The sequence below is a fragment of the Neophocaena asiaeorientalis genome, unplaced genomic scaffold, assembly GCF_003031525.2.
Source record: "Neophocaena asiaeorientalis asiaeorientalis breed wild unplaced genomic scaffold, Neophocaena_asiaeorientalis_V1.1 scaffold43, whole genome shotgun sequence".
NCBI classification, from domain to species: Eukaryota; Metazoa; Chordata; class Mammalia; order Artiodactyla; family Phocoenidae; genus Neophocaena; species Neophocaena asiaeorientalis.
The window spans coordinates 10575187-10626543 of record NW_020173674.1 but is presented as its reverse complement, the minus strand read 5'-3'; the positions used below and the strand labels follow the sequence as shown (position 1 = coordinate 10626543).

Genomic DNA, 51357 nt, shown 5'->3' with positions numbered 1-51357 from the left:
GTGTGTGTGTGTGTGTGTGTGTGTGTGTGTGTGTGTGTGTGTCCTCTGAAGACTCCATAAAGCACCATAAGAGGAAGAGTATACTTTAAACTATACCCGGACCCGAGTCAGTACTGTTGGGTGCTGTAACAAAGTACCCCAGACTGGGTGGCTTAAACAATAGAATTTTATTGCCTCAGTTCTGGAGTCTTGAAGTGTGAAATCAAGGTGTCAGCAGGGTTGGTTTCTTCTGAGGGATGTGGGGAAGGATCTCTGCTTGGCTGGTAGATGGCCGTCTTCTCCCTGTGTCTCTTCATATCATTTTCCCTCTATGTTTGTCTGTCATGTGTTCAAATTCCCCCTTTTTATAAGAACGCTAGTCTTATTGGATTAGGGCCCACCTTAATTATCTCACTGTAACTTGATTTCCTCAGTAAAGATCCTTTCTCCAAATAAGGCCACATTTTGAGGCGCTGGGGGTTAGGACTCCAACTTATGTTTTTTTCAGGGGAGAGGAGGATACAAGTCAACTCATAACAGGTGCCATGATGGTAAGCCATCCCAAAGGGGTCAGAGGTGAGGAGTCAGGGGCATAAAAGATCTTAAGTGATTGGTAAATGTGCAGAAGTGAGGAAATAGAGACCTCTTCCCTTGCCTCCATTTTTGTCTTCACCACTTTCTATCTGGAGTTGGGCTGAGCTGGGAGCGGGGAGCAGCTTTACCTCCAAATGCAATTCAGAGTTTTGATTTTTACACAGTTTGGGACATTTTAGTTACTGAAATCAATATGTTTTCTGTGGCTAGAAGTGACAACACAACTTTTTTTTTTTTAATATCAGAGAGTAATGAGAAAATGCAAAAAAAAACCCAGCCTTACAGAGTTGGTTTGGATAAATAGTAGAAGGGTAAACTAAAGTTGATTTCTGATAGCCTTCTCTGAGTTCTACTTAGTGATCTAACTTACATCTGGTTATTCTTAGTTTGCTTTTTTGTTTTTATTTTTTATCTTTTTGGCCAAACAACATGTGGGATCTTAACTCCCAGACCAGGGATCGAACCCGCAGTCCCTGCATTGGAAGCACGGAGTCTTAACCACTGGACCACCAGGGAAGTTCCTTAGTTTGCAATAACTAACAGTAAAAATTTTTAAAAATAACTAGCAATGCTGAACTTTTTCTCATCTCTTTGGTTTCATATGTTTTTGTCTGTTTGTTTTACTGTATGTGTGATTTGCTTGCTTGGGTACTTTTCAATCATACTGTTCATTTTTTTTTCGATTCAGAACTGCTTGTTATGTATAAGTACATTAACTCCTCTTCAGTTGTATATGTTTTGATTTGTGTTTTCATTTTTCAGTATGTCCTTTAATTTTTCTTTTTGAGGCATGACCATTATGATTTTTTTTTTTTTTTTTGGCCGTGCCGCGCAGCTTGCGGGATCTTAGTTCCCTGACCAGGGATTGAACTTGGGCCCTTGGCAGTGAAAGCGAGGAGTCTGACCACTGGACCGCCAGGGGATTCCCCATTATGTTTTTTTTAAGCAGTAAAATCTGACAGTAATTTTCTTAAGAGTTTTTGACTCTGATCATATGCTTATAAGGGCCAGAGGTAGGGATCTGACATAATTCTTTTCCAAGTTGAAAATCCTCATTTAATATGTGAGTTTATAATGTACTAAATTCCCACATAATTTTTTTGATTCCATTTGACATTTTATTCCCTTCTCATGTTCTCTCTGTTCTGAAACCAGTGACACACTGTTTCAATCATTGTTACTTTATTACACATTTTTATATATGTCTTGTCAAGGTCTCCATTTTTGCACTTTGCAAAAAACATTTTGGCACGTTTTGCATGTGTGGTCTTCAAGATAAAATTTAAAACTTTTTGTTAAGTTCCATTTTCTCTCCCTTTCCATTTTTATTTCCTTGGCCAGAATTCTTGTTCTTCATATTTTTGTGTGTGTGTGTTCATTTCAATCTCAGAATCATTTGCACTTCTGAGCAAGACTCAAGGCTTTTGCTATTTCAAAGAACTACAGGCTCTCAGCTGGGAGGGGCTAGAGGAGTCACGTATTTAGTTCTACCTCCTCATCAGCATGTTATCCTCAATCATGAACTTGCTACAAGTCATTCAGATAGCTGGTTAAAGGCAAGTACAGTTGCATATTGTTTTTATTTTATTTTTTATTAAAAATTTATTTATTTAGTTATGTATTTAATGGTATTTCAGGAAATTGATTTATTAGCATAGGTTTCAGAGCTTAAAGCCGGCATTGCTGAGACAACTCTAAAGAGTGTACCTGCAAACAAAGTCAAGGACTTGGTTCCAGAAGCAGGCAAGTGTATGAAAGCTGATTGGCAAACCCAGACCCAAAGGAACAAGAATCATTTACTTGTGAAATTTAATTGTAGTCAGTTGTTTTGGAATATTTTTGGTTTTTAAAAAAATTTTTATTGGAGTATAGGTGATTTGCAATGTTGTGTTAGTTTCAGGTGTACGGTAAAGTTAACCAGTTATACATATACATGAATCCACTCTTTTTTAGATTCTTTTCCCATATAGGCCATTACAGAGTATTGAGTAGAGTTCCCTGTGCTGTACAGCAAGTCCATATTAGTTATCTATTTTATATATAGTAGTGTGTATATGTCAATCCCAGTCTTCCCATTTATCCCTCCCCACCCTTACTCCCTGGTAACCGTAAGTTTGTTTTCTACAACTGTGACTCGGTTTCTGTTCTGTAGATAAGTTCATTTGTACCTTTTAAAACTTGTTTTAATTGAGATGTAGTTGACATACAATATTAGTTTCAGGTGTACTACATAATGACTTGACATTTGCATACATTATGAAATGTTCCCCACAAGATAAGTCTTGTAACCATCTGGACCCATAAAATGTTATTACGATATTATTGACCACATTCCTTATGCTATATATTCCCTTAACTTATTTATTATATAACTGAGGTTTGTACCTCTTAACCCCCTTCACCTATTTCACTGCTCCCCTTCTGGCAATCACCTGTTTGTTCTCTGTATCTGTGAATCTGTTTTGTTTTGTTTGTTTGTTTGATTTTAGATTCCACATATAAGTGAGATCATGCGATACTTGTCTTTCTTTGTCTGACTTATTTCACTGAGCACAATACCCTCTAGATCCATCTAGATTGTCACAAATGGTAAGATTTCTATTGATAGACACTTAGGTTGCTTCCATACCTTGGCTATTGTAAATAGTGCTACAATAAACATTGCAGTGTTTATATCTTTTTGAATTATATTTTCTTATATCTTCATCAGGTCAATACTCAGAAGTGAAATTGCTGGATCGTATGGCAGTTCTATTTAAATTTTTAAAGGAGGCTCCATACGGTTTTTCATAGTGGCTGCATCAATTTACAATCCTACCAACAGTACACGAGGGTTCTAATTTCTCCACATCCTTGCCAACACTTGTTATTTGTTGTCTTTTTGATGATAGCCATTCTGACAGGTGTGAGGTGGTATCTCATCGTGGTTTTGATTTGCTGATTAACAATATTGAGCATCTTTTCATGTACCTGTTGGTTTCTGTATGTTTTCTTTGAAAAAAAAAAGTCTATTCAGGTCCTCTGCCCACTTTAAAATCAGGTGTTTTTTTTTTTTTTCCCATGATGAGTTGTATGAGTTCTTTGTGTATTTTGGATATTAATCTCTTATCAGATACATCATTTGCAAATATCTTCTTACACTTGGTAGGCTGCCTTTTCACTTGATTGATAGTTTCCTTTGCTGTACAAAAGCTTTCTAGTTTGATGTAGTCCCATTTTTAAAATTTTTGCTTTTGTTTCTCTTGCCTAAGGAGACATATCCAGAAAAATACTGCTAAGGTTGATGTCAAAGAGCTTACTGCCTCTGTTTCCTTCTAGGAGTTTTATGGTTTCAGGTCTTACATTTACAACTTTAATCCATTTTGAGTTTTTGTATATGGTGTGAGGAAGTAGTCTCGTTTAATTCTTTTGCACATAGCTGTTCAGTTTTCCCAAAACCATTTATTAAAGGGACTGTCTTTTCCTCATCATATATTATTGTCTCCTTCATTGTAGCTTAATTGACCATATAAGTGTGGTTTATTTCTGGATCCATTATTCTGTTCCTTTGATCTATTTTTTGTGCCAGTACCATACTGTTTAGATTACTGTAGCTTTGAAGTGTAGTTTGAAATCAGGGAGTGTGATACCTCCAACTTTGTTCTTCTTTCTCAAATTGCTTTGGCTCTTCAGGGTCTTTTGTGTTTCCATACAAATTTTAGAATTTGTTCTAGTTCTGTGATCAGTGTCTTGTACTTTTCCGAGTACAAGTATTTTCCCTCTTTGGTTAGATTTATTCTTATTTTATCCTTTTTGATGCAATTATAAGTGGAATTGTTTTCTTAATTGTTCTGATAGTTTGTTGTTAGTAGATAGAAACATGACATTTCTTTATATTAATTTGTATCCTGCAACTTTATTGAATTCATTTATTAGCTCTAGTTATTTGGTAATGTCTCGAATTTTCTATGTGTAGTATCATGTCATCTGCAAACAGTGATAGTTTTATTTATTCCTTTCCAATTTGGATTCCTTTTATTTCTTTTTTCTTTGTCTGACTGCTGTGACTAGAACTTCCAATACTATGTTGAATAAAAGTGGCAAGAATAAGCATCCTTGTCTTGTTCCTGATCTTGGAGGAAATGCTTTCAGCTTTTCATGCTTGAGTAAGATGTTGGCCGTAGGCTTGCCTTTATCGTGTAGAGGTATGTTCCCTCTATATCCACTTTGTTAATTCCGTACTATTTTTAAAGAGGGGAAAAGTATTTGGTAGCAATCTTCCTTCCTCTTTCTCCTGCATCTTCACAAAAGGGGTTATGCATAACTGACCACTCCCTAAAGGAGGCTTAGCCTTTACCATCCATGACCACTAGAGGTCACAAAAGCACTTATTTTAGTCACTGAAACAACGGCATGCAGTCTGGGGCATTACAGATTACGCAAAAATGAACGCACACAGACTACATTTAATTAAGGTGCTTCCTCAAAGCGGAATTGCAACTTCTCATAGCAGACCCATTGTCAGCCTCACTCCCCTGTCCCCGACCCCGGCCAATACAGAACACAGTTAATAAGTAGGTAGGTAGTTAAAACGAGGTTTCCATACATGAAACCAGCCTGAGATTCCCCCTAGTCTTTCATGCCCCTCTTTTTCCTTCAATTTCTATCATTATAGCAAACGCTGGGTGCGGAATACACACACACACACACCTTCCTTTGGCTGCCCAATTTTTTGTTAAAGGAGGAAAAGTCATCTTTGTTTAAAATAATTTCCCCCCATTTCCATTGCTCAATTATTATGTGTTGAATGGAGAAAACTTAGAAACCAGAGAAACAAATAAAAGACATCAATCACTAATCATTCTGTCATGCGGAGATAACCACTGTCACACCCGGGGGCGGATGATATTGTGATGTTGTGTAGTCTGATTTCTTCACTTGGCTATGCATGAACGTCTTTTCATGTCATCAAGTATTTATCTTCAACATGAATTTTAGTGACTTAGAAGAATCCCATCGTACAGACCCACCAGGGTTTACCTATGCATTGCTCTGTTTTGGGACATACACATTGTTTCCGTGTTTTCCATATTACAAACATTGTGATATGTTATGAGAGAGCACTTATTCACCACTCCCTGAGGGTTTCTACCATTGTAACAGTCCTGGTCTTTTTCGGGCATACAGTGACTTACCTAATAGCCGTGATGGGTGTGAGGATCTGGGCCTGTGTGGTTCATGCCTCTTTCTCCTGGGAGCCAGATCGTTACCAGAGAGCAGGTTCTTGCTCTGGGATGCCAGGAGGGGAGGCCTGTGATGGGGCCGTGAAGTCTGTCCACTTCTGGGCTTCAGTTTTAGGAACTGTATTGAGGCTGCATATCTAAGTTTTTTTCTCTAATCGTCCCAGCTGACATTTAGATTCTTATATATATCTGTGTCCTCTTATGATTTCCCCCTTTCTATAAATTTCAGAATTAGGACTTTTGGGGATCAAAGTGTACATCTTACGTCTTTTGTCACAAATGTTCATATTCTTCTCTAGAAAATTTGTTCCAGTGTTGACTCCAACAAGCAGAATTTACCAGTTGATTGTCTTAAATTTTTCTCCCAAAGATCTGTACCTTCAGTATTTATATACCTATGTAGGACAAGGTGAGATTATAGATCTATATATTATATCTAAAATATCATATGTATTATTTATGGGACACAGTTATATATCTACATTTAATATATAAAACATATGTTAATTTTATATTAATATCAAACACATTATGTTCATATTAATATATTAAATACATAGATAAATTATATAAAATATATTTGAAATGTGATTTACGCAGAACAAATATTGGAAATGGAAGTTTGTGATATATCGATAACATGATTTACCTAGTTCTGAACCATCTGGGAAGCTTCATATGAAATAATTTTGGTCACTTTATGTATGGATGAATGTGTGTGTACATATATATGTTTACACTAGGTGATTTGAAAAGGAGTACTTGGTATAAGAAATAAAAATAGAAATTTTAAAGATACATCATTTCCTTTATAGAATAAAAGAGTGTGTTGGTTAATTAATCAAAAAGGTCAGAATGACCTTCCAGAATATCAGCCAGACGCCCCCGTTTCCCCCTCACCCTAGGTTTAAATGATGACTGGGGGTCATTGTCTTGAGAAGCCGGACTTTTGCTTTCATGGGTCACAGATGTTGAAACTCCAGTGAAGTTTGCATCATTTATTTTACATTGTGGTTTCCATGTTTTAACCAGGAATATGGTAGCATTGTAAATACCGACTTTTTGGCACAGATTTGAAATGAGGTGAAAAAAAAATTCCAGCCGTCCTCTGGGGACGTTTGATAGAAGCTCAGTCCTTCTCCTCCTTAGTATTGTGTGAAGTTGGCTGTGATGTGCTCGCAGTTGAAGGGAATGTAGTCAGCAACTCCTGGAAACAAGCAGAGAACAACACGAGGTGCCCACGGTGCCCATAACCACGCCACCCTCCCACAGGACCAGCCCATTAAATTGGTTAGAGAGACAAAATCGCCATAGAGTTGGTTAGTGTGAAGGGAGCATGGAACTGAGATTCAGGGGTCCTTGTTTCCAGGGTCTCAGTTGCCATGTGGAGCACGTCCTTGGCCAAGCCCCTTAGATTGTGCCAGCCTCCTTCCCTCATATACACGATTGTATTACTAGTATTTATGCTGAAGAATTATTTTCAGGATTAGAAATAATGATTGCCAAATGCCTCATACAGTATCTGACACATAATAAGTATGCAAGAAAGTAATTACTATTAAAAGGGCTTATGTAAGCCAAATTTAGAGCATTCAAGGCGGGAACTCATGTTCCTTTTAGAAGATTTTGTAAGAAGTGAGGAAGGGCGGTGGGTTGAGAATTCTCGTCTTTCTGGGCAGGAAGCACAGATGATGACATAATCGATGATTCACTCTGAAGTAGCGAGGCATCAGAAAGCATGACAATTCCAGGCCCAGATCTTTTTGGATCTCAGAGGACTTGCTTTTCCCCAGAGAAGAAAAGTAACTGGCAGACATGAGAATTAGACTGATCTAAGTTCCCAGGGCAATTCTTGAGATGAAGGTGGTAAGAGAATTAATAACGATAGTGATTAGCATGTTTGAACAAATACCATGCAAAAGGCACTGAATTTACTCATTTCAAACACATTATTTCTAATCCTCACAATAACCTAAGAAATGGTTACTGCTCTTTCCATATTATAGCTGTGGGCACTGTGCCTCAGAGAAGATTCATTATTTGCCTGGTGTAGCTAGAAAATAAGGGGTTTCAGGAATTCCCTGGTGGTGCAGTGGTTAGGACTCAGAGCTTTTACTGCTGGGCCCAGGTTTGATCCCTGGTCAGGGAACTAAGATCCTGCAAGCTGGATGGTGTGTGTGGGGAAAAAAAAAAAAAAAAGAGAGACAGAGACAGAGAGAAAGGGATTCTAACCAAGGTTTATGTGACTCTAAGATCTTTCTTAAATGCTGCGCTGCAATTCCACAAATTCTGACTGGCCAGATTTTTTTGTCAAATCCATGGTAGGCTCTAGAAAAAACGTCTCTCTCATTGTAATCTTGGATAATGAAGCATCTTGACAAAGAAGGGTGACAATGAACATCAGATTAACTAGGTAACATCATCCTTCGACAAAACCATAGACCAGTACTCTTTTTAAGTTGCAGGATGTTTTAGTATTTGTGCAAACATTTTAAAGATTGTTAAGGTTTTGCTGAAGTCTGAGTTTTATTCTTCCCACTTTCCCCACACAAACATTCTTCTTTCTGGCGATTTTTAACAACACCACAACAAAAGAAGGCGAAGAATGGATTTTGAGTGAAGCTGTGGTCTTGATTATCTGCTCTATCACATGCTACATGTATGCCTTGGGCAAGTCCCTTTTTTGTTTGTGAGACTTAGTTTTTTTGTTGTTGTAAAAAGAGTCACTAATGCCTACAGAGTTGATGTATGAAATAAGATAGCATTACTACATTAACAGATGTTATCTTATCCCTCTCATTTATTTCCCACTGGCTGTGAATTCACTGTTCTTTTGCTTTACACATACGTGTTTAATTTTTTGACCCCAAATTGGCCATCTTCTTAGATCACACACTTAAAAAAAAAAAAATCTTTCTCACATCTGCTTTTTCCTTCTTTAGCTCTTACTACGTTTGGTCAATCCACTTTTCTTGTTCACTGGATATTTTCCCACTGGCTCGGGGTGGAGTTAGGATTCTTGATTTTTTCAAAAGCTATTTTAGAGAGCTACCCATCTGTTCTAACTATCCATCTATCTATCTATCAACACTGTATATATATTCGTAATATATCTGCGTATGTACATACGTAGGTAACAGCTATATGTACAATTATTGTATATACATAGAATCTCACAATTATTTATCGATTAAATTAAATATGTAAATGAAAGAATTAGCCTTCAAACGATGGAGAAAATGCCCACGTTCCTTTTCTTCTCTCACCTTCATTTAAAGGTGTTCTGCCGCTCAGGAACTGCCAATACGTCTTGTGATTAGCATTTTCAGCGATATTGTTAATAGAAGAGACCATGAGTCCCCAGGATGTCATTATGGTTTCAAATCTGGAAGAATAAAATCATATACGATTAATACCTCACTTTAAGTCAGGCAATAAGAAGTTAAGATGAAGGGACAGAGACCTTCTAAATGCTTTAAAGATCAGAAAAACATCATGTTTCAAAGAGAAAATGCAAATGACTAATGAACATAAAATTACTTCACTTGGAAATAAATAAAAATAAAATGAACAGATTTTTTAAAAACCTATCAATAAGCAGATTTTTAAAATGTAAATGTCCAACAATGGGCAAAAAAATTAGGTGAGAGACGGAATGAATATCCAAGATTGACTCTTTTGCAGTTATGAAAATCATATTTTTCAGTATTTTTCAGTGAAATGGGAAAATGCTTATGCAATAATATTAAGTGAAAATGTGGGATACACATCGTATCAGAAATATCTATCTCGTTAATTATGGATCACAACTATTTGTAATATGCATGGAGAAAATACCTATAAAATTATAAAAAATATCAACAGTGATTATATGATAGATAGACTATACATGTTTTGTTTTCTTCTTTATGCTTCCCCCCCTCAAAATTTCTCCTATGTGTATTTATTACATTTATAGTTAGGAAAAGTTAAATCAGGTAAAATTAAAGCTAAGCTTAGAGAAGAAGTAAAGTACATTCAGCAGGTTGTTGGAAAATTAAGTATTCTCGAAATGCGATCTTTATCTTGACCTGTTCTACAGAAGTTAGGGAAGTGATGGAGCTGGTCTGTGGGCAGCAGACACGTGTACTTATCCTAACCCTGGAGAATAGATCCCACGTCACTCGTCTATTCCTTGGCCTTTGTCAGTCTTTCTCCTGGCCAGCTCTCTGCAGAATTTGGATTGGGCCATCTTTCCTTTGAAAGTATCTCCTCTTTTCCTTTCCATGACCTGGCATCTTCCCCCTCCTCCTCCCATAGCTTAGGCTTCTCCATATTTCTCTACTGTTCCCTCGTTTTGCAAACCATAAACATTCCCCAAAGTTTAATGTTCTCCTTTGTGATTTATTTCTATATTTTTCCCTTTCCCAACCGGGTAGTAGAAAGAACATAAGAGTCAGTCAAATCTGGGTTCAGATCTCAATTCCTATAGTTTGCATGTTATGTGATCTTCAGAATATTACTTAACCATTTTGGGCCTACGTGGTTCTGTCTGTAAAATGGGAATAATTATATCTGTCTCATGGTTTATTGGAAGCATTGTATCTGCCACCTACTACACTGTCCCTAACTTCAGCCATCAGCTCTATCAGATGACTACCCAATCTCTTTTTCTTGTCCTGACCTCCTCTTTTTCTAGGACTTCCTTTATACCTCCAAAAGCTTCCTAATGTTTCTGTTTTGAATGCCAACAATTAATCATCTAAAGGAATTAGGTTTTTCTCTGAAGGACATTCTTTCTTCCTGACACTCCTACCAATAGTTTTGAAGCGTCTTGCTCTTGACCCCCACATGCAGTCACTCATGAGCCCTGGGGCGTCTTCCTTGGTACGAGTACATTTCTCCTAGATGAAGTCCTCATCGGTTTACAGCTTCATTTCTGTAGTCACGCCCTAGCTTTCCTCCTTGTCACTCATTCCCCAAACCAATGAACATTTTACAACATGACTTTTCTTACTCAAAAACTTTCAATGCTTCTCTGCAACATGAAGTCCGAATTCCTTAACCTGGTATTTCAGGCTTTCTACAATATCACCCAGTGTATCCTTCCAGACATCATTCATTTAATTCAGTCCTGTATTCTCTTGTCTAGTCAAGCTGGTCTACTCATTGACCCTAAATTCCTTGCTCAGTCCTGTCTCGAATGCTTTGTCCTCACCATCCCCCTCTTCCTAGAATACCATCCTTCCATATCTTCCTGTATGGTACCTATTCTTTGAATGTGGTCCAAAGCCACCAGCCTTCCTTGACTCTTCTAATCCACACTGTGCTCTCTCTCCTTTGAATTCCTGTTTTAAAAACTTCATCTTATATTGACTTGAATGATTTAATTTTTATGAGAGCCTTGCCTAGTTACTAGATCGCAGGCTCCTCAGGGGGCTGTTAAATAAAGATCTGTTACATGATCAGAAGGGAAAAAAGCAAGAAAATGAAGGAAGAAGAGAGAGAATGGGAATTCAGGTTGGGCTTGGGAGGAATGGTGAATGTCACTTGTAACACTCACTTGAATGTGGGGTTTTTGCGCTGTGCTTCCTCTAGGACAACAAGTAGCACGGATCCTCCTTTTACACTAACATTGATGGTCTCATTGAAGAGAAGCTCCACACCCCTCAGCTGGTTATTTATGGTGTATTTGACGGTGATATTGGATGCTGAGGTGGGAACACGGCTAGGATGGCTGGGTAGAGTTGGTTGCACCTCATGACCTGGGAAGAGCAAAGAGGCCAAATTTGTTAAAGATTATGGGGTTTGTAGTATAGGTACAAAATCTCTGTTATTGGCAGCTTATCCCAGAACACATTTCAAGAGATGACAGTGGTTTTGTGTCCTTTGTGGATTGTTCTGAAGAACTGGTATGACCTATGAAGCTCTCATTTCCATCCTAGAGAATTGATCGTAGCTGAAGAACTGATAGCTAGCTTAATAACGAACGTTTATTTTCTTAAAAGGATTTGTCAACTGAAGGGAGGGTTGTGAGCCCTAAGTCATGTATTTTACATGGTGCTCACTGTTCTCTTGGGGTTTTTTTGTTAACCCGAAGAATCTAGAAGCAAAGGTAGTAAGTTTCAGACCATTTAACAAAATACCTGGGCACCTAGTGCAGATTCCTAGGAAGGACTCCATGGCCACCTTGTTCAAGTTGGGAAATCTTTGGGAAGCAGCCTAAGGAGTGAGTGAATGTGGCTATGTTTGGTATGATTGTGGTCAGGTTGCTTAATTGTGGTCTCTATAGATTCTGTACTGAGATAGACAAGGAGCTTACTAATCTCTGCTTATCTCAGGAAGTCCACGCAACATAAGATGAATCATACTTTATGTTAGTATTTGATTAGAAAGAAGAGTTGGAGGAATCTATACCAAAGACACTGGGGTGATAAACTGTTTTGCAGGACTCTACTTTCTAGATGTATATTTCTGCCATGTTTGAATTTTAAGTATCTCTGTATTATATTTGTAAATGGATAAAATAAAGATATTTCAAATAAAAAGGTAACATGCCAGATTTCCACCCCATCCCTTTGGTGTGCTGTGAGCACATTTTTATATCTCCAAGTCTTGGCTGAAACGTCAACTCTGTTCTTCTCCAAAGGTTCCCAAACTCAATGATTGGTCATATACTTTCTTTGCTTTTGCACTGTATATGGCTTCTATTTCTGTTTAATACTTAGTTCATTCTTCCAAATATTGTAGTTTTTGTCTACACACCATCTCCTGACTCTGTAAAGAGCACATATGATAAGATATTGCCTGGTGTTTGGTGCATTTGTCAAATGAATGAATGACGTCATATGTTACCTGACTGTTAGGACCATGGATCTTCTCTCTCCACAAGCATCCAACAAAATGATTTACCTATAGTAAGTGCTCAGTAAATGTGTGTTGAATGGAGTGGATGTGGGAGCAGAATTCTGAGGACAGGACAGCATGGCTGTGTGCTAACACACAACTCTTGGGAACTGGCCCTGCCTACGTGGCAGTCATGTATATAACAAGACCTTATGCCACTTAAAATTGGTCCACGTATCATTCCTGGCATAAGTTGCCACTTTATAGGGAGAGACAGATGTTAAAGAGTTCTTACCAGGGCTGCAAGACACGTGGGGCACATCTAGGTATGTCTTGCCTTTTAGGGAAGGGAGGATTTGGGCAATGGACATGGGGTTGTGGAATTTCCCCTCCTTAATCTCATCCAATACAGAATCCATGGTCTGCTGGCAGTTCCACTCCTTCTTAGGTGGTTCAGGTGTCTGGGTCCTGGGGCCGGGGTGGGGGTGGGAGGGTGGGTAGAGAGAGAGAGAGACAGATTAAGTATAGCTGAGAGTTGGCCTTTATTAACCTTATAAGGGACAGACTTGATCACTAATCTTTGTGATCAACCAGAGTCCAAAACCGAAGCTGCACGAGGTTCAGGACAACATCTGTCTTATTCACGCTGTGTCCCCACTGCTTAGTTCAATGTCTGTCACGTAGCAGTCACACAATAAATATCTGAGCTACTCTCAGTTTCAGGGAGTGCTGTTAGGGCTGCAGTATTTACTAACAGTTCTTGCATGTAGAAGGAGGATGAGAGCTGGCAAAGCAAGCTCCTGGGGAAGCTTTATTGTAGGACAACCTGGCCATCTAACGGTAGTAAACTTCTCTTGTTTTTTGTTGTTCTACACACCCTTTGGTGGACTCTTCCCACATTCTTTGATCATGTCAGTACTGTCAGCTAGAGGCTCCACGATCCTGGCCACAAGGGTGGACTCGTGGGCTGGGTAATCGTAGAGTACTATCCTCTTGGTGACAGTGATTGATGGACACATGCACGAATCAGAGTCCTTCCATGATACACAGACATTGGGAGAGAGAAACATTTCTTCCCCCTTGCTGGGGTTAGTAATCATGGAGGTGCTGGTGACCATCTTTCTCAGCCACTCTGAAGAAGCCATACAGCAGGAGAGAGTGAGAAAAACCATGGCTGAGAGATGATGAAACAGTGATCCCTGATGTGATTTGAGCCCTTTATTCTGATTAATCCTGAAATCACCTAATCGAGCCCTGGATCCCCCAGTTTCTGTGAAATAGTAAATCTCCATTTTTTTTTCTTAAGCAAAAATTATTTGGGTTTCTGTTGTTTGCAAAATGAGTCTTGATGAATACACCAAGCAAGTCACTCTACTTTGCTGAGTTTTCTGTCTCACGGGTAAAATAGAAATCATAGCTCCTGCCTACCTTTGGGGCAGTCATTGGAGGCTCAGATGGGATGCTGTGAAGCATTTTGTAATGGTGTGTTGCGGAAGCTGTCCTTAGCACCTCTCTGCCTTTACCGTTGTGCGGACTCACCCACTCATTAGCAACCCCAGAGCACGTTAATGGTCTGGGGATGCTGATGACCCGTTCACTTGAAGCTTTGAATGGGAAATGGGTGAAGGGAGGGGAACCAGAAATGGCTGTGAGCTAGAGGCAGTACTGTGAGCAACTAGGCAGTTTTGACAGGCTCTGTTAACCTCCGTAACCGTGACAATGGCTCTTCCCAGTGGCCCCTTTACAGGGCAGTTTGGTTAAAGGGCATCAGTCAGGCTTTCCCAGCAATCGTATCTGTATCTTGTCCACTCGCCATATTCATATCCCAAATCCCACTAAGTGAGATGTATCCCCTTGGGATAAAACATCACAGCACCAACTCTTTAGAAAGGAGTAGTGCATTAGCCAGTTAGACGTCAATAATAACTTCGCATGAAGAAGTTTATGTCCCCAAGTTAGGTTCTTGTCAGAGGAACCTTGAAAGCGTTGGAATATTTATGGAAGAAAGAAGAGGAAATGCCTCTGGGAAACAATGTGGGTGGCCTAGGTCACTTGAAGGGCACTGACAGCTGGCAGAGGGTGAGTGAAGGCTGCAAAGGAAGCTAAATATCACGTCTCTTCCACTGGGAGAGCTCACAAATAATTATTAAATGCCACATTGTGCCTGTGACTTTTTTTATACCTTTGCTATCATGGGGAAAACGAAATTCCAGGAAATTCAATATTTGCCCAATATTGGCCAATATTGTGGCCAATCTGGGAGGCAAACCCAAGTTGTTACAGCCTTAGAAACCCTTTGTTTTTGACACCAGAACATTTTAGATTAGAAAAAGTTTATATAGTAGATATCTGGTGATTTCAGACCTCGGACTGCCTGCGTAAACTCTGGCATAAGGCGGGTAGGGAGAGGTTATGTAACCTAACTGACAAGTAATCCACGTGGCCTTTGCTATCTGGATATGGGTGAGGTCCTGCCTTTTTCAAAGGAAAAACTTTAATTCCCAGGTACAGCTTTTCACGGTGTACCCTGCAGGTGCTAAAATCCCAAATAGAATTCGCAAACCAAATTAGCAAAAGCAAACACTTCTCCGTCTGGCTCTAAGGTGAGCAAGGTTATTTTAAGTGAGTCATGAATAAAACTTGCCTTAGATTTCTTCAAGACTTCCTTTGTTCCCCCACAAAGCTTTCTAGACCTGAGACCTGGGAAAGCTTTTGTATGATTCGGCCATAAAAACAAACAGTGTTTTGCTCTCTGACAAAATTTTATTGACCACGACATGATGTAGAAACTGACTTTATTTTCATCAGTTGGTCCTATGGCACATTGGAGTGGGGACTTTGTATTTACTCTTATGTTTAACGTGAACTAATTTCTAGTCTATTTATGCCTCTTGCTCATTTTTTTATCTTAATTTTAAAAAATACTTTAAAAATTGGGATGTAATTGACAGATAACATTATATTTGTTTCAGGTGTAGTAACAAATGATTTGATATTTCTATATATTGTCAAACGATCACAGTAAGTCTAGTTAACATTCATCACCACACATAGTTTCTCATTTTTTATATTGTGATGAGAACTTTTAAGATTTACTCTCTTAGTAACTTTCAAATATATAATACAGTATTATTAACAATAGTCACCACGCTGTACATTACGTCACTAATTTTTAATGTATAGAATATCAGACCAGTCTCCAACCCCCTGCACTAGTTCAGAGCTAAATTAGGTTTAGGGTGGGCAGCGTAACTCCATGGTTCTGTTTCTTTATTTTTTAGTGATGTATAGTTGATTTACAATATTATTTTAGTTTCAGGCATATGGTATAGTGATTCAGTATTTTTGCAGATTATACCCCGTTATAGATTATTACAAGATAATGGCTATAATTCTCTGTGCTATACAGTATATCCTTGTTGCTTATCTATTTTATACGTAGTAGTTTGTACCTGTTAGTCCCATACCCCTAATTTGTCCCTCCCGCCTTCCCTCTCCCCTTCGGTAACCACAAGTTTGTATATAGGTGATATCATGCAGCATTTATCTTTCTTTGCTTGATTTAATTCACTAAGCATGATATTATGATTCTCTGTTTCTTGGGATTTCCAAGTTGGGAAGGTCATGATGTCGTTTTTCTATTAATCCCATGGGGCATTTTGAGACTCTGGAGCATAAATTTCTTAGTTTGGACTACAGGATTTGGCCACAGATGACCCTTTAATTTTTGATTCTAGTTGGTTCTCTCTCCCCACGATTATTGGTGTGTTTTCCGGTGGAAAGTGTTGCCCTAATCAATGGAAGGGGAGGTGTGTGTGTGTGTGTGTGTGTGTGTGGTTGTATTTGGAGCTATGTCAAGCAACATCTTATAGAGTCCAAGCCTGAGACTCTATACTAGAGAAGCATAGGACTGAGTATAGATTTGATGACCAGACACATCTGGCGCTGACATATATTAGGGATCTTTGTGAGGTTGAACTGAGACTGAGATAGTAAAAGACCTTGACAAAGATTAGATGTCCAGGCAGTTTTAGATTATTTTCATTAATCATTTTGAATACAATCCCACCTTTTCTTGGATCAAGGTAAAGATCTGATAGAAGAACACTTGATTGGCAGCATGGAATCAGAAGATTCAATATTTTTTGAGGACCTCCTTGAATATCGTTATTTTCTAATACACCGAACTTTCAATTGTCTATAATTATTATGAACAAACTGATCATTATTCATAATAAACCAATACATTTCTTGGATCTATTTATTTATTTATTTCCATGGAAGGGAAAAGAGTTCATGCATATTTGATTTTATACTTTACCCGTGAGGTAGGGATGAATTAACACGTACCTGTATTTCACCAGTAGAGAAACTGAGGCACAGGTGCCGTAAGGAATCTACCTGTAGTCACAGTAGCTGGTCCTCCACAGAGATACTACCAGAAGCCTGGTCTCTTGGTCCTACAATCCAGGCTCAGGGACATGGACCCAGCGAAGGGCATCAATGACGCACTTACCTGCACGGCAAGGCCAGTGCTGTAGATGTTTCCGATGATGCCATCGTCTAGGATCCTCTTGCTGATATTCTCCACCGTGTTCTTTAGTACCTGGCTGAACAGGGCTCTGTAACCTTCCTCTGAACCTATGGGGATCTTGTTGTACATACAGGTCAGAGCCAAGGTCACCACTGCCCCTGTATCTGAGAATCACAGCACGGGATAAGACAACCACGACCACCACAATATGAACAGCTAACAGCTGTGTGCTTATTGTGTTCAGGTTCATTATCTCCTTTACCCTTCAGGACAATCTGTGAACTAGGACCTATAATTATCCCCATTGAGGGGATGAGGACATGGAGGCTCAGAGAGGTTAGGTAACTGCCCAAGGCCACACACCTGAATGCAGATGTGTATGACTCCACAGCTCATGCTTTGAATGAAAGTCGACTAGCAACATTTTCAATCCCGCTTCTCTTGTCCCAATGTTTATCTTTCAAGATGTCAGCAGTTGGTGAAGGTCCAGCCATCACCACCTCTCACTGAAGTCCTCTCTGTCAATCCAGAAGAGAGACTACACTACAACAAGTGTAGTCTCTCTTCTGGATTGCTTTAGCATTTGTTGTTTGTACCTGTTTTGCAGTCTCAGCACCGTCTGCTGTTAACTGTGCCCTGTGAGTTCTCAGATGAGGGGAGGGCGGGGATTTTCATCTCCCATAGTACCCAGCACAAGGGCTTTTTTCATTATTTCATTCTTATTATGTGTGAACTGAATGGGCAAAAACTCTTGACATGACGAGACCAGAAGAAATCAAAGACTTGCCAGATGGCATTTTTTTTCATCGATCTTTCCCTCCCCACCCTAATCTCCACCCAAAATTTCATCACCTCATTAAGGATGAAAATGTTGGCAAGGAAGCCCCAATTTCCTGAACTGGCAGAGAGGCCTCAGCAATGCATGAGGTCCCAGATGGGAAACAGAGGCCAGTGTGTGTTTGACCCGTGGGGAGGGTACTTGAGTAAATACCTACCAGTGTGCTGGTCTGATAAAGCCTGAAAAGAGAGAGGTCGCTGCTGCGGCACGTATAAGGGGTGAGAACCTGAGATAATCCTTTTGCTTAGACAGTGGTAGAGGAGAAAGATGACCGCCAATGAGGGACATAACAGTGGCCCGCACAGAGGGCATCATACAGAGAAGGGATCGTTACGTGCAGAAGAAGGACACGGTGTGGTAGAGGAGAGAGCTTCCATTCACAAGCAGCCACGTGCTCGCAGGATGAAGGAATAAGATGGTCCCAGTGCATCCTCGAAGGGGAGCATTATGGGTTTAGTGTTCAGAGGGTAGCTGTTTAGTATAAAGAGAATATTTGGGGACTTCCCTGGTGGCGCAGTGGTTAAGAATCCGCCTGCCAACGCAGGGAACATGGGTTCAAGCCCTGGTCCGGGAAGATCCCACGTGCCGCGGAGCAACGAAGCCCGTGCGCCACCGCTACTGAGCCTGCGCTCTAGAGCCCGCGAGCCACAACTACTGAAGCCCGCGTGCTGCAACTACCAAAGTCCATGCACCTAGAGCCCATGCTCCAACCCCACTCACCACAACTAGAGAAAGCCCTCAAACAGCAACAAAGACCCAACACAGCCAAAAAAAAAAAAAGAGAATATTTGGATGTAGTAAGGAGAAGCATCGAGAAGAACAGAGTGTGGAAGCATCAGCAGCGACTAAAGAGGAGGTTCAGGGTGGGACTGAGTCCAGACACTGATTTAATAATTTAATCACTTGTCTGGGAGCAACTCCTGACTTGGATGACGTATTTATTGTTCTCAATGGAGATTCTGATTTGTCTGTAACTGTCAGACATGGCAAGGATTGTCCTGGTTTCTGTTTTATTTTCTCTCTTTCATTTATACCTTAATTCACATGTCCAACAAATATTTGCCAAGTATCTCTCATCTACAGACATTTTCATGGTCCTCAGCTCCTCTTCCATGGAAAGCTCCCCCCCTCCCACTTTCCCTCCAGCTCTACCCTTCAGTGACCTTGATGTTCCCAGCTCAGGGCACTGTGTGAAAGTGGTAACCTACTCACCCACGTTGAAGGGAGAGGAATTGGCCAGCAGGCTCTTGGCAAAGCGGGCTGCTATGGGTAGGGTCGTCGCCGGGTTTTTCTGGCACAGCGCCAAGATCGCCAGACTGGGCCCATAGAAGGATAAAGCATCGGTATTGAGGCCTTGGAAAGGGATAGAGGGCCTTCATAAGACTAACATTCACCGTAAAGAAGATATTTGTGAAAAAGGAAAAGCCAAACCTTTTAAAGAGACATTGCTAGAAAACCTGTCCAAAAGGAAAGATACCATATGGCAAGAGATAACTTCCATGTGTCTCAGAATAAGACTGTCATCTGGCATGAGAACAGAATAAGAGGGATGCTGCTGTCTTCAATGATGGCATAGAACTGTTTCCCTGGGATAGTGGTCTTTTCTGGTTCATTGGATTGGAAGTGGAGATCTCACTTGTGGGATCATCAGAGGTACTTTGTGTCTCTTGCCTAAACTTCCACTCTCCCTTCCTTTTTCTTTATAGATTTAAAATTCTCAGGAAAGGCCATTTGCCTCACTTCCCCCTCCCTTCTGATGAGGTCTTACTGGAAGGCGCCCAGTTCTCCATTTGTCTCTGTAGAATCGATACTTTGTTCCCAGGGTCGTGGCAGGAGGAGGTGAGGGCCATAATGGTGAGGGCAAGCTGACCAATGGTAAGGTCTGTAGAAGAGAGAACAATATAGTTAAACAAAGGCGTTCTCAGGGGAGAGCACCAGGGGCCAGGCCGAGCTCTCTGCTTCTTTCCAGATCATTTCGATTTTTTAAATAATGTGATTAGTTTTTTGATCTTTCTCAAGGAAAGAAGTATGGAAAAACATTGAAGAAGTATGGAAAAACATTAAATAGGCCATTAATCTAGTGGCCTCTATGTGACTTGACAACCCCATCAGGAATTTCTGGTATCTGTTTAGAAAAGCAGCAAGAATACCCATACAAATTCATATATAAAAAGAATGTATAGTTACAAGATAATTTTAACTTTACTCAAGTTTATCTAATTTGAACCTCAAGGCAGCTCCTGTGAGGCAGGCAGGACAGAGACTTTATTATTTTGTTGTTATTTTGCTATTAGTGTTACTGTTATTAGAATTATTTGCGTTTCGCAAATGACGACCGTGTGGTTGATGGGGATCTGTGACTAGTCCAAGGTCACAGAATTAGTAAGTGGCAGAGCCAGACCTGGAAATCTGCTCTTTTACATTTAATCTAGAGCTCTTTCTGCTTTGCTGCCCTCCTGTGTGAATGCCCTGACTTCACACATGAGTCCTTCCAGGTATGCAGGGAAAGGTGTTTGGGTGATTCAGGTACCATCACAGGTAGCACTGGGGTGGGGGGACATGGAGGTGGGCCCTGGGGATGGAGATTCAGGGAGCGGGCAGAGGGGCCCTGGATTCTCACCAGCTGTGTCACTGTCCATGAGCTTGAAAGTCAGGTTCTTCTGGGCCTCCAAGTTGTAGGCTCCGGCCAGGTTCATGGCAATCAGGATGCTGGGGTTTGGGAAGGCAGAGTGGACCACGGAGCTCTCCATGAGCACTTGGATGCCATTAACCAAGGGCTGCTCTGCTAAGGGAACAGCTGCAAGGGACAAAGGCGTTTACCAAACCCCTCATCCTCGTTCCCTCTTCTCAGAAACATGTTTCCTGTGTCTCTTAGGAGAAGACAGGAGTAGCCTTGGTATCCTCAGGGATGCTCCCTTTGGGGTGATTATTAAAGAGCAATGGAGAAAACACTGGGCTTTTTCTTTGGAGGCCAGTTAGTCCCTACATCTTCCCAAATAACCCTTACCTTTAAGAAAGTGATTTTTCACTTAGTAGCATCGAGCACTATGGCTCACAGACATTTCATGCTATTTCTAGCATGTTCCTAGAAGTCACTGATTTCCTTGCATCCATTTTTTTCTCCCTCTTACATGAAAAATATGAAAGATTTGGGATATGACCTATCCTCAGCAAGTACCCAACATTCTCACTAATAGTGGTACCTGGTCAGAACAGCCACTGAAGATCTTTCTCTGTATCATCAACCATCATTCCTGCAATGATATTTCAATTTCTCTTAAAGTAAAATGCATAGACTTGCCTCTCAAAGAACTTATGCTGTTAAGTCAGGAAAGATGAACCACACACACTCAGACCCTGACTCACCCGCTTTGGAACTCCTAGAGTGACCACTGTTTTCAGGCACTGTCTCATGAGCAGACTTCAGTGTCTGAGGTTTCTGCCTATCCCCAGGGTAACTGCTTCCCTGACCTTGGAAAAAATGCTCTACTCACAGCATGAGCTTCGGGTCTGGGTGCTGGTCCCAGTCATAGCCCAGAGAAGGGTCAGGAGTTGGAGGGTGACCCGGGTCATCCCACTGTCTCCTGTCCACATCTCCCGTTCACAAGTCCCAGTGTTTGCAAGTAGAGTATTTCTCTACTCTTTCTTATATATGCTTCTCTTTGTAGAACAGTCTGCTCTCCTCCCCCATCCTCCAGACACTCCTAACACTTATGCTGACTGCACTCTCCAAGATAAAACTAATTTCCATTTGCTTATCTAAGTTTACCTACTATAGAGCCTCCAAGGTGCCTGAAGGTCACATGTAGGCCGCACAGTCATAGGAGACACTCAGGGCTTAATATGCGGTGAAGGCAGCGATGACCAAGTGTCCTTTACTAAAATCCTGGCAGGCTGGCTAATGTGCAAATGTAACAGAGACCTTCTCCTAAGCCTTTGCACGCCCAGACCGCCTCTTGGCTGTTTATCGGCAACCACTTCATTGAGGTTTGGGGGATTCCTAAGGCACCAGCTCACAGTCTGAGGCACTTGCTTTACAATAAGCCCTCTTGGCTCTCAGGTGAGCATCAGCCAGGTGAGGTCTGGCTTTATGCAATGAATTAAATTGACATGACCTGGGTTCCAGCCTAGGCTCTTTGAAGTTGTTTGATGTTGGGAAAGCAATGGGCCATAAATGGTTTTGTTTGATTTCTCTTTCCTTATCTGGGGATGAAAGCAGTTTCAAACACCCTGGGCTTTCAGATATTATCTTTGAAAGTAAGTAATTGCAAAACGTGAGCTCAATGAACTATATTAAGTAATATGTATATATTAAAAAATGTTTTTAGAATTGTAGCTGTATACTAAAGCAAAGTATATCTCCCCCTCACACAGAGAACTGGAAATAATGAGATTATGAAGGAGGAGACTACTTTTTTTTCTAACCACCGCATTTTAAGTAGCTCCTTTTAGGAGGCCATTCTCAGTGACTCCCAGCTTAGACTAACACAGCATTGTAAATCAACTTATACTCCGATAAAAATTGAAAAAATATACCATATGATGAAAAAGCAAAAAAAAAAAAATTCAAATTCCTTTTAACGACCTCCAGGCCCTGTAAGATCTGGCATCTGGTTTCCTTCTGGACTTCACCTCCACCCACTTTCTCCTTTGTTCACTCTGTTCCAGCAGCACTTCTTGTTCCTTGAACCCATCAGCCACCTTTGCTCTTGCTGTCCTCTCTGCCTGGGAAATCCTTACTCCAAATACTCTCATGGTGGCTCCCTCACTTCTTTCATGTCTCTGCTCAAAGGTCAGCTTTTAGAGAAGCCTTCCAGACCATTACATATGAGACAGCCTCACCCCCCTGACACCCACCGTGCCCCTTACCTGCTCTAGCGCCTCATCCTCTGTCATACTCTACGTGTAGTTCACTTACTGTATGTCTCCTTCCCCACTAGCATGTCTGCTCCAAAGGGGCAGGAGCTTAATCTGTTTTGTTCACTGCTTTGTCCCAGGTACTTGAGACACTACCCAGCTCACAGTAGGAATGAAATGAATACTTTAAAAATTACTTATTTATTTTTTCATTTCATTTTATTTATTTCGTTTCATTTTTTAGTTTCTGGTGTACAGCAGAGTGATTCAGTTATATATTCTTTTTCAGATTCTTTTCCATTTTGTTTACTACAGGATATTGAATATAGTTCCCTGTGCTACACAGTAGGACCTTGTTGTTTATCTGTTTTATATATAGTAGTTTGTATCTGCTAATCCCCAAATCCTAATTTATCCCTCCCCCACCCCCTCTCCCCTTTGGTAACCATAGTTTGTTTTCTATGTCTGTGAGTCTGTTTCTGTGTTGTAAATAAGTTCATTTGTATCATATTTTAGATTCCACATGTGAGTATCTTATGATATTTGTCTTTCTCTGTCTGACTTCATTTGGTATGATAATCTCTAGGTCCATCCATGTTGCTGCAAGTGGCATTATCAAATGAATACTTTTTGAACGAGTGAATTAATGAACAAATATATAGCATGGGTGATAAAAAAAAGCATTTTTTTTCTTTCTTGGACTAATTTGGTGGTTTCATAGGTGAGAACACAGGATACGTATTGGGGTGTGCTAGACAGCTTCTAACATCGACCCATGTTCCCACCTCCTGGCATTCATGCTCTTAGGTAATTAATCCCCTTCTCTAGCGTGTGGGCTGGCCTTGCCTCTAATAAATATAATACAGCAAAAGTGATGGGATGAGGTTGCAGTAGACCGGCTCCGTCTTGTTTGCAGCCTCTCCCGCTCTTCTTGCTTTTTGCTCTGAGGAAGCAGCTGCCGTGCTGTAAGCTGCCTCATGGAGGGGCTGGTGCAGCGAAGAACTGAGAGCAGCTTCTATCCCACAGCCAGGGAGGAAAGAATCCTGCCAAAGGTCACGAGAATGAGCTTGAAAGCAGATCCTTCCTCAGTTGAGCTTTGAGATGTAAGCAGCCCCAGCCGATATCTTGATTGTAGCCTCATGAAAGACCATGAGCTAGAGGACCCAGGTAACCTGTCCCTGGATTCCTCACCCATAGAAACTGTGAGATAATAAGTGTTGTTGTTTTAAGCCATTAAGCTTTAGGGTGACTTGTTATACAGCCATATATCACTAATACACAGCATTTGGTGGGGGATGAAGCCAGAAAGACAGTTTTGGTCTGCATGGTAGAGAGCCTTGTATGCCATACGAAGGAGGAGAATAATTCCCCCACCTCCAAGACGTCCATATCCTAATCTCTGGAATCTGTGAATATGCTAAGTTACATGGTAAAGGTGAGACAGGCTGGGACCTGGGACCCTTTGTGCTGTGCTGCAACGCTTGGACCTGGACAAACGTCTCCTTGAACAACAAAATACAAAGAAACTATAAGGGTCTAAAAATAACTTCATGAATGTGCAGTTGGGGCAAATTCTGGACGAAAAGATCAAAGAAGCTCAACTGGCACCTCTGAAGAGCTGGGAGCAAAAGCAGGGTACTACGCATGCCTCCTATGCACAATACCGCCGAAGGGGTGGGCAGACCACCTAGCCATCCCCCGGCCCGAGCCCCGGACACATCCCTACCTTCACCCCCACGTAAGGAACCAGCTTGTTCCTGCTCGGGGAGGGGTGGGCAGACCACCTAGCCACCCCCCGGCCCGAGCCCCGGACACATCCCTACCTTCACCCCCACGTAAGGAACCAGCTTGTTCCTGCTCGGGGAGGGGTGGGCAGACCACCTAGCCACCCCCCGGCCCGAGCCCCGGACACATCCCTACCTTCACCCCCACGTAAGGAACCAGCTAGCAAGGGAACATGGTACTTCTTGCTGCCCCCTGCTGTAGCAGGGGTCCCAATAAAGCCTTGCCTGAATTTCTTGTCTGGCCTCTGATCAATTTCTACTGACTAAGGAGTCCAAAAACCCTGGTCGATAACAAAGGGAATTAAGGTCATTATTAAAATGACTTTAAAATAGGAAGACTATTGTAGATTATCTCGATGGACCCAATATAATCACAGGGGTCCATAAGTGAAAGAGGGAGGCGGGAGACTTAGAGTCAGAGAAGGAGATGCGATGAAAGAAGCAGAGGTCAGCATGATACAATTGCTGGCCTTGAAGGCGGCGGGGCCGTGAGCTTAGGAGCGCAGGATTCCTCCAGAAGCTGGAACGCACAAGGAAATGGATTCTCCCCCGAGAAGCTCTTGAAGGACACAGCCCTTTCAACACTTTGATTTTAGCCCAGTGAGTCCCAGGTCAGACTGCTGACCTCCAGAAGTGTAGGAGAATATATCTATCTTTGTTTTAAGCCAGTACATTTGTGGTAATTTGTTAGAGCAGCAGTAAGAATCTAATACAGGATTAGGAACCAGCATGGTGCTGACCTTGGGTTCCAGAGCCTGCTTATAAACATCCTGAGATAACCCGTGCACACCTGGTGTGCCTGCTCTTTGAACATACACTTTCTTGTAAATTACCTTACAGCCATGGTATTGCTTCAAGACTAATGTTGACACAGTTGTTTCCATTAGCCAATAACTTTCAGAACAGGAACCCCAGAAGAGGGTTCCCTTTTCTCCACACGCTCTCCAGCATTTGTTGCTTGTAGATGTTCTGATGAAGCCCATTCTAACTGCTCCCCAGGTTGGGAAGCCTGACGTGGGTCTCAGAACCTTCACTCCAGTGGGTGGACTTCTGTGGTATAAGTGTTCTCCAGTCTGTGAGTCACCCACCCAGCAGTTATGGGATTTGATTTTACTGTGATTGCGCCCCTCCTACCGTCTCATTGCGGCGTCTCCTTTGTCTTTGGATGTGGGGTATCTTTTTTGATGAGTTCCAGTGTCTCCCTGTCGATGATCGTTCAGCAGTTAGTTGTGATTCCGGTGCTCTTGAAAGAGGGAGTGAGAGCACGTCCTTCTACTCCGCCATCTTGAACCAATCTCCTCTATAGTTTCTTAAAGTGTATGTTTTGATAGTCTTTGGTTAACTCTTGACTGGACTTATTGATTTATTTCCTTGTTTGTTTTTTCCTGTGCCTCATTTTCTGGTATCAAAGCACTGAGATTCTCTCTGGACATCTGAAAGGTTTATTTGTGTTGATTACTTCTTTGCAGGTGTAAGTTTCTCCCCTCAGACTCAGTCTAGGTTCTGACATAATCTCAAGCTATAGGATCTTCTCCGAATGCAAGTGTGTGGCCAGAGCTAGGTTTCACTGGCCAATGTTAGTGGAATGCTAAAGAAACGTTATTCCATTGACCTTCATGTCTGTCTCAGAGATTGAAGGCATTCCTATCAGACTACAGTATTACTACCTTCTACTTAAAGACCATGGGCTGGGAGAAACTCATCTTTCTCCATCAGAAACGGAGGTTAGCAGTGCTAGAGGGGAGTGTTGGAAAACATAGTGGCATAAAGTGAGGTTTGATATTTAATCCAATCAGAATTAAATGAGAATTGAAAAGAAAATGACTTTAATGTTGTGATGGCATGTTCCTTGACTCCATGTTGGTATACCAATGAGTTTAATTTCTTGTACCACATTTGGGAAAATAGGCCTAACATAAATTGGGTGCTTTACTGGTATTGACTGAATATTACAGAAAATGAGCTAGAATCATTGAGAGAGAGTTAGGGACGTTGGAGAGACCCACTGCAACTTTGTTACATTGAGATTCAGTTTCGTTGGTTATTTCAGGGGCAATATTTCCTGTTATTTTGACATATTTGTGTATATATATATATATATATTTTTTTGCAATACGTGGGCCTCTCACTGTTGTGGCCTCTCCCGTTGCGGAGCACAGGCTCCGGATGCGCAGGCTCAGCGGCCATGGCTCATGGGCCCAGCCGTTCCATGGCATGTGGGATCCTCCCGGACCGTGGCACGAACCCATGTCCCCTGCATCGGCAGGCGGACTCTCAACCACTGCGCCACCAGGGAAGCCCCTGTGTTTATATTTTTTGCTTGAGCTTCCTTTATGGACAACATTGACCATATGTTCTGGTTTTCCCAGGATAGTCACAGTTTTTAATCTGGTTTTTTTTTTCTGAGTATATTTATTAATAATGTTCACTTTCACTCTTAACAGAGTTATGGTTGGATGATAAACTGTATGGTCACACTGTGATGGACAGCAATGCCAGTCCTAATAGTTTGCATATTTGTGACCTAAACCATTATCCTTCAATTTCACATAGATTGTATAGTCTACAAATAGATCTGACAGCTGGTACTGCATGCTCACAGCACCATGGAGACCCCCCGGTCTCTAATTTGCTTTCAAGATGTGACACAGACCCAAGAGGATGGAATCCCTTGCTGTGTAGCTGTGAAGGCATCTGTCACACCCGGTTAATGAAGGCCAGGGCAGAGCTGAACCTGAGAGTTGAAGATCAGTGCCAGAAAGCAGTGTGTAGGAAGAGGGTTACTGTGTGTAGGAATCAGGGTTACTGGTGGAGGGGGAGAAGAGTATCATGAAAGCACAAGGAGCAATGAAGAAGGCATTTTTGAAATAAGTTAACTAATTCTACCTAAAGGGCTCTTTCTTTTGGAGGTGATTTTAAATGGATTACTTTATGCTTTATCTGAAGCACCTTTTGTCCTCCGGCTTCTTAAAGGCACTTCTGGTTCCGGACTGAATGTGCACCTAGCTCAGGTACTCAGTAAGAGGTGTAACCCAGCTCATGCTAAGACACGATACAACTTTTTCTTTAAAGTGAATTCTGCTGAAATAAACATTGGAGTCATTTTTTTTTTACATGTGTATTTTGATGATATGACTATAAGGGTGATTTTTATGGTGAAATGAAAGGAAAATAAATGTGGGAGAACAAGTGGGACCCAGGGGAGGCAGCTGGAGGAGGGGATGAAAGTGTTCCTCAAACGTTGTGGACTGACTTTTATGTGTAAGCCTCGCATTTCTCCCTTTCTCCAGGGCAATATTTTTCTCTCTACCCACTGCCTGTATGAGGCCGATATGTCCACTCAGTTCCTCCCTTGCACCTGGGTCTCAGAAAGCTCAGTCTCCCTATGTATGAACTTTCTCCTTGATCTCATTGGTTGCTGCTGCACCATTAAACCTAGAACTTTATCTCCATTTTCCCCAGTTGCCCAAGGTCACCCAGATAGTTAGCAGGGAAACCTTGAGTAGAACTCAGTTTATTAGACAAGTGGGTCTAATCTCTTTCACTTTGTTTCCTCCTGAGGTAGTCTTCTCTCTAATAGTAATTCCCTTTTGCTATGAAATTATTAGAACATGCTCTTTTTGTATAGTTGTTGATCTTTTATTGAACATGCGAAGTGAGAATTAGAGGTTATTGACTATGCTATTGGGGTCGAGATAAGTGAAAAGGAAGGTGTAAGATCAATTTCCGCATGGAATCTCACTACAAATGGGTTAGACCCAGCTGAGGATGGTTTGGGTTTATTAGTATGTGCTCCAACGAACCTCCAAATATTCTCCATTTTTGACAACATAACTCCCAGCTCCTGAAAAGGAAGAAGAAGGAGAAGTGGGTCAAATGATTTGACCACCAAATCATCAGATAATGGATATGGCTCTCCCAGCTCCTTGGCATGTTCCCCGCCAAAGCTTACCCCCTCACACCTGAATGCTTTGGGCATCTCACTCCGTAGCGTTGTTTGTCGTACTCTCCCTTACCTTGGCTCAGCGGTTGGCCATTGCTCAGAAGTTGCCAGTAGGTTCTGTCATTATTGTTGGCGCTTATGTTCTGAACAGAGGTGATGTAGGGCCCCCATGGGCCGTCCTCCATTTCGAAACTGTGGGGGACAGTGAATGGGTTACAGGAACTTAGGATGGTCGAAGGCAACTCTCCATGGGCGTTTCTCAAACTTTAACATACCTACGAATCACTTGAAGATGCTTCAGAATACGCAGATCTCCTGGCCCTATCCCCAGACACCTTGATTCTGTCGGTCTGGGCTGGGACCAGGAATCTGCACATTTTATAAACATTCCAGGTCATTCTGATGCAGGCCCTCTACAATCCATGCAAAATTAGAGAAATGATTCCCCTGGTTTCTGCCCCTCCTCCCCGCCATAGTAGACACTTTGCCATCAACAATTTCGAATCTTCTACCCAAGACAGTAACTGATGAAGACACTAAAGCAGTACAAGAAAGTGTTAATTGGTTGTCCTAGAGACATTGAGGAAAGAGGAACAGGAAAGGATAATTTAGTAATTCATACCTGTTTATTAAAAAGTGACATAGTCAATGTCTTTTTCACATTCTTTACTCACATTTCTACCTTCCTGGGAACACTTAAAAGCAGGCTTTATGGTTATATATATACACATAGACATATATTTTCATATATATACGATTTTCTCTGTCGCAGCTTACAGCACGTTATTAAACACAGTAAGCTATTGTCAGTTAGGTTTAAGGAGCCAAATAAGCCATATTTTTCAGAAGCAGAGTCAATATCTTAATTTTAATATTTGAACTCTCTAGGTCAGGGAACCTTAATCTAGGAGTCCATGAACCTCCTGAAAGGTGGGGGAGGCATTTGTAAAACCTCTGATTTAAATAATAAGTTTTGGGGACTTCCCTGCTGGTGCAGTGGTTAAGAATCTGCCTGCCAATGCAGGGGACACAGGTTCAAGCCCTGGTCCGGGAAGATCCCACATGCCGCGGAGCAACTAATCCGGTGTGTCACAACTACCGAGACTGTGCTCTAGAGCCCACGAGCCACAACTGCTGAGCCTACATGCCACAACTGCTGAAGCCCGTGCACCTAGAGTCCATGCTCCGCAACAAGAGAAGCCACTGCAATGAGAAGCCAGCACACTGCAACGAAGAGAAGCCCCCACCTGACGCAACTAGAGAAAGACTGCATGCAGCAATGAAGACCCAACGCAGCCAAAAAAAAAAAAAATTATAAAAACCGCACATGTAAAAAAACCATAAATGACAAGTTTTGCACTCACAGACTTAGAGAATTAACTTACGGTTACCAGGGGTAAAGGGTAAAGGGTAGCGGGGGTGGGGGATAGACTGGGAGTTTGGGATTGACATGTACACACTACTATATTTAAAATAGATAACCAACAGAGACCTACTGTATAGCACAGGGAACTCAGCTCAATATTCTATAATAACCTAAATGGGAAAACAATTTAAAAGAATGGACACTTTTATGGGTATAACTGAATCACTTTGCTGTACACCTGTAACTAACACATCATTGTTAATCAACTATACTCCAATATAAAATAAAAATTTTTTTTAAATGACACATTTTGTGTGTATATTCCTTTTTCTGGGATGAGAATCTCACTCATCTGACTTTCAAAGGGGTCAGTGATTCAAAAAGAGTTAAGACCCACTGTTCCAGACACAAAATGTCTGACTTAAGAGGTTCTATTTATTGAAGGAGTTTAACTGACAGAAGAGGGATCCCTGGTTCTTATTTATCTATTCAGTGAGCAATAATTTAATACTTGCTACATGCTAGAGGAGGAAAAATTTCACCTCCCTTTTTTTAACCCCGGCTGTGCGATGTTGGTGAACAGCAAAAGTACTCACCGGGAGGTGTTTTAAATGTACATTGTATTCAGGTGCAGATGTATTCTTGCTGAGTCATAATCACATTAAATTCCTTAACCTTAGGTTATGTACAGACCTACCAAAATGCAGCCTTATTTTGTTTCTGAGCTGCCATCATCACATCAAGGAAGACAGAACCCTTTCTCACGGTGACTTTGGTGGAATTGAAAATTTCATTGATTCGCACAGAGTAGTTGACTGAAATATTCGAGGGCGAGATAGTAGGTGTCACAGGTACAGGCTTATCAGTGGAGATGTTGAATTTATCTGGCAGAGACAGAAGGGCAGAGAAGAATTATTATAAGGAATAATAAAAATGAGGTTAGAGTCTGCACACCTATCCAAGCCCTATGCAATGATTCTTTCCCTTTATACAATTCAATTACCCCATCTCCCGTTTCCCACAGGGGCTCCTGTTGTTTTTTGTTTTTTTTTTTTGCTTTGGTGCAGCATATAGCAATGCTTCCCACCCCCTTTTTTTTTTGCCTTTTAATTTTTTTACTGAAGTGTAGTTGACATACAATATTATGTTAGTTTCAGGTGTAAAACAACGATTCGACATGTATATTCATTACGGACTGATCACCATGGAAAGTCTAGTAGCCATCTGTCACCATACAAAGTTATTACAATATTATTGACTATATTCTCTATGCTGTACTTTATATTCCCGTGAATTATTTATTTTACAACAGGAAGTTTGTATCTCTTAGTGCCCTTCCCCTGTTTTTTCCCAATTCCTGGCCTTTTTATTTCTTAACATTTATTGAAAACATTATGTGCCAGGCACTGCACTGATCGTTTTACAGGGATTTCCTCCTTCAGTCCTTACAAGTACCTATGTTACATACTGTTATCATTTGCATTTCTTATAGTAGAAAACTGAAGCTTAGAAGTTAAACATTTTGTCTAAGATCCCTAAACCTACATGTGCCTGAACCAGAAATGAACAAGATAGATAGAAGGAAAAGTCTTCTTTCTTTGTACCTGGTTGCAAAATCAGTTGTTTGATTAATGATTCATGCTGCAATTTTCTTATAATACTGCCATATTCTTTCCACATTAATGTCTTATGTCTCTGAGGGACCACTCATTGAGCATAATGAAAAGTCAGCGACACCATACTTTTTAGGATGGGAATGATGCTTAGAAAATCTCTGTATCCAGCAGTCAGAAAACATCCCTTTGGAGATAGACGTCCTTTAATAAAGTCTACCTTGTTCATCAGTGTTTGAACCAAGAACAGCATCTACTACTCTGTTAAGGACAAATCCTCCGGTGGTTATGATCACATATGGAGGACTGAGTTCTATCTGGGAACTGTTATGCTTCAGAGGTTTAACTGGTCACTTCTGGTCCCTGAGGAAACCTAAGTCTCATACACTTTGGGTGTTATGCTGAAAGGCAAAACAGTTTGCTCATTACTGCTATACCTGGACTGCAGGCACAAGAACAGTTTTTGTTGACATCCAAGTAGGTCTTTCCCATCAGGGCAGGTAAGATCTGGGCTGCAGCAATTGGCAGACGGAATGCTCCCTGAAAGACGTTGTGAAGTACTGTGTGCAGAGTTTCTTGGCAATTCCGTTTATTTTTGTAATAGTTTGATGAGACAAACAGAGCCTAACGTGAGAGAGAGAGAGAGAGAGAGAGAGAATGAGAATAAATGAGAGAAACTTCACATAACGGGAAAGCCTGCATCTAACTAATTTAGTAAATCTTTGTTGGACATTGACTACATAGGAACCACCTTAGACCACTAAAATACCTTTCCCGCCATCAAGAAGCTTATAAGCTAGTTTGGGTGGGGAGGTGGAAATTGTTAAATCACACGAACTCTCATAGCGTCAATGAGAACAGACTTTCTCTACCGTATTTACTCTTGTACCACTGATGCTGAAACAGTACTTGTCATATAGGAGGCAATCCATAAATAGTGTGAACAGATTCTTGTAAAGGAGTCCCTAAGATGAACGCCCTAAGAGAAGCATCTAGCGGCATGGCCGTTCCAAAGAGGAAGAGCTCATAAACATTTAGTGAGACTGAGGAAAGGCTTGGTGGAGAAGGCAGTACTTGAATAGGCTTGGTGGTATGATGGCATTTCAGTAGGTGACATGAGGAGGCAACAACCTGACCAAAGGGGATAAAGTAGGAATGGCCAGAGCCTGGCCTGGCCATGATGAGAGTATATGCGTTTTAGTAAAATCCCCAGAGGATTCCTCCTGGCTTAGGAGAACTGGTGTAGAGGGAACACTCAGGGCAATTGTGGAAGGACAGCCCGGAGAAGGAGGTTGGGACCAGATTGGTAGACTCTTGAATTTCACGGTGCGGTGTCTGCCATCATTTGCTTGACAGTGGGAAGTCTAACAGGTTCTTGAACAGAAACTATCCAGGCAGCAGATATAAACCGGACTGAAGGGGCAGAATTACAGGGTAGGAAAAATTAAGAGGGTATTAGAGTGAGTAAGACAAGGACTAAAATGGACTAAACTTGAAGATGTTGCTCTGTGGTTTCCCAAGGAAGGACAGTTCTCCTTTTCCTTTTTTCTTGAAGTCTCTTAAAGATAACCAAGTAGTCAACCAGCATTTGTGGGATATTAAAAAAAAAACTCATCATATTTTATCTTCTCTTATAAACTGTCTGGTAGGTAAGCAGCTCTTGGTCCTGCTGTGAATGAATACCACCTGTAGGGTTTTTAAACAAGACCAAAGCCCATGTTCCACCCCTAAATTTCTGTATTAACTGGTTGGTGCGGGGTGTAAACATTAGTATTTTATAAAAGCTCCTCCAGGTGATTCAAACGTGCAGCCAGAATGGGAAACCACGGTTTTATATTAATTTCAAACTTATCAAGTGTGAACAGAAACAACAGTATGAACACTCTTTATGACTGGACCCTTGCTTACATCATCGGCCTCGTCTTGTAATTTTTCCCAAGCACCTTGTGCTGAACATTTTGATCTTCCTAAAATATGGAATGTTCTTTTGTACCTTTGTCCTTTGTCCTTGCTTCTTCTCTCCCTTTGAAAGTCCTCTCACCCTGAGTCAGCCTAGCAGACCCAAATTCATACCAAAGACTCGGTGAAATCTTTTTTTTTTTTTCTATAAACCTTTCTTCATCTCCTCTTGTATAACCCCTTAGAGTTGAGTTGATCAGTGAGTAAATGCAGGAATAAATTCTCAGTCTTCAAAGAACATATACAGGGTAGTGTTGGCATTGAGTATGAGTTTTGAAACCAGTTATTTCAGTCCTATCACAATCTGCATCGCTCTTTGGCTTTGTACTATTAGGCAAGTTACCGGTACTCCATGATTCACACTCATTATTATTACTTCCTAGGAAATAGAGATAATAATTCTTTCTTCACTGGGTGGTTGTTCATTAATGACTTAATGTCAATAAATACCAGCTGCCACTACCACTTATTATTTCCATACCAGTAACCTAATTTGGGAGGTAAGGTGAAACGCCAAACAATAGTATATGGTAAAGTGTGAAACTGCATGTGATAAAACAACAAGATAGATTGTAATAGGCTGTAGAATTTCTTAAATGGAGTCAGGAAGCGCTTCATAGAAGCATCGGGTATGGAAAGGTAAAGGAGAGGAGAATACGTTTCAGGCAGGGGAGGGGAATCACATGAGTAAGATCAAAGTCAGTATAGGAAACAGAATGGATAATAAGTCTTTAGGAGGCCAGTAAGGGAGGATGAAGATGTTGCTTTTCTCCGTGAATCCCTTCCCTGTCTCTTGGTTTACGCTCTGACTTACCTGCATAGCTTCTCCTGTGCTAAATATGTTTCCAAAGAGACCATCATTTTTTGCAGACAGAATCTTATTTACCAGGGATGTTATATAAACATTGGTTTTGTTTAAATCCTTTATATCTGCTTCAATCTCCTCCTTTTCTATTCTCCTCTTCACACAGGTTAGGGCAAGAACAGCCATTGCTCCAGTATCTGTCGGGAAGCAAAACACCGGTGGTAGGGTGACTAACCATGCTGGTTCACCCCGGACTGAGTAGCTTCCTGGTATGTGGGACTTTCAGTACTAACAACAGGACAAATCTGGGCAAACAGGGATGGTTGCTCATGCTCGTTAATGATGGGAGGGAAGAATTTCAGGATACAGCACTCATCCCTCTGGCACTAGCCTCTCAAATATTGCAAGATTCTTTCCTTATGTTGAATAGCCATGTACCTCAGAAACTCACATCTTGGTCATAGAAACACATATGGATTTGTAGGTGCAAACACGTGAATGGTCTGCTTTTACACACTGGTTGTTCTCATCTTTTTTTATCTTTTAGCCATATTGGCAAAGAAATTGAGAAAACCCAGGATAATACTCCAAACAAATATGTCTTTGTAAAGTTCCAAGGTTTCCATTAGACTGATTAAGAAATAGCGCTTGAGAGCAGTTTATTCAGTAAACCTTCTTAATGGGGAGGAGGCGGCAAGAGACTGGAAGGATGGAGGATAAGGTCTTTTTTTCCTGGCTCGTTACTTGGTTGCCTCTATGTTCTTTAAGCACGGTGCCTTCCCTCTCTCATAGAAGAAGGAGTATAAGAAGCTCACTTTCTCCTTACTATCCTGAGACACTGAATGGTGGTTTTCTTTGAACTTCTTGGAGAAAAATGAGCTTGTGGATCTGGGCCCCTAGGGCAACAACGCTGCTTGTCTTAAGGGGACTTCTTTTTGGATGTGTAAGCGGATCCAGTGGGAAATTTCTGGTCCTTCTCCATGGTGGATACGCACTTTATTGATCAAAATATTGGGCCTGACCACTGGAGAGGTTCTATTATTCAAGTAATCCCACACATCCAAATGGTCCCAATAGATGAGAGAAAGGGGCAGGGTTGAGATAAATGAATTCCACTGCATTCCCTTTCTCTAACATTTATAGTTCCTAAGATGTCTTATCTGAAGAGTCTCATGATCTGTCCTCATTTTAAAGATGGGAAAATTAAAGTCAAGAGTTAACATCTGTTGGTTACTCAAAAGTGTGAGCAGGAACCACGTCTTTCTACTATACTGCACATCTACAAAGAGGCTTAAATACTACTCAATATCCATTCTTCTAAACAAAAATTCTCTTCTGAGGAGACTAGGGTAAAGAGGATAGAAAAAATTCAACTACTTACAGGTAGAAAAATTCAAAGGGCAAGGCCTGTTGGTGCCTGTGTCCTTGAAACCAAGGGAATTGGGTTTAAATGACTCACCTACTGAGAACTGGCCACCAAAATAATAGTTTTTATTTTCCGGAGTGAAGTAAGGAATGACGTTGGTGATTGAGTGGCTCCCATTGGACAGACACAAGGCCAGGAGGGCCAGGCTGAGCTGGTAATAGTTAGTCAGTGGATGGTCACTGTGTGTTTCTGGCAGAGAGAAAAGAAATACCTTATTCACGGAAGTGGTACCGGAATAGTACATTTTTAACTTATTTCTACTTACTTTATCTCCATTTCTTTACATTTAAAGAGAGGTGAATAACAGAGGGGAGATACTGCTCATAGCATCGGCAAAGTTGAGAAATTTAAAGGTTCTGAAGGGCCACCAAATTCAACTCAACTCGTCTCATTTTATAACTGAGGAGGTTCAGCACTAAAGCTATAAAAAATACTCCCGGCAATCCTGCTTCTAGGCATATATCCAGAAAAAAACATAATTTGAAAAGATACATGCACCCCAATGTTCACTGCAGCACTATTTACAATAGCCAGGACATGGAAGCAACATAAATGTCCGTCAGTGGAGGAATGGATAAAGATGTGGTACATATATACAATAGAATATTACTCAGCCATAAAAAAGAATGAAATAATGCCATTTGCAGCAACATGGATGGACCTAGAGATTGTCATACTGAGTGAAGTAAGTCAGACACAGAAAGACAAATGTCATATGATATCGCTTATATGTGGAATCTAAAAAAAGGGTACAAATGAACTTATTTACAAAACAGAAGTAGAGTCACAGATGTAGAAAGCAAACTTATGGCTACCAAGGAATAAGGGGGGGAGGGATAAATTGGGAGATTGGGACTGACATATACACACCACTATATATAAAATAGATAACTAATAAGAACCTACTGTTATACATTACAGAGTATAGCAGAGGGCAATACTCTGTAATGACCTATGTGGGAAAAAATCTGAAAAAGAGTGGATATATGTATATGTATAGCTGATTCACTTTGCTGTACACCTGAAACTAACACAACATTGTAAATCAACTCTACTCCAATAAAAATTGAAAAAAAATACTATCCTGATGTCCAGGTGGTTACACAGTTAGGACTAGAATGCATGAATGTACCTCACTAGCAGCTGTGATGGTCAACCTATTTTTCCCAGTGATAAAGTACTTTTTGCCATCTTTAGCCCTTGTAATATTATAGAATCATATGTATATGCTTTGATACTTATGACACAGTGTCTTGTATTGCTCAGCGGTTTCTGGTGTAATTTGTCTAAATGCCAAGCTTCTGGAGGACTAGAGAACTGTGACCTGTATGTTTGTGTGTTGGTGTGTGCATTCATCATCCTACGTAAGGTCAATGCTCAGTTGAACATATTGGAAAAGAAAACTCAAGATGCATGTTGAAAGAAGGACGAAGGGAAAGTGATCTTCAAAGGTACAGTGGGATGAATGAAGTGAAGAGGAGATGGAAAAAGTAGGGGGAAACTTCATACAGTTCTGAATCAGGAGAGGAAAAGACAAGGATGTCCAGGGTCTCTGAACATTTGGTTCTCACCCATATTCTCAATTTCTGCTTTGAATTTCTCTCCTAGTTTGCTAACCAGATGAGCATCACGTATAAACACTTCACTAGAGTTTTTACACGCTCCCAAAGCCAGGATAGCCAAGGCAAGCTCTCCTGAGGTTATCTCTGGCTCTGAAAAGAAAAGTATTCAAGTTAAACAAGGTACATGCTTATAATTTTTTTGGCCTCCTGTCTTCCTGGAGACTTCTATTGCTGTCACTCCTTTCTCCTGTTCTACTCTTTACTAATATTTTGTTGTTCTCTTCTTTATCCCCAAAACAGAGCCTTTTCTAGCAGTACTGTATAAATGCAAGCGAGATCTTAATCTTTCCCATGAAATTATGGGTTATTTTTGGAATCGTGTAATCCTTATAAAAATGAACAAAGAATAAAAACAGATAAATAATAAAGCCTTGGGATTTTCTCTCCTTGTGGGTGCCGTCTTTCCTGGATAGGAATAATTGACTTGTATGCTCTGCCTTAGAGAGTGTCCAAACTCTCAGGCTGCTCCTAATTCTCACAATGATATTGTTAGGTAGGTGGGGGTGGTGTATTTCCCCCTTATACTCATTAGAAAGCTAAAGCTCGATATTGAAAAGAAAGGCTCAAAGTGGAATCTGGTCTCAAACCCAGTCCACATCTCTGTTGCTCTGTGGTTGCCTCTCTGCTGTCAGCTTTCTTGGTTGTGGTCCACACCCTCTCTGGTCATGAACTCAACTATATCATATAACAGTCTTAATGGATGAGAATCTATAATTTCTTTTGCTTTTCCTTGTAACTTCTTGAAGGAATATTATTTTCAGGGCTCAAAGAAGGAAGGCCTAGCTCTAGAGTAAGTGGCAGGGGATTGATGTTTTGAGGTACCTTTGTGTCATCTCAAATTTTTTTTGAATTTCATGTGAACCTTATCAAAAAAAACCCCACTACATACTTGTGTTAGATTTTTTAAAAATTTAGGTAACATTGGTTTATAACATTAAATAAGTTTCATGTGTACTACATTTTATATCTACCCCTGTTCACCTCAAGTTTTCTACAGCTAAGATTGATGTATCAGGGATGTTTTGGACACACAATTTTTAGAACTCACTGGAGATCATCTTTATAGATAGGTAAGTCTTTTCCTAACTCTTCCGGGGAATATAGGCACTCACCTCTTTTTTTTATATCTTCTTGAATTTGTTGAGTCAGCTGTTGTTCTAGCCTTTGGTTCTGAATCTGAACAAGTCTGAAGGTCAACAGGATGTTGGCACTTTGGATTCCTTTGGTATAGTTTGCATTTACCATTGTGTTTACTAGAGGATTTAGATAGGAGCAGTTTTCTCTGCTTACCTCTGTGGCAAGGGAGGGAGGAAATAAGAAACACACACTCATGAAATATTAGGGCTAGGAACAGGGATGATATTAAAAGATTTAGTAACAGATATGGCACAGGCATAGACCCTTCCAGGAGTCGCTGGCAGTGTTGCTGTAACAATACAAAGGTGGGTCTGGAGCCCCGCTCTGCCAGGTATTACTTTTTTTGCCAACCAGCATGGAAGTGTAACTATTTTAACAACTATTCGGCCTTACCATTGTGTCCTGGCAGAATATAAGTCCTGCCTGGTAGATCTAGTACCGTTACCTAATTTGAGGCCTAGAGAAGGTATCCTTAAAGAGACCTTGGTAATTGGAGCCTAGCCCAATCTACTTTCTAGAGTCAGTTGTTTCCTTCTCCATCTTCTTCTAATTCACTTGGGTTAATGCTGAAGGGAAGAAGAGAGAAGAGAAAGAAGGCAAAAATTCTACGTGTCATTGGTGATTGAGTCCAAAGCTGCATTGTCTGATTGCCCAACTGGCCAGGCATCAAGATCGTTATTCAGCATTATGGACCCTTTGGAAAACCTTCTGGTTTTAGCCTAAGATGTGTCCAAATCCCAGGGGTAAGGATGGAGGGAGTCCCATTACATTGTGGAAATAAAAGGAGAATCCGGACCCCCCAGGAACTGGAGAATAGGAAGAGTTAACTATCACTGAAAACATTTCTAAATATTCTTTGACCATAATCTTAAGAAAATCCTACCCATCTCCAGATTATCTCATGGGTTTGTGGAATCGTGAGAAGAATATGAACCCTGAGTTCAGGCAGACCTTGGCTGGATTCTTTGCTCCTTAACTTATAACTGGGGGTAAGTTACGTAACTTTCTTTTGTTTTTTTTTTTAATTTATTGATTTTTGGTTGCGTTGGGTCTTCGTTTCTGCACGCGGGCTTTCTCTAGTTGAGGCGAGTGGGGGCTACTCTTTGTTGCGGTGCACGGGCTTCTCACTGCGGTGGCTTCTCTTGTTGTGGAGCACGGGCTCTAGGCGCGCGGGCTTCAGTCGTTGTGGCGCACGGGCTTAGTTGCTCCGCGGCATGTGGGGTCTTCCCAGACCAGGGCTCGAACCCGTGCCCCCTGCATTGGCAGGAGGATTCTTAACCACTGCGCCGCCAGGGCAGTCCCAAGTTATGTAACTTTATTGACTTCAGTTGAAATGGTGGATATTAACACCTACTCCATGGATATTGAACAAAAAAAACCCCACTAAGTAAACTAAAAAACACTGTACATATTATTACCTCTAGCTCAACTCGAGTTTCTGAGGATCACTATACTTAGAGAGTCCAGGAAAGGTTATTTTCCTTGCCCACCTTTCTTCACTTTAAAAGAGAGAGTCGGGAAGATCTGAATGGAGTGATTGTAGAAGGGTCACGGTTTGTTACAGGCACAACTGGACAATTGTGAGTCACCTCTGAGATTTCGTGGAAGCATCCAGTTTAGCGGATTTTCTGGCCCTGAAATAGACTTTTTAGTTCCTGGTCAACAGCTCAAATCAGCTTCCTTAACCACTAAAAACAAAGTTAATTATTTTGTACAATGAATGAAACTCCAAAGCCTCCATGGAGACCCCCTGTTCTTAGGATACAACAGAAGAAATGACAGGCCAGGAAGAACAATTAGAGCTGGCAGACTTGGAACTTTAGTGTTTCTGCTGTGCGATGGATTGCTTCTCGTGGGCTGTAGAGACCAGGAAGATGTAGCCACAGCTGACACCACATTGTGGCACCATCTTTGGACTGGTTTGAAGCTCAATTCCAGGGTAAAGACTTATAAGAGAGAAATCATGCACCTGTGAGCTATACCGGACTTTAAGAAATCACCTGCTTCAACACCTTTCCCTGATTATCCTCCATTTATAGACGAAGCTAAAAAAATTCAGAAACATTGGATCATTTGGCTATTAAGCGGTCAGACTACACCTGAACCCAGTTTTTCTTTCTCTTAGTTAGTATTTTTGAAATAGAATCACATACTCTCTGGAGCCTACGTGCAGAGGAGAGATGATGGGTTTCTACCCACGTCCTGTGGGGAAGAGTTGAAAAGAAGAAGTTGTGTAGCTTGGAATATCTGAACTCAATAATGACAAGAGAACAGTCTTCGTTATTTGAAAGAGATTATTAACATTATTTTTTTCTTTGTAGTTAAACAAGGAGTTAACCTAAAACCCATAGGCTGAACTTCAGAAAAATAGATTGCATCTCAGAATCAAAAGAGACCTTTCCATGATCTTGAATAATTTCTGGGTCATGAATTTTCTATCACTGAAAATGAACAAGAATAGACAGCTACTGGGCAGGCCTGTTGTGGTAGAAAGGATCTTAGCATAGGAAGAAGGGTTAGGCAAGTTAATGTTGAATCTATGATCCCTCTTAAAACAACGTACATTGTGGAACTTTCCTCACCATCTCCTGCCACGCTTCACATTACTCATAGAGTCCAACAGCATACAGAATTGGAATAGGGTCTTTTCTCAGGTAACTCTATACAAAGTTCCCTGTCAATAGTCTTCAGACTATCATGCTAGAGCGATTTTAGGTCAAACCATACTCACCACAGATCTGGCATAGTTGACTTGGAATAAGAGAAAACAATAGCAGCCCCAGTAGGCGCAGCTGGTGTGATGGTCTCATCTCTCCAGCAGTGTACAGGAATGGTGAGGACATGGCTGGCTGTTTACTGGGTGATGGACAGAGGGTAATGAGTGCTGCTCCTTCAGTTTGCCTCAGTCTCTTTCACTCAAGCAAATATTGAGTAACGTCAGGAGGTGTGGTCAAGTGTGTTTGTCCAAATAACGTAATAAACCAGGAAGAAGACTTGAAAGGTATAGTCAGGGAGAATGAGGAAATAATTTTTCTTTGTTTCCTATCCCCAAACTTTAGGATTCATATTCCCTACTTGCCTTCAGCCCAATGAGAATAAACTATGTGAATGACTGTTGTCAGTAATGTTCTCTCTTTCCCATTCCACTTTGGTTGTATTTTATTTATGTCTCCTGAGAGATTGGATTTGATGGGGGCAAGGGCTTACAACATATAAAAATGGAAGTAGAAGTTGTAAGTCTGAAGTTGGAACAGGCAGGATGGGGGAGCCTGGCACATGGGAAGGTCTTTGGCATAATGTTTTTATTTATTTATTATTATTTTTTATTTTAAGCATAGTGGTTTTTGACCTATGATTTTTTCCTAAGGTAGATGCCCTGAGAGTTTTCTAGCCCAGGAGGAAAACCATAGAGATACATATCAAATGTGGATTTGGGGTGTGCCAGGAAGGATGCTACATGCTACATGTAGGAAGTGTCTATCATAGTTCTTCCAAAAACTATTAGAGAATACTCTGTTTGGCTTTACAATGTTTGCTCTGGGTCAGCAAGATGGTGGAACAGGAGGTCTCTCATATATAACCCCACAGCAACAGTAATCTTAGCAGCCATCCGTGGACAAAAGTTCCTATGTGGAAACTATGGGTTCCAGGTAGGAGGTTGTAAAACGCCAGTGGAGCCATCAAGCAGGACTGTATTGAGAAAGCAAACCAAAGGAAACAGACTTGTGTTCACAAAGAAGAAGGCAAACATGACACCACCAAATGAAACTAATAAGTAGACCTAACAGACATGTACCAAAAACATAGGGAGGAAGCTCCTTGACATTTGTCTTGGCAATGATTTTTTTTGTATATGAAACTGAGAGCATAAACAGCAAAAGCAAAAATAACAAACGGGACTATATCAAACTGAAAACCTTCTGCATAGCAAAGGAAACCATCAACAAAATAAAGAGGCAGCCTAGGGAATGGGAAAAAAATATTTATTAGATACCATATACCTGATAAGGTATTAACATCTAAAATATATAAGGAACTCCTACAGATCAATAGCAGAAAACCCAAATAATCCCACTGGAATATAGGCAAAGGACCTGAACAGATATTTTTCAAAGAAGATACACAAATGGCCAGTAAGTACATGCAAAGGTGCTCAACATCACTATCGTCGGGGAAATGCAAATCAAAACCACAGTGAGATGTCACCTCATGCCTGTTAGGATGGCTATTGTCAAAAACAAAAGAGGTAGCAAGTGTTGGTGAGGATTTGAAGGAAAGGGAACCCCTGTGCCATGTTGGTGGGAATGTAAATTGGTACAGTCATTATGAAAACGGTATGGCATTTTCTTAGGAAGTTGAAAACAGAACTATTTTTTGATTCAGCAATCTCAATTCTGGGTATATATCCAAAGGAAATGAAATCTGTATTGTGATGGAACTCAGTTTCTGTTGCTTGTTGCTCAAGAAACCAACACTGAGAAACATGTGTTGGGTAAAGGAAAAGTAGCTTTATTTTAAGGAAGCAGACAACCTGGGGAGAAAGTGGACTACTGCCTGAAAGAACCAACTCCCAACTCTTCAAGTGTTAGCCAGGATTTATATAAGAAGGGAAGCAGGAAACGGCTGCAGGCTACTTGCTGGGGGTAGGCTGCTCTTCTGTTTTCGGAGATGTGTACACCAATCACGAGGTACCTTGCTGATATTAGAACTTGAGTGTGCTCATTACGTTGTCCAGATCAGCATATCTGTTCTATGAGTCAGTGGTCGTATATTTCTGTAAAAACAAGAACAAAGGCAGAAACAGAGCAAAAAACTCAAAGTGAAACAGGAACCAGTCCACCAAACCCCTGAGCTTTAATTATTAACCATTCTTTGGTTGAAAAACAAGCACAGTGACAGTATCTCAGAGATATCTGTACTCCTACATTCTTAGCGGCGTTGTTGCCAAGAGCCAGGATTATGGCATCAATCTAAGTGTCCGTCAACTGATGAATGGATAAAGAAAACGTGGTATATATATACAATGTGATATTATTCAGTCATGAGAAGGAAGGAAATCCTACTATTTGTGACTAAATGGATGGACCTTGAAGGCATTATGCTAAATGAAATAAATTAGAGAAAGACAAATACTGTATGATATCACTTATATGTGACACCTAAAAAAAGTCGAAGTCATAGAAGCAGATGGTAGAATGGTGGTTGCCAGGGGTTGGGGATTGGGGGAAAAAGGGAAATGTTGGACAAAGAGTACAAACTTTCAGCTATAAGATGAATATATTCTGGGGACCTAATGTACAGCATAGTGCCTATAGTTAATAATACTGTATTGTATGCTTGAAATTTGCTAAGAGTAGATCTTATGTGTTCTCCCCCCACATACAAAAAAATGGCATTATGTGAGATGATGGAAATGTTAATTAGTTTGATTATGGTGATCATTTCATAATATATATGTATATCAAATCATCTTGTTCACCTTTATCTATATACAATTTTTGTCAGTTATATCTCAATAAAGTTGGGAAAAAAGAGAATATATCACCTTAGCTATGGGCTTAATTATGACATCTTTTCCTCCATTTTTTTTCCTCTGCTAATGCTAATAGGTTGATCACTGATGGGTTTACCTCTGTTGTCCATTACAGTCGACAGATCCGTTTATTGGTCACATTCTACTACCTCTAATTCATTGTCTGCATTACTTCCACAGTTTTCCAATCTAAGGGGGGGAGGGATAAATTGGGAGTTAGGGATTGACATATACACACTACTATATATAAAATAGATAACGAATAAGGATCTACTGTATAGCACAGGGAACTCTATTCAATACTCTGTAATGACCTATATGGGAAAAGAACCTAAAAAAAGACTGGATATATGTATATGTATAGCTGATTCACTTTGCTGTACACCTGAAACTAACACAACATTGTAAATCAACTATACTCCAATAAAAATTAGAAAAATTAAAAAACGTGTCATTTTTTCCTAGTTATTATATCAGAAGCAATGTCCTGCAGCTAAAAACTGTTTTCTCATTTCTGGCTTAAAACTATTCTATTTAGACTTGAATACACTCACCCTTTCGCTAAAACTGGTCTTATCAAGATCACAAGTCACTTCCACACTGCTGCTTTCATTGTGAATTTAAAATTCTCATTTACCTCACCCGATGATTGATTGCTCTTTTCTTCTCAGCTACTTACTTTACTTGGCTGGAACACCATCCTTTTATGGAGTTTTTGTTTTTGCGGTACACGGGCCTCTCACTGTTGTGGCCTCTCCCGTTGCGGAGCACAGGCTCCAGACACGCAGGCTCAGCGGCCAAGGCTCACGGGCCCAGCCGCTCCGCAGCATGTGGGATCTTCCCGGACCGGGGCACGAACCCGCGTCCCCTGCATCGGCAGGCGGACTCTCAACCACTGCGCCACCAGGGAAGCCCTATGGAGTTTTTTTCCTGCCTTTCTGAGTGATCCTTTTTTCGTTTTCTCTTGCTGGTTCCTCGTAACGTGCCTGATTTTCTAAAAGTTGTAATATTCTAGGGTTCAGTTCCTGGATCTCGTTAAATCTCAAGGCTTTATGTGACACCTGTATACTAACGTCTGTAAAATTTATATTTCCATACAGGAGATCTCCTTAATCCTAGACTTGACTTTGGGCTTGGTCATGTGACTTACTTGGGTCCATAGGAAGTTAGCAAATATGATGTAAGTGGAAGGTTGAAAGTTGCTTTTGCACTGAGTTCTGTTGTGTGAATCTGGAGACCCACCGTGTGTATGAACATGAGCTAGCCTGCTGGAAGGGCCATATTGTGGAGAACTGAGACAGTCTAGCTGTCAGCCTGCCAACCCCCGCCAAGGAGTGAGGTGATTCTAGATCATTTTGCATTAGTTTAGCCACCAGACGAATAAAATAACATGAATAACCCCAGGCAAAATTAATAGAATAACTATCCAGCTAAATCCAGCCCAAACTGATGACCCATAGATTTGTGAGGAAATGATTGTTAATCCACTAGGTTTTGGAGTGATTAGTTACACAGCAGTCGATAACTGACATGTGATACTTAGAATTTTTTCCAGTTATATAGTTCGAGCAATACTTTTGTAAGCTGACCATCATTTTCATTTCTAGCTACCTCATTATTCATTAGCTGATGTCTATCAGTCAAAACACTTCTGTTGTCACTCTGGTTCTCTTACCAGTTATAGTAATTGCTCCAACCTTATCTTCGATGGTTAAGTAGTGTCGTCTAATCTTGGCTAATTTAGGATCACATCAGACTGACTGAGATAATTTCAGTGGTCAAGTCTCTCACTATCATTCTCATCCATTTCCCATCACTAGTTCATTTCTTAATGTCACAGTTAGGAGAGTATTCTCTGGACTTTCCCAAGGAAGAGAGAGGCTAGGTGAGTGGGTTGCACATGATATAAATTCTCTTCAACATTCCCATCTCCTTAAGCATTTGACAGTGCATTTCTGGCCTCTCATTCTTCCTAATGTAGGTCACTATTAAGCCCAGCTTTCAACCAAGTAAAATGTTGGGGTCACTTCCTATAGCTAAAGTTAGCACAATTCATAGTCTCTGATAACTGCATCTACATTAATATTTCTCATAATCCAATATTATATTCTGTTTTCTTTGATCTAATATGCCAAGAATCCAATTCCAAATATCTTTCCTAGGTTTCTGCAAATGTAAATTAGAAAGATCTCGTAATTATTTTTGTGTTTAAGCTGTCTCATGTTGGATCAAACTTTGCACTTGTCTTCCTGGGGCATAGTGGGATCTAACCCTAGTGATGGTTCCAGAGACAGTGAGTGGTCATAGGTCTAGGGTTTAAGGAGAATAGCCGTATCCTTGCAGGAAAACTGCCTCAACGTAGGTAATTATAGGGTCTTTAAGCAAAGGAAGCCTAGGCTGTTCAGCCAGGATAGGAGAAGCTAATTCTTTTAACAAGAAAGTTGCAAATTGATTACATGATTAAGATTCTCAGGTCCTTTCAAGTATATTCAAAATACCTGTCTTGATTCTTAGGATCCCACTCCTTCCTAGTCAATGATCAAATCCTTACAACAGAGACTTTGGTGGGCTGTAAGCTATACTTGCATCATAATTCTGCAAGCTGTACAGTTAGCTCTTGGCATTCATTCTCAGCCTCCTCTGGCCTGTGGGTATAAGAAATAATGACATCTTGTCAGGCTTGTATAGAAGTTCTCTGGTTTTCTGAACATAAGTCAAACAGAGAACTTAAAATTTTATTCCTGTAAGCTGATCCATGACGTCAGAAGTAGCCATCTCACCCCATATTCTCCTAAAGCATTACTGTTGCCATCACAGCCAACTGCAGAAGCTAACTGACCTTCAAAAATCTTGCCTTCAACTGGCTCATCGTGAGAAGCAATGGGTGATAGATTTAGTGTGATGCCATCACATGCCACAGGTTATTAATATCTCATTTTCTGCTAACAACGAGGGGTTTTAGAAGAGCTGAAAGAGTAAATAGGAGAAGATGAGGCACCCAGAGTTTAGCAACTGCAGACTGTCACTACCCTAGACTTGGAGGGGCCAACGGAAGCCATGGAACTGTGGACGGTAGGGCTGCCTGGCAGGGGTACCCTCACTGGAGATGTCTCATGAGGAGAGATTAAGGGGGAGAAATACCCTAGATCCTCCTTTTCTCCCACCCTCCAATCTCCTGCCAGCGATGTCTACTCTGCTCTACCAGCACCAGTGAGGTTGGATACAGATTCATGATCAAACTCATGAGGTACAGTAGGCTTCAGCCAGGATCCAGTCTGCCTATAGTCACCTCAGACTGCAAAAGGGAAGGCCACGGTGCATGAAAAGTGCTTCCTTAAAATGGAAAAGGCATTACATTCTTACAGTAAGGTATCCTGGGGGGGGGGACCACATTCACCTGCCATTTATTATAGTATGTTGTTATAATTGTTCTATCTTATTACTAGTTATTGTTCTTAATCTCTTATTGTGCCTAATTTATAAATTAAACTTTATTAAAGCTATGTACGTATAGGGAAAACAGTATATATAGGGTTTGGTACTATCCTCTGTTTCAGGCATCCCTTGTGGTTAAGGGGAGCTGTACTTCCTCAGGGACACTCTCGTGGCACCTCCAGACTTGGTTATGTTCCTCTGTTATCTACACCCTTGGCACTCTGTACTTTCCTTTGTAGCACATACGAGAAATGCAATTAGTTATTTGCAGAATTATCAATATTTCTTAACTGTGTTTGTTTATTGTTCATTTCCCTGCCAGACAGTGAGCTCCTCAAAGGCAAGGGTCAATCTTCCTTGTTCACCATTGTATCTCCTACTGCACCATGCAGAATGCCTGCTACGTGAGAGGTTGTCAAATATTTGCTGAAAGGAACCGCCCCAGATGCTTAAACCAAATAATAAATTAATAACATGTATTGGCCTATAATCACATTGTGATAAATGTTAGAAGTTTACATAGGAACAAACTAGAAAATAAAAGTAGAAGATTGAGGAGGTTTCCAGCAAGATTGAGAGAGAATTCAGGATTTAAGCATCCGGGGTCTGGAGTCAAGGTCACCCAACTATTAAGTACATTAGAGTCATCTATTATTCAGTATTTCTTTATCTAATCAGGTAAATGCACTATGAGATAATCTGTACTCCTTTTGTTTCACCTCTGTACGTGCTGTTAAACACGACTTATGTAATTCCATTTATTTGCTTGATTTACTAGAGGTGAACATTGAGGGGTGAACCAAGAAGTCTGGTAAAATCCAGATCCTTCAAGGTCGTTGGCTGAGCTAGACAAGGTCCTAAAAGCTTCCAAGGAGATCAGTAGATATGGCCCAGGACCAGCTACTCTGAGCTGAGCCCAGATGGCCCAGGTCCATTCCTATCCAGCATATATGGGGACAGGAGCAAGGGTACAAGTGGAGGCACGTGTTCCAGATATCTTATAAAACTTATAAATCAATCAAAGAAACTGTTAAACAAGATATGTTCTGACCTCCTATTTTGACGAACCAACTTTCATAATGAGGTAGAAAGGCAGATTTTAATTTGGAATTTTCAGAGTCCTCAGGGTTCTGTGTTGGAACATTGCAATGTGGTGAGAGCCACCATCTATCTCCACTCCACTTTACTCTCCCACCCATAGCCTGTGGCCCAATTTCTCCTCTCTTCCCAATCCCACTCCAGTCTGTGTTTTGAGGGGCCCCACACACACGGAGAGCATGGGTGCGGACACTACAAATGACGTGTCCAAGTTCTGGTCATATTTCTAGTAGGCAACTACCTTTTGGTCACCCACTGGGCCAAGGGGTACCCACACCAGGGAGGACAGACTCAGGGGAGAGACTCATGTGAACCTTGGGTGTGAAATGAGGGCCATTTGGGTAGAAAATTCTGGAGGTTTGGGCTCTGGGTGGCTTGTCCTCTTGATCCAACACATCTTCTCCCCCAGGCAAAGGGCACAGTGGAGAAGGCCAGAATGAAGCCCTCTAGAGCCTGAGTCGTGAGCAGAGGTCCTTCCTTCCCATATCTGGAGGTGGTACAAAATGGCCTGGTGGCATGCTGATTTATCCCACCCCTTTTTTCCTATTATAATGTGTGGATGTCTAGAAGAAGCTACAGTTGGGAGGAGGGAAGTGCTGCCTTGGGTGAAGGTTTTTCTTCCCTCTTATGGAAAGACTTTGTTCAGATTGTCGATTCTGGAATTAGGCCCAGTATCGTGCTGGTTGGACTGGTCTCTCTGTTTTCTTTTAGATCATTCCAGATCCTCAAAAGAGCACAACTGCTAGCACAAATAACATAAATGTTTTACATTTGTAAATGTATAATTTTATAAATTTATAAAACATTTGTTTTACATTTATAGCATTTATATTATATAGGTGTTGGAAATACCAGGAGAATATATGAAGGGAAGTAGGATTTGGAATCCTACTTTTTTATTCCTCATTGATGTATCAAAGATGACATTTATGGAGCAACCTCTAGTCACATCTAGTTTTTACTTTAATATTAAGATCTTACACTTCAAATGACATAGAGGATTTATAACGTTGGTGGTTAAAAAAAAAGGCTCTAATGTAAAACAGATGAAATGGAAATCACTGAAGGAGAACTGGAGGCCTCCCTCCCTCCCTCCCTCCCTCATCAGTAGTCCTGAGGACCTCTGCTCCAGGTTTCTCAAAGTATCAGCCTCCACGAATCACCTGGGGCAATTGTTAAAAATGCAGATTCCTGGGACTTGTCCCTCTGGTTTAGACTCTAGAAATGTACATTTTTTCAGAAGAACCTGCAGTGATTCAGATGTACTCTAAAGCTTTCAGCTACAATTAGATCCCATTGGACTGGAGTGGAACTAAGACATCTACATTTTTTTTTTGCGGTACGCGGGCCTCTCACTGTTGGGGCCTCTCCCGTTGCGGAGCACAGGCTCTGGACGCACAGGCTCAGTGGCCGTGGCTCACAGGCCTAGCCGCTCCGTGGCATGTGGGATCTTCTCGGACCGGGGCATGAACCCGTGTCCCCTGCATCGGCAGGCGGACTCTCAACCACTGCGCCACCAGGGAAGCCCGACATCTACACTTTTAAATAACCCTCCTGATAATTTTGATAATTAACCTAAAGTTTGTGAGCCATTGAACTATGTGGTTCTCTAAAGTAACATTATCTGAGTCAGTGGTTCTCAAAGTGTGGTCCTGGGACCAGCACATCAGCATCACCTGGAACTTTCAGAAACACATTCTTAGGCCCCATGGCAGCCTCGAATTAGAATCTGGGGCACAGCCTAGCAATCTGTGTTTTAACAAGCCCTGCAGGTGATTCTGATCCTGCTAAGGTTGGACAACTACTGGTTTAAAATATCTCCCTAAATGTCATTCCCCAACAATTCAATAAACACACATTGACACGCTGATCATCTTCTCCCAGGAACTTCAGAGGGCCTGGAGAAGTCACATTCTCAAAGATTTGTTGTGGTACTTTCTTTGCATTCCTGATTTCTGTACTGGAGTGATCAGGAGAATGTCAAGTTTCAGGTGGTAGAAAGAAGTCTTTCTCTGAATATAAAAAATGGTGGCTTTTATAAAGAGTTTAATTTTGTGCTTTGTGCTTTCCCTATTTTCCAGATATTAAGCAATTTGAATCAGCAAAAACAATCCATATTCCTGGGAAATAAAATCAATCAGCACAAAGTGACTTGTAAATGCAGTCAGCTGGGTGTGGCATTGGCTCTAAAAGTATTCAAATCAGGTGCTACCGATTTCCTGTGTTTTTCCAGGGTCTTTGGTTGGGAGCTGACGTCGTGAAGGCTTCTGTGGGGTTACGATCATCTTTACTTCTCTGCATAATTTTGGCGTTTTCTGAGGAAGAGTCAGGTACTAGAGCAGCCCTCATGTTTTGCTGAAGGTGTAGAGGTTGCTGGGTCTTTTGCTGTGTGCTGTTTTGAGTAGAAGTGATTTGCCATTTTGTTTTCCTGACTTCTGTAGTGGTGTTGCTTCCTCTCTTTTGCCCTCTACCTCCACACCCTCCCAAAGCAAGTGATTTATCTAGTTTATCCTCATGCTTGGGAGAAGCGCTATTTTTTTTTTTAATTTTTGAATTTTATTTATTTACTTTTATACAGCAGGTTCTTATTAGTCATCAATTTTATAAACATCAGTGTATACATGTCCATCCCAATCGGCCAATTCAGCCCACCACCACCCCGCCCCCCCCGCGGCTTTCCCCACTTGGTGTCCATACCTTTGTTCTCTATATCTGTGTCTCAATTTCTGCCCTGCAAACCAGTTCATCTGTACCATTTTTCTAGGTTCCACATATATGTGTTAATAT

At 41.0% G+C, this 51357-nt stretch overlaps 2 protein-coding genes across 2 annotated transcripts; both read right to left on the bottom strand.

Moving 5' to 3' along the window:
• Nucleotides 1-6940: 6940 nt before the first annotated feature.
• Nucleotides 6941-21565, bottom strand: CBLIF (cobalamin binding intrinsic factor). Its single transcript, XM_024748533.1, has 10 exons — nt 21487-21565; nt 20613-20789; nt 19761-19874; nt 19205-19345; nt 17137-17318; nt 15049-15218; nt 12916-13088; nt 11338-11539; nt 9062-9180; nt 6941-7002 (listed from the first exon to the last, which is right to left on the bottom strand). Exons 1-10 carry the CDS (start codon nt 21563-21565, stop codon nt 6941-6943), a joined length of 1419 nt encoding a protein of 472 aa, XP_024604301.1.
• A 6850-nt stretch (nt 21566-28415) lies between these two features.
• TCN1 (transcobalamin 1) lies at nt 28416-41347 on the bottom strand. Its single transcript, XM_024749452.1, has 9 exons — nt 41236-41347; nt 38480-38659; nt 37317-37457; nt 35779-35934; nt 34329-34516; nt 31993-32179; nt 30640-30826; nt 28650-28768; nt 28416-28477 (listed from the first exon to the last, which is right to left on the bottom strand). Exons 1-9 carry the CDS (start codon nt 41345-41347, stop codon nt 28416-28418), a joined length of 1332 nt encoding a protein of 443 aa, XP_024605220.1.
• Between the last annotated feature and the right edge of the window lie 10010 nt (nt 41348-51357).

Excerpts from the sequence above, each read along its gene's own strand:
- CBLIF (XM_024748533.1), bottom strand. The coding sequence starts at position 21,565 with ATGACCCGGGTCACCCTCCAACTCCTGACCCTTCTCTGGGCTATGACT. Across the intron at positions 20,790-21,486 it reads CCAGACCCGAAGCTCATGCT|CTGTTCCCTTAGCAGAGCAG; the intron begins GTGAGTAGAGCA and ends TGTCCCTTGCAG. Across the intron at positions 19,346-19,760 it reads GGAGAACTGGGCGCCTTCCA|GCCTCAATACCGATGCTTTA; the intron begins GTAAGACCTCAT and ends TCCCTTTCCAAG.
- TCN1 (XM_024749452.1), bottom strand. The coding sequence starts at position 41,347 with ATGTCCTCACCATTCCTGTACACTGCTGGAGAGATGAGACCATCACAC. Across the intron at positions 35,935-37,316 it reads AGCAGAAATTGAGAATATGG|AAACACACAGTGACCATCCA; the intron begins GTGAGAACCAAA and ends TCTCTCTGCCAG. Across the intron at positions 32,180-34,328 it reads GCACAGGAGAAGCTATGCAG|GCTCTGTTTGTCTCATCAAA; the intron begins GTAAGTCAGAGC and ends CTCTCACGTTAG.